The following is a 72,089-nucleotide window of genomic DNA, read 5'->3' as shown; positions in this document are numbered from 1 at the left end:
CCCGAGGGAGTGTGTTCTCCTGTCAAACAGTTCTTACTGTCAGGATGTTCCTCCTAATGTTGAGCTGGAATCTCTTTTCCTGGAGCTTGCATCCATTGTTCCATGTTCTAGTCTCTGGAGCAATGGAAAACAAGCTTGCTCCATCCTCAAAGTGACACCCCTTCAAACATTTAAACAGGGCTATCATATTGCCTCTTAACCATCTCTTCTCCAGGCTAAACATAACCTGCTCCCTAAGTCTTTCCTCATAAGGCATGGTTTCCAGACCCTTCACCATTTTGTGGCCATCGTCTGGACACACCCCAACTTGTCAACATCCTTTTGGAATTGTGGTGCCCAGAACTGGACACAGTATTCCAGGTGAGGCTTGACCAAAGTAGAATAGTGGCACTATTTTTTCCCTTGACCTAGACGCTATACTTCTATTGATGCATCCTAAATCGCATTGGCCTTTTTAGCTGCCTCATCACACTGTTGACTCATGTTCAACCTGTGGTCTACTAGGATTCCAAGATACATGGTTTCTTTAGGCCAGATGTCCCCCACCCAATATCTATGCATTTCATTTTTTCACACTAAGTGCAGCACCTCACACTTCTGCCTGTTGAAGTTCATTTTGTTAGCTTTGACCCAGCTTTCTAATCTATTAAGGTCATCTTGAATTTTGATCTCGTCCTCTGGAGTATTAGCTACTCCTCCTAGTTTGATGTCATTTGCAAATTTGATAAGCATGCCCTCTATTCTTTCATCCAAGTCATTAATAAAGATGTTGGATAGCACTGGACCCAAGACAGACCCCTGTGGCACCACTGGTCACTTCTCTCCCGGATGAAAAGGAGCCATTGTTGAGCACCCTTTGAGTTTGGCCAATCAACCAATTGCAAATCCACTTAACAGTCACACTATCTAGCCCACATTTTACCAGCTTGACTGCAAGAATATCATGGGGGATCTTGTCAAAGGCCTTAATGAAATCAAGATATGCTATACCCATAGCATTCCTTTCATCTACCAAGCTGGTAATTTTATCTATTTTAATAGAATTGCTTATTTAAATTGTAAATATAATGTTGTATATAATATTGTATATAATATTGTAAATAATAATTTTATGTTCCTAGCTTGTCTCCATTCATGTGCAAAAGAAGAGAGATGAAAAGTTTTGTAATGTGAATAAACACTCCAACTCATGTGAATTTTACATTCACATTATAAACTGAACCTAAAGCAAGAGCAGTTCTCAGGCTTCATGTGAGGAAATTTTCTGTGCGTCTGTCAGTAATTACGGCTATGGGGTTAAGCTATGTGGAAAAGGCTAGCTTTGAGGAATGAATCTGAAGAAGAGAGGTGATGAGAGCACAGAGCAGTTCAGAGGGTTAGAGTTGGGAGAGTAAAGGTCAAAAGCAAGGCTGGAACAGGAAGAAAAGGATTAGGGTACTAAGGCAAGGCTATAGACAGCTTAAAAGGGAAAGACGCAGAGCCTTTGTTGAATGAAAAACAGGAGGGAAAGCCAGCATATAGATCTGAGAAGGTCTGGTTTGGAAGAGAAGCTGATTTCGACAGAAGAGTTTTGGACAAATTTGAAAACAGTAAGGACCAAATTTAGGGTTGTAAGGCAAAAAGAAAAAAAGTAGGACAGGCTGTGTAGAAGAGCCAGCATGATGTAGTGGTTTGAGACTAGAACTCTGTGGACCTGGGTTTGAATCCTTGCTCAGCCATGAAACCTGAGTGGATGGCCTTGGGCAAGTCACACTCTCACAGCCTCAGAGGAAGACAATGGCAAAAACCCCTCTGAACAAGCTATGCAAAGAAAGCTCCATGATTGCTTCACCTTAGGGTCCCCATAAATCAGAAATGAGTTGAAGGTACACAACAACAGCTGCAGTAGAAGAGGGAATTTCAGCAGTTGTTGGTTGTCACATAAGCAATACCTGCTGAAAAGTCCCTCTTCTACACAATCATTAAATAGACTGAACCTATGTCCCTTACTTTATGTGGAAAACTAGTCAAATAGCAGTGATCTTTTGAAGTTAAAACGCAAATGGCACCAACATGAGCTAAGTAAGAGGGTGATGGAGAGGAACACAGCAAACATGTGTGGCAAATGCATTCCCTTCTGCTGCAGTCATGAGGAACATCCCTCTACCCTATGGTTGCTCAGAAAAATAAGGATTCTGGCCCACAACTAACATTTTCCTTCAATCCCCTAAATTCTAGCATTATGGAGAGTGACAACATAGCTAAGTGAAAATGCATTTTACCATACTTTCCTCAAGGCTTCCCCATGCCATCACCTGGCCCTAAGCCATCCCCGATCAGGGCTCAGGCACATGAATTTTGAAAGATGGAAGCTTTCCGGCTAAGCAAAATCATGCAGCTGAGCCCTGATCGAGGATGGCTTAGGGCCAGACAATGGAAAGTATGACATACAATAAAATGCATATTCGCTACGCATGTCCCCTGCCCCTGCCCAGATCAGGGGCAAAAGTGTGTGCAATAAGCTCCTGGAACTCTAACATTTGCTGGGTTCACATTCCTTTAGTAACTTTGGCTGCCCTTTTTCAGTGGCTTTCTAAATGGTATTTCTAAATGCTCAACTGACATTTTAAATTGCTACAATGCTAGAAATTTGGATACTAAAGGAAAATTTCACTGGAAAGGCGGAACTCTTAATTGTTCCACCTTGTAGCTACATCCCTGCAGGAAATTAATATTTGCGCACATTGTCCTTGGCCCAAAACAGATACCCTGCTCATATTTTATAGCACATTGTTTCCTCCTCCCCGTTTGCCTCTTGATGTAGGTATATTGACAATCAAGTTGGAAATTGTGAATTTTCACTTGGCTATATAAGCTAATGCACATAGAAGGAGTGCTTAATTTTAAAAAAATCATTTTCAAAATGACTCATTTTCTTTCATCTGTAAGTTTCATTAGATAGGGAAAAACCTGCCCTGAGCCATCCACTTCACTTCATTGCTAAAGAGAGGGCCTAAATCTGGGTCTTATTGTTATTCAAACATTTAATTCTTCACTTTAAACCCTACACTGCAAAGCTGCCCACAAAATGTACTTACCATCTGTTGTGTCTAATGAGTTGCCAGTGGGGTAAAAAATTAGCCATTAATTGGACTGTAAAAGCAATGTTTCAGTTTAAGAATTCTCTATTGACACTTGCAACCTATCAGTCTGAATCCTCACCATCTTTTGTTACTGTTGTTGTTGTTCAAAATCATATATTATTAAATATCTAATATCTCATCAAGTGGCTTTTATTCCTGTTTTCATATAAAGTGGGGCCTTGTTATCTGCAGATTTGCCAATGGAAAACCAAAATTGCCTTCAATGGTGGCACGTACATGTGGCTGTGCTGGCATTAGGGACAGCCCCCGTTGTCCTGAATGGTGGCACATTCACATGACTGCAACACCATTAAGGGACAACGGGACTTCAGCCCCCATCATTAAGGAACAGGACTTCTGTCCCCACCCTGTTGTCCCTAATGGCAGCACAGACATGTGCACACACCATCACTGGGGACAATGGTCCCATGGATTTTGATATCTGCGAGCATGTTCCGGAACAGACCCCCCCACAGACACTGAGGTCCCACTATACCTTTTATTAATATTTGCCAAGGAAATATAATCCATCACCAGAAAGTCCTAGAATAGGAACAAGTACAGTGTGGCCTTAGGGTGCATGTAACCTCCTTCCAGGCTCTAAGCCGATCCCAACTGTCTTTGTGAAGCCTACAGGAGCAGCTATTAAAAGGGGAATAGATCACAGCACCTCTTGCATAAAGAAAACTAGAAACAGACTTCCAGACATTTCTGGGAGTAGGAGTTGTAATTTTTGGCAGTTCATGCAAAAAAAAAAAAAAAAAACCCACATCTTACATTTAACATCTTACATTTGTAAATTCTCTGCACATTTTTAATAACTTTGCTATTCTGTGTATATGACTTTTCAGAATCTTTAGACTTTTAATGCTTAATGTGAAGTCGAAGGCTTTCATGGCAGGCATCCATGCGAAATATCAATCAGTCAGTTAAATAATATGTTTCATTCTGCATGATGACTTCATTTGGCTGAAGTGGTCATTTTGGCTCCAAATTTTTTACATGGTAATAAACTTCAGATATTTGGGAACTTGATACAGAATTTTGTCTTCTGAGAATAATGACTTAGGCCCTGTACAGACCAGCCTGAAAGGCAGGCCCGGGGGTGGAGTCAAGGTGTCACGTCAAGATAAAGCATGCCCTGACTGCATCCACAGGGCACCATGACACCACACACCAGTCCACACTGCACAAGGCGACATGATGCTCCTCTGGCATGGCATCCACATGATGCAGCACCGAAGGAGTGCCATATAGCCGCACCGCCTATGGCACTTTCTGCGGGTCCTTTTTGTGCCCTTGAAAGGCCGGATCAGGGCCGCAGCATGAGGTTGCTGTGGCCCCAATCCAGCTAGGAAAGGGGCGGCATCATGCTCCCCCTTTGGGGCAGTCTGTCGACTCCCTTAAAGTCAATTATGAGTCCCAATTAGAATATATACATTAAATCAATAGTAATTGGAATAACACTTGTGCAGATGCCATTGATTCTGTGGGGGCTACCATATTCAGGACTAACAATTGGATTAGGCAGAAATATGAGCATAAATTGCTCTGAGCAAGCTATATCCAATTGTTCAAATTGCAGATGAACACATTCTGCTGTTATGAAAGGTTTTCCAAGTATACCATCCAGCATACTGAGCAAATGAAGGCTATGCTGATTCCCTTGTACCCTGGAAGCATTAGTACACCTTAGTTGTACTGTATTGCAAGTCATGTTATTTAAATCTTAAGAAAGAAAGTGAAAAAGTAATACAAATATAAACAGGGCCATTCTTTTACTTCCCAAAGAATGGCTGCTACTTATTATTTTGCTATACTGCTGTGTTAAGTACCCTTGATATATTTTGCTAAAATCAGTATAGACCAGTATAGACCAAAGCTGTGAGATTATTTGTCTGTCTAGCCTAGTATTGTCTGTTCTGACTGGTCCTCTCCAGGTCTTCAGACAGAGAAGGGTATGTCCCAAGACCTGAAATCCTTTTAAGTGAGATGGTTGGGGATGAATCAGGGCCCTTCTTTCTGCATACCATGGACAGTACCACTGAATCATGTTTTCTTTGGTTTGTAAAGGAGGTAACATGTAGCTGTGATGTTCTGTTGTTGTTGTTGTTAACAGCTGTCGAGTCGATCCTGATTCATGGTGACCCTATGGATGAGACATCTCCAAGCCCCTTATCCTCCACTGCTTTGCTTGGGTCCTGCAAATTCAGGCCCATAACTTCCCTGTATGAGCCCACCCAGCCAACATGCTGGCTTCCTCGCTTTCTACTACCCTCTACCTTTCCTAACATTATTGTCTTTTCTAATGAATTGTGCCTTCTCATGATGTGGCCAAAGTAAGACAGCCTCAGTTTGCTCATTTTAGCTTCCAGTGAAAAATCAGGCTTGTTGTGTTCAAGGACCCATTTGTTTGTCTTTTTGGCTGTCCATGGTATTCTCAACACTCTCCTCTAGCACCACATCTCAACAGAGTTTTCTTTTTGTCTGCTTTTTTTACTGTCCAGCTCTCACATCTGTACATGGTGATGGGGAATGCAATGGCTTAAACAATTTTACCTTTAGTGGTCTGTTGTATATCTGCAATTTAGGATCATATCCAGGTCTTTCTTAGTTGCCCTTCCTATTCCTAGTCTTCTGATTTCTTGATTGTAGTCTCCATTTTTATCAATGTTTGATCCAAGGTACAGGTAATCCTTGACTATTTCAATTTCCTCATTGTCTGAGATTATTTTATGTAGCTACTCCGTGGTCATTATTTTTTTTATCTTTATGTTCAGCAGTAAGCCTGTCTTTGCACTTTCCCCTTTGACCTTCCTTAGTAATTGTTACAAGTCTGTGGTGTTCTGGAGTTATATAAATATTACCCTGTATGTATTATGTGTAATAAGTGATATGTTCTTATTATTCTATCTAATATCAAAAATACATAACAACAGTAGTTAAGGATGGTGGGAACTGTAGTCCAGCAACATCAGAAGGACCACTACTATCCACTCATTTTTGATGTGTAAAATCTCTAATGTAATACATCAACACTACTGGTTTTAAAATCAATTTAATAGGGCACATAACAACTAGGGCAGGTCTAAATCATAGCCCAACACATCAGTTTTCATGGTAGCATATTAGAGAAGGCTGTCAAAATGAAGTCCAAAGAAGCCATGAAATTGCTAACTTTGTAATGTAAGTGGGCATTCTTTCTCCAGTGAGAGCCAGTGTGATGTAGTGGTTTGAGCATTGGACATTGAGTCTGGATCCCAGCTTGACCATGGAAACTCACTGGGTGACCTTGAGCAAGTCACACTCTCTCAGCCTCAGAGGATGGCAATGGCAAACCCCCTCTGAAGAAACTTTCCAAGAAAACCCCATAATATGTTTGTCTTAGGATCGCCATAAGTCAGAAACAACTTGACAACACACAAGAATAACAATTCTTCCTACCCACCACTTCTGTAACAGAAATACAATATGTGAGATTCCTGTGACAGAAGACGCAAAGTTTGAAAGTAAGGCAGGACAAGTAACTAAGATACAAATAATATTACATTAAATAAGTAAGTTACCTCTAAATTACATCACAATTCCATTTTGTTTAGCTCTGTAGGCTATGTTTATTTGGTTTGCTATCTTGTGTGTGCATTAACCTTATTAATCAACCTTTTTAATTTACCCAAAACTGGAAGTCCTCCCAGTTAGTACTGGTATACACATGTGCACACAGCACAAAAGGTTACCCAAACCTATTGAAAAGCTGATTTCCCCCAACATTTGAAATATCACTGACAATTGGTGGGGACACCACCACCACCACCATCCCACAGTCTCCTGCATCTGTTCTTTTGGGTAATAAAATATCTTTGCAAGCTCCTGGGAAGGGAATGGATACCAGATTCAGGCTTGAGGAGATGTGGTTTGGAATGGCTGCATCTCAGATTTGTAATGGCTGAAAGGAACTTCATACAATCAGTAAGTGCTACACCTATCCAGTCATGATAATTACATGCTGATATCAGTTTTACCATTTAATTACTTGCTGGTATCAGTTAAGTAGTGGGGGGGGAGAATAAATGTCATCCATATCCAGAAAATTTACAACAGAGCAATAAAACTGAGATGTGAAACAGACAAGGGTATCAGTTTCTGTCATGGCAAGTTTGCTTCTTCCTGTTGCTGAGAAACCAAGAGAATTATCAACACCACTTTCACACATCCTAGTAATGATATGCTGGTGGCAATTAGTATTTGATTAAAATAAAGTGTGAACACATTTAGCAGGACATTAAAGTGTACAAACATATAAAAATATATTGTGCCATTAAAATACAGAAGTTGAGCTTATATAATGCAGCCTGTAACTGACAGCAACTCTCATAAAGTTCAATAAAAACAAGTTTTTTTAAAAAAAGTCTAAAGTCACAGACAAGTAACCAATGTTCTGAGCAGAAATGACAGCACTAATGTAGGGTACTGACCACATCTATCCCTCTTTCAGACCCAAGACTTTGGTATTCTCACATTTCAGTAAGGTCAAACTACAAGATGGGGAAACATATGCAGTTTTTAAAATGTATGATAACACATGTGTCATTTTATTGTAGTAGCCTTAAATGAAGTAGCCTTAAATGACACAGAATGATTTATGGACTCCTATAATGTCTGCCACATATGTGTCACTCAAACTAAGAAGGTTTTGAGATTTAGGCCCGGTACATACCAGCCCTTTAAGACGCCCTTGTCACGTGCTAGGGTTGCCTAGGAGTGGTGCTTCCACACGCCCCTCAACTCTAGCACGTGACGAGGACGTCAAAATGGTGGCACCCTGTACACACAGGCACCACCATTGTCACGCAAGTGCTGCGCGGCATCCGCACTGTGGTGCACTGTGGCACACTCATTATGCCGCCACCACGGCATAGAAAGAACTCGCTTTTTGCAGGTTCTTTTTCCACTGATGGGAAGCCTCACTATTTGGTGGCTGAGGCTTCCCTCTGGCAGAAAAACAGGTGCTGGCAGGCCACCCTTTTTGGACGGTCTGTACTCCGCCTTAATCTGCGTTTTAAAGTCATATTCAATGTGATATTTTAATATCTTATTTATTTATTAAATAAATGGATGCCATCCACAGATGCTGGCGAAATGTCAGCACTAAATTCTTCTAGAACATGGCCACAGAGCCCAAAAAAACCCACAAAAAATGATGGATGCTGGCACTTTTTTGTGATGACCCATAGTTGTGTACAATAAATGTTTTTATCTATTTTATTCTCCTTCTGTCATGAGAAATATAATATAGTTGGACTATCCTGTCTCAGATGTTCTTCAGGTAAACATTGGTAGGGAAATGCAGGTCAGCAGTCACCATGCATTTCCCCATTATCTGGGTCCTAAAAGAAACCTTAGGTTAGCACTGAGCACTTCACAAATGAAGAAGGAAAGGGGTCTAGTAATCACAGTCTTGACATTCATCATTGTTGCTGTTGTTAAGTTAAACCCAGGAAGAAGAGGGCTGAGGCCAAGTGGGTAACTCAGGGGTAGGCAACCTGTGGCCCACGGGCCGGATGCAGCCCGGCAAGGCCTTGGGACTGGCCCCCACCCGGTTCTGCTGCCAATTGCTGCCGGAGCCTTTGGCCTCTCATGTGAGGGTGTGGGGCCTTTGGCCTATCAGGAGGAGGTGGGCAAGGGGGGGCAAGCGGCGGGCAAGGGGGCAATTGTCTATAGAAGCCTCCGAAACATGCATTTATATTAACATTTTTTAAAAAAATCAGCAATTTTTTGTGTGTCCTCCATTTTTAAGAAAGTGTCCTCCATTTTAAAATTTTGTCCTACATTTGTCCCGGTTTATTTATTTAATTAATTTTTTTTTAAATTATTTATTTTTTGGCTTCGGCCCCCCAGTTCTCTGAGGAACAGCAACCCGGCCCCTGGCTCAAAAAGGTTGCCTACCCCTGGGGTAACTGGAAGCAAGATGCACTCTGTCTCTCCTTATGTTCTTACACTAATGCAATCTTTTTAATTGTATATTCTGAGAATTCCTGCACAGGTAGGTTATGTACATTATAATAAAAAGCTATACTGATGCAGCATGGTGAGCTGGACACCTCATTAGGATTCATGAACAATGTTAACTTTTTTGATAGAAAGCATCTTTTTGTGGGGTTTATTACTTCATTTCTAGCTTAAAACATGGCTTGTTTTTGCTCCCCTACTCTTCATGCAACTAACTAGACAGTCTCTGTTGCTTTGCATACCTGTTTAGACACAAACATCACCACACTATCCTTTAACAGGAATTCTGAGCTCAAGATTAGGAGATGTTTTCCTCCTCCAGACTTTTTGTACTTCTAACCCAAATACCCCTGCCAACACAGCCAATGACAAGGGCTTTCCTTGAGTTACAGCACCCCTGGAACTGTGTATCACATGCTTCCAAATTCTCTTTCTGACAGACACATGGATTTCCCTTCATCTGCACTGCAGAAATAATCCAGTTTGATACCACTTTGGCTGAATGCTATGGAATTCTGGGAAGTGTAGTTTGTTGTGGCACCAGTGCAGAGTTTTGGGGACATTGGACACGTGTTCAATACAGTATATAATTTGCTATATTGATATTTTAATAACTGGAGTTAAATTGTGTTTGAAAAATACATTTATAGTTGGTCTTACAAAACCCAGACAGTAATGTGCATGCACAGAGTACTGTATTTTTTTGGTGTATGGTCCCTGCTCCCTTTTTTTTTTTTTTTTTTTTTTTTTTTTTTTTTTTTTTTACGCTTTCCTAAATTCAGTACATAAATTCCAGGGTTTCTCCACTTCAAAAAGCACTTTTGTGTGTTCCTCCTTGTTAACAACTTTTGCTCTCTTGTTGCCTAACCACACCTTTTTGGCCACACTCTGATGTTGCTTGGTCACATGTCCTGTTTTCCATCTGTGAAATGAGTATGCAATGTTGGCTCCAGGTTTTAGACAACCTATGGACAGGACTTTCTCAGATGGACCCTTTCCCTCTATCCACTGAGTCTACTTTTAATTTAGCATTGCCATCACCAGCTACTGCTACTTCCTCTGCAATGTTACTATATGCATAGCAAAACATCATGCAACTATGCAGAGATCGATATTATGCCACCATTTTTGTCTGGACCACAGTGAGTAATAGATGAACCAACAGGTTGCCATGGTGAAAAGGAGGAGCACATCTGGTGGGCTTTTGCCAATGGGCCATAAGGAATCGGCCTTAGGCAGGCAAGCAAGGATGTCAACCCTTGCCTCCAGTTCTGACTATCATTCAGTGTGTGCTGCCTCCCAGATGTTGCTTATACAAAGCAAAGACTCCATGCCTAATGCCCTAAGGTATCTGAAAGAACAGCAAGATAAAAGGTAATAAATAATACTGTAGAAAGTGGCATGCACATTGAAATTGCTTGTAGTATTGTGATAAATGTGCACACCTATGAGAACGAGGAGACAATTCTGTCTGTTTTATTTTGCAAAGCTGTTGTACAGTAAGTTACATACACTGCATGAAATTCTTCCATACTAACATCCCAATGTATCCATTATCCCAATGAGAAAATTGCTAGGGGAAAACCCTACCATATTATTTCCAGTTTCACATTCTACCCCTTGAAAAGGCTGAGCATTATTTGAACATTCATAAAATATAAGATGATTTGTAGATATCACTAAAAAAAAACTCACTTTGTGTTTTTTTTCCAGTATGATACCAGAAATCCTCTCCTTCTCCAGCTGAAATAAGGATGGTTCACCTACGTGCCAAACAGATTAAACCACTATTATCCATGCTGGACTGGGTTGCACAGCCTCCACTTGATTTTTCATTGTATGCGTTAATACTTCTTAATTGGCTGTCAGCATTTATTAATCATCCTGTTTTAAAGTAATGAGAAATTTTTACATGGTTCACTAAAGGTTGAGGTTCTGTGTACTCTTACATGCTGTGATTTCAACGCAGAGAAGAAAGGGGGGAGATGGAACCTGATTTGATTACGTTCATATTACAGAGAGTGGAAAAGGCAAGCATTATAAGCAAAGACTGCTCTAGCTAATTTTCCTGTAATAACTCTCATAACTACTTGGTTGCCAGTCCACAAGAATGGACTAAAGATTGGTGTTGTTATTAATTGCTGTCAAATCAACATCAGGTTATGGTGATCCTATGAATAAGAAACCTCTTAAGTTATTAGTCAGGCCTATGCTATTAGGAAAATTAATCCTAAACAGGAATGGTGTAGTAAAGTTTTGGGGAAACCTGCTCTTAGACATTTTTTCCACAGTAGGAATAATGCTGTCATCAGCTGTTGACTTCTCCTTTGTCTGGTAGTGTATTGTGGTAATAATGAGGCTTTCAAATTTTATGATTGTTTATGAAACATAGAAGAAGTGAGAACCTAGGGGAAACAATCTGGATACTTCTTTAACTTTGAGTAGCTTCATGCTTCACACTAACAGTTTAACACTTCTTTACAAAATTGTTAGCAGTTTTAATTAAAAGCTAAGTATTAAATTTTACATTTCATCTGGATGAAGATCTTGAGGCTTAGTACATGTTACAACGTGAGCCTATGCCTGCAGAAGCAAGTGCCACCAAATTCAGCATGTTTTCCCATTCCCAGGACACTACTGCCAGAGAACTATGCAAAGTCATGCTGATCCTAATAAATCACATAGCATGCTAGTGCTGCTCTTTCATCTGTGCATGCATATGTATATATACTGTCACGATGAGCTCCAGAACTTTACTGCTAAGTCATTGTCAAATAGATGCTTGGCTAGTCAGTTGCTGAATCAGATCCCTGTGTATGATACTGAGTAAATTCATAAAACATCACAGCAGTTATTGAACAGACCAGCAGACTCAAGAACCTGATCTTTGCATAAGGTGCTTCTTAGTATTGGAGATCAAAATCTACACAAGCAATACGAATGAGAAAATCACATGTTGCATGTAGCCATTATCTCCATATAACTCTACAATGCTAAATGGCAAACTGAATATTGTTTGGATGGGTGAAAATCCTTGTAGGATTTTCCAACTTTTTTATAAATAATGCATTTCATAGATGCCTGAGATTTTTCTTGTCACAAACCCTGTACCACAACAAAGGGGAATCAGAGCCAAGCACCTGGCATTAGAAAGACAAATGGCAACTTAGCATAGTGAGAAATGTTCATTCCTTTGTTATATCGAGGGGTTTTTTTTTTCTCTTTTCTTTTTTAAAAATGTTCTTTGTAGGGAGTTTGCTTTGAAGATGCTGGGAGGAAGCAGATGCCAAATCAAGGTGAGCTCTCCAGTGCACATTTTAGCATCAGGCCTCTATTTGCAGTCATTTCCCATTGGCTTATTTGTCTGAGGCTGACCTTTCAGTGAATTTGGGTAACAGATAAAGCAAAACATGCCACACATTTAGATGATATTTAGATTTCTCTCTCGGAAGACACAAAAACAAACAAATAAGAAGCCATAGTAAACATAGCCAAAAATTGACTACAACAGGAGTCAAGCAGTTGGCTCATCCTCCAGGCACTGATAATGTCTTGTTTTATTTGGTTCTTATTTTTATGAGGTCCCCTGCCTTGGTGAATGTATTTATGGCTTGTGGTTTGCAGTTTGCTCCCTTAAAGGAGTGCCTAGAACCTGTATCAATTCTATTTCACTCCAGGTTAGAGAAGAGAACATGCCAGGTTTTAGTCTGATTTTTTTTATTTTAAAAAAATAAAACTTATTCAAGGTGCTGAATCTATTCTGGAATAGTGAACTTGGGTTTGGACTGAAACCTAGAGTGGGTGCATCATTATCTGGGACTTCTAACAGAAAATGCCAACCTCTATTATACACCTTACAGCCTGATAGAATTATGCCTTTTCTCTTCTAACTCCTATGTATATGTATCACCTGTTTCTCTGTTAATCCATCTATAGGCCTGTTACAGCTTCTTAGGAATTTTGGCACAAGTTAATCCTTGCATGAAAAGATGCAACACCTTCACTGATTCAAAAAGAGGTGTAGTGATTTGAACTAGCAACATGTCAGTACAAAGACTTGACACATGTAGTTAATTTGTTCAGACACCTTACTCTTCCTGTACCTGAAAGCAGAGGACAAAGGGTGGCAGGGAGGGAGGGAGGGAGGGAGACCAGGAGAAAATTCAGTCTGTTCAGTTTTGCAATAACCAAGGTGATTCACATAGCCTACCCATCCACAAAGTGTGCAGATACGAATTTTATTTATCATGGCTTTCTGCATCCATTTTCCTTGCCCTGTCTGACATATTTGATACCAAGCATGCAATCTCCTCTGCTTTTGGAAACTGAACAGGGTTGGATGTAGTTAGTACTTGGAAGAGAGACCACTTATAAGAGGGACTTGCAGACAGTGCTAGGAAAGAACCCCTGCTTGAAACCCTGGAGAGATTCTGCTACTCTGAATGAACAACCGTGAGCTAGATAGGTCAATGGACTGACTCAAAATAATACAGATGCTAAATCTTGTATGATACCTTCCACCATTTCACAGATGAAAACCAGGACATGCATGGGCAAACAACATTAGAGTGTGGTCAAGATGTCAGAAGTTATCAATGAGGAAGGACACACAAGCTGAGAGAAGGTGCAGCAATTCACTTTTGCCTGAAAGGGCAAGTTTTGAAAGGGCAATTTTCACTTTCCTCTACTCTTCCCTCTTGCTGTGTTAAGTGAATTCAAACTACTTTTTTACTTTGAATTCAGTTTACAGCAATTGAAGTAAGCTAAAGACAAGGGGAGAAAGTGGAAGGAAAGAAGAGAAACTTGGACATTTTAATTTAGCTGAAAAAGCAGAACAAAAGAGGATTAATGGGGACAGTTGGGAAGTATGCTATATTCTCTCATGCCTATTTACATTAACATACTATGCTTGAGCAACATAACATTTATCCCAGCTATTGTAACATTACAGTAGTGGTGCTCATCCCCCTTTTTTAAAAAATGTTAAAATAATTAAATTAGTTATCTTGTTAAAAAACCAATAATTTAAAATAGCATAAAAACATTTTAAAAATGTGTATGAGCTCAATTGTCCTCAGACCTTAGTCTGAGCCACTTCCTGCTTTCTGTGGTCTACTGTTTGCACAGGTAAATATCACCCTTTTTAGACCCCTCAAACTTTGCAATCCAGTTTTCATATTTCCATTCCTCTCCCCATATAAAGGGAACTGTTTCCACCCCCACCACCATTACCCTCTCCCACACATACACACACACCCCAAAATAAATGGGAGGTGCTTGTATTTTTAACTTGATCTTACATGCTCTTTCTTTATCATGAAAAGCCCATGTTAAAAGGTGAGTGAAGTTCACCCTGTCTTGATAGATGATCATTTCACAGTAGAACTGGTTCCAGGAACTTCCAACCCCAAAATCAATAGAAAGGCTACAGTGTAATTCAAAGATCCTCTCTGCCCTGCTATCTCTGTTCACAGACAGTGATAATCCAAAAAACACTGATGCCCACATAATCTCCATTATCCTTTTTCAGAACTGAATTCTGTCCTTCATCATTGTCTCTTTCAAATCAATTGGTCATCTTAAAATGGTGATTGAGATTCAATCTTGTATTTTGTTACAGAACTACAACAAGATGTAGTGGTTCTCTTTTTTCTCAAGATTTAATTATAAGGGGATTTGCAGAAAATGAGCGACATAACTAAACAGAAGCATCTAATATCCTAACCTTGCTATAAACATTCTAACATTGCAGTAGTTTCAGCAAAGGATTAATTATGTTTACCTTGAAAGGAGTGGATGCTGTTGGCCATTCCATGTCTTTATCTACCTCTCTAATATCAGTAATGATGCCTTTGACAGCTAGATCAGCAACAATTCCAGCAGCAGCACTTGGAAGAAGATAGATAAACTGGTTAATTTTTCAGTTTGAATCAATTTGTTTCTTTAAAAATCATCAATTAGCATAATGCAATCAATACAACAAAATTAATCTTCTTGAGGTTAACTTTCTGGGGAGAAAAATTCTTCTTCAGAAAAAAAAATTACTTAATTACTCATCTATTTATTACTCCACATTTTCTCCAGTGACCTTATGGAGCAGTGTACATGGTTCTCATTTTTAACTCACTAGACACAACCCTGTGAGGTAAATCAAGCTAAGACAGTGAGAGTGTTGCAAGGCCACACAATGAGTTTCACAGTGGGAACTTGAACCTCTCAAACACCAATCCAATGCTCTGTTGATTTATGTATAAAACAGCTCATTGCCTAGAAATCTGTTTTCATATCCATCACTAAAAAGTTTTACTAAATTATGACTAGTGTACTGCAGTCACACACACACAAAAACCCTCACAATTTAATAATAGCTATTGACTAGCAAATAATAATAATAATAATAATAATAGAGGACGTTTCTGAGGAGCGGTTCTACTCCTTAAGAATTAAAATTCAGAAGACATATCTAAATATAGATGGTTGGACATAAATACTGTTATCTATAATTGTAAAAAAAAGTTTTAATATACTATATACTATTTCTAGAGAGAAAAATGCACATGCTGAAAGATACACTGAGAACATATTGAGGATTATAAAATTAAACTCTGTTTCCTGCGTTTTTGCCTTTTAATAATTACCCTCATTCTCTTTTACTTTTCTTGCCAAAAATAAGCAAGCAGTTCTTTACTGGCTGCTTTTTCTGTATAGAAGTAAATAACAGAAATGAACATATAAAGGAATTTAGTTCAAAAAATTAAATCAAGAATCTAGTTTTAATATTCTTAACTTGGGTTGTTTGAAGTTAGTAATTTTTAAAAAAGTTGGGTCTTTTATAGACTAACTAAAGGATCTTACGAACTTTTATCTTTAGCATAATCAAGCTTTGACAAATCTTCTGAAGAAATGGGAGTGTTAATAACAGTAAAGTGAGCAAAGCTATTAGATGCAGTCTCCAGTGTTTTGAAATAAAGCAATGCACGCCTGTAAATTCAAGCAAACTAAAGGCAAACATTCCTATTACACATTTTGTTAAGAGAAGATAAAGAGCACTGAATCAATAAATCACTGAAAAGATTATTATTTTGTACAAGCTGAAGGTCGCTGCAGGTCATTCCCACTAAAGCAAACAGATCTTGTTAATTTAATCCAACAGACTTGGCACTGAAACTAAACAAGAATTTAATCAGCAGCAGAAGGTGGCTAACATCTCTGAAAATTGAACTATCATTGTGGCAGACAGTAAACAGCATTAGAGGCCCAAAAAGAAAAGTGGGGAGGAAAGGCGGGGGAGAGGACAGAAAGAAAAGTGTTCTTTTTCATGCTCTTCATTAATGTCAACAAAAATGTAATGAATGATTAAAAACAGTCAACAGGAAAAAATAATAACCACCAAGTTGAAGCACTTAGGCAATAATTTAGTGCAACATTTAATAAAGAATTCCCAGAGGGAAGTTGTGTGAAACTGTTGCTGGAAAAAAAGCTAGTATTTTGTCAGTCTGCTAATCCAAGTTATGTTTATCCCCACTCCTGTTCCTTGCTTCTATTATTTTTCCAACTCACATCCCATTCCGCTGCTGAATGCAGCCTCGTTTTTGAGGAAACCAAAAGTGCTGAAACAAATGGGACAGCAACTAGAGTGAAGCTGGCACAAAAACTAAGTCTGTAACAACCAAAAACAGGCTGGAGCCCAACTGCAGGTGGGAAAATGCTCTTTGTTATTCCTCTGTCTATATAGTTATTCGTCAGAATGCCTGCTGATTGATCAATGGTGTGGTATGTTCTAGCTCACAAAGGAAAAAATGCAGATCGGTCTAGTCAAAGAGGTGGCCTATGGAACAGTGCCAGTCCTGGAACCATTTGTTGGTTGTCCCTGGAGAGATTTCAGGAAACAACAACAGCAAGAAAAGTGTAGCCAATGAGTACACGCCTTTTAGGAGTGATTTAACATTCAATCCGCAATGAAGGCATTGATTTGTCACACAACTTTACCACTTCAGAATCCACACAAACAAGGACTGGTACCCTAAAATAACCTTCTGGCCCTATGCTAGAAAAACTGTGTAACTCATCCTGTAGAACTGAGGTGAAATATGTGGGTGGGATAAACACATAGCAGCTCAGTGGGTCTAATATGCAGGGGCAGGGTGTCAAAAATACAGTTGCAATTCATCATTTAGTTTGTTTGCCTTCTAATTTGTTGCCATCAACATATATCTCTGTTCCAAAATAGCTGACAAAATACTACACAATAGAATTGTAAAAGTTTATGGTTGCAAGCTGTGAACCATGGCTTTGAAATTATGATGAAACTGATGAAAGCTTTGTCTGACCCACACACACACACACCTTGCTGCACACTACAAATACAATATCATGCAAAATCCACAAACCAGTGATACCTGTGGCCAATACAGCTACTCCTGTATACATTTACATAGACTAGAGGACATATCCACCATATGTACAGTGACTGTGCTGAACAACTCATCCAAGCCACTCACCCAGATAAAACAAATGTCACCTAGATGCAACAGACTTATGGAGGTTTTGCCTTTCCCCAACCATCCCTTCCCATAAAAAACAGTTCTTCTTTGACTCATAGTACTGAATTCAGGTACATCTTTTCCACCAAACAAAAGCTCCTGCTGTTGGAGGAAGCTTCTCCGACTCCAATCCACAACAAATTGTTTTTCCAGTGAGGGGGATATCAAAAGCATTTTGTGATGTGGCAAAACTGCCAGCTGTTAAATGGGATAGGCTGTTAATAGGGGCAAGGAGTAAAACAAATCCCTTTGGACTCGTGTGCAGTCTATATGTGGATCTATGCAGAACTCTGGGTTCTATCTTATATTTCTGTGTTCCTTGGATTAAATGTAAATAATGTGAGACAGGCTCACAATTGTTACAGAAGCTATAAAATCCACACAGTACATTAGACAAGGCTTGATATATACTGACAAGTTCTGACAAGGTTTTGTCAAGCTCAGACAAATGATCCCTCTTAAATTCTCTTCAGATTTTACATTTCCATCTGCCTGTCCACATCAAGTCACAAGCATCTCAGATGATGACAACTCTAGAGTATCTATCATTTGTGTCATCGTCTTCTCCCAGTGAACACAGGGACATGGAACTCAATCCATTTTGTTTTCATCACAGTTTCATCATATACATTATGATAAGAGATGGTTGTCAGGCTGTGTCCACCTAGAGGAGTTCATGACCAATCTGTGATCTGAGATTTCCCCTGTAGCAACAAAACCTATCACATGTCCCCAGAATTTACTTTGATGCTCTATGGTTCCATTAGTGTGGTAGTCCTTCCACCAATGCAGTGCCATACGCAGGGGCCATACACAGAGCTTTGCCAACTTGGTAGAACATGCCCGCACTTATGTTCCAGTGGAATAGCCTTTTAAAGCACTAAGCCACCTTTACACCACAGCAAGGGACTGAAAAGGCTTTGTGAAGGTCAAAAGTAATAGAAATATCATTTTTCCCATGTTCAACAATAATCTGTGAGCCCAAATATTCTGCATGTTTCCCTTCACATTCATGTTATAGCAGAAAGACTAAAATTATGCATAAAAGTTTTCTACTATGGTTATAGCTTTTCATAAACACAAAAAAGATCTGCTTAATGAGCTTTTTCTCCATTTATATGTACCATTTCTTTAAATGCTAAAGATGTTCTCTTATATGCTAATGATAAATTATTCCTACCACAGGAAGATTCACTTTATTATCATCCATTGCCGAGGTATGTCCCAAAAGTATTGTAATGCCTTTTTTATTTTTGAAATAAAATGTTGCTAAAATACCTTTCAGTTAGACTTGCTTTCAGTGATAGATGCCTTCTTTTAGATGATGAGTGGGAAGAGTGGGAGGCTATTTTTTAAAAAGTGCTATAAACGAATTTAGTACAAATGCTTTTAGAGATTCTTTAATCATGTTGATATGTCATTTTGAGGCAACATATATTGGAAGATTGAAAACACTGAATTTAACATAGTGATAGGAAATATAAGAATATTGCAATCTTTTCTTTTTAAGATGCTTTTTATCCTGTGAAAGTACTCCGAGAATGCAACAAAGTATAAAATTTACAGTGTTGATGATTGATAAGCATTGCCTCAATACACACACAGTATATTAAACAATTAGAGGCTTTCACGATTTAGACTCAAGAATGTTTCCTCATGCTCTGTTTTAAGACTCTCGACTTCTTAATGTTCTTTAAAACATTCTTTTAGTGTTAAAAGAACATTGGTATTCTGAAAATTAGGTCTACAAGAACTATATGGGTTGGAAACTGTACAATGCCATACCTTGCATAATGATAGTCAGTGTGGTGTGACAGCTAGCATGGTGTAATGGTTTGAGCACTTTGGAGACCAGGGTTCGAATCCTCACAAAGCCATGTAAACTGACTGGGTGACCCTGGGCAAGTTACACTCTCTCGGCCTCAGAGGAAGGCAAAGGCAAACTCCCTCTGAACAAATCTTGCCAAGAAAATTCAGTGTTTGTTTTGCCTTAGGGTTGTCATAAGCCAGAAACGACTTGAAAGTACACAACAGCCAACACTTCAGAGATGAAAAAACAGGATACATAATGCTGCACAACATCTCAGTGTGGTGAAAACAGTGCGGCCAAACAAAGAGAAACAGAAAGGTGTTAGTAAACAATAACAAACAAAACTACTATTTTAAGCAGAGAATCCTTAGAATTTATGTACTGAATTTAGCAAACCCTGACCAAACAAAAAACACACTCAGAGGGTAAAAGTGAACTATAAATAAATGATTGTTGACCTATATTTCTAAAACTGCACTGTATGGTTTGGGCCTTGTTGCCGTCGACTCAGCCTCTTTTGTTCTTAGTCCAAGAATAATTATTCCAATTTTTAACTCAGCTTTCTTTTTATTTCTTCTTCTGCAAAAATCACAAGTACTTAAAGTTAATTTTGTAACTTCAAACAATTAAAACATATTAATGGTACATATTAACAGTTAGATCTTTTTCTTTAGATTCCTTGCTTGTCATTTCTTTTTCTGACATCTTAATTAACATCTTTCTTTCATCTTGTGTGGGGGAAAAACCCTCTATTTTCTATTTAAAACCACTGAACGCTTTAAAATAAGAACTCTAAATATAGTAGCAGTGCAGGCCTTCCCCATCTCCCCCAGCCTCATAATCCTCACATAAATTCCTGTCCTTTCTTGAAGTTCCTCTTCTATTGCCTCCGCTTATCTTTTTATTGTTTCCAGCACAGTACATCAAAATTCATCATGATGGATCATGACTTTTTGTAGTATTCGTCCTTTATCTTGTGTCACTCTATCATCTTCACAATCTCCTCAGCATTTCTTTATCCATGACCTATACACATATGATTTTCAGGGAATATCCCCTTTCTGTCCATTAAAAAAAGTACAGGTCATGCACTTCTTCAGTCTTCATTGGGATGCTGTGGTGGTAGTGGAGTGTCACTTTAAACTTTTATTTTTTAAAATCACTGAAAACATCAGAGTTTCTGTTTGTCAGCAGTCCAGTTTTGGCTCCTATTGGGGTTGGTGCCTGATTTTGCTATTAGAGGGGATTGTGGCTGTGTCTAAAGATGGTGAGTGGGATGCTTCTTTTACTTGCACTGCAATCATCCCCTCTTTCCTCAACCCAGATCTGTGGTGTAAAGAAAGGACCAACAGAATCACCTGCTGATCAGTACAAGGCAGCATGGAGCCTCCATTTTTCTCCCCCGCTGCATCATCTTCTTCCCAGGGGCCTGGAAAAAGACATCCAGTCAATGGCTGGAGGAGGCAGTCCTTCCCTGGTGCCAGTGCTGAAGTTACAAGCTTTATTTATTTATTCATTTCTTTTCATTTCTATGTCATCTTTCTCCCAGAAAGGGACTCAAGGCAGCTCACAAATAAAACCATTTAAAAACTTTACAATAAAACTTTAAAAGACAGTTACAATCAGCTAGCTAAAAACAGTATAAAAATGATAAACATACAAAAGTTAAAAACATAACTTTAGTCAGCTCCACCAAGAGGTGGAGGTCCTTTGAGGTCCTCCCCACCAAGAGGAGGAGGTCCTCCAGGTCCTTTGACTTGAACTGCTTTCCCACCTACCTGTTATTCATTGTTTTTTGTGGTATCTGTCAGTCTTCAAAGCCACCTGTCAACTTATAGCAACCTTGTGAATTCCATAGGGTTTTCCTAGGTTGTTACTGATGCTTTATTTTCTGTGTCCCAATTTTGGCAATCTGCCAGGAGGCAAAATAGAGTGTTGAGTGGGGAAATGGGGTGCAAGCCCATCACTCCCCATGACAATCCCCTTAAGGTATTTTGTGGGTGTAGGCATACAGGGTTATGCCCAACTCACCGGTACAGATCTACCTCACTCTCAAGTGGCAAGGAACCACACAGTGGCAATATACCCAGGAGGCTTCCTCCACCGTCACCCTTTGGTTGCCTCCTGGCAGTTCGGTGAGGGTTTGGTCAAACGGCAATCAGGTCATTCAGTCGTTTGCTCTGATCATTGGATCTATGCCTCATGCCTGGCCCTCTCTATACAGCTGTAACATGAATCAAGTTGTGGCATTTTTACTCTAAAACATCCATTGTTCTGTTGTCCCTCTATGCCTGGAGCCAATGTCTTGCTACTCATCTCACAAGAATATTTGTAAAGTTTATCATTCGGGACAGAGTTTAGACTCACCAGGACCTGCAACCTCCACAAGGGTCCACAACAGTCCACCCCACGTGGCTGATGAACCTGAATAGTTTCCTGATGAGTCTTCAAGAGCTTCCTGGTGTTTTAGTTATCATGTTGAAGCCGTGGTTGATATCTAAAATGGACAAATAGCCAAGGCAGTGAGCACAAATGTTCCTGGCTCATTATTCTCATGGAGTGAACCCATGTGTGCTTCTTCAGTAAGGAACTGATGATGATGATGATGATGATGAAACAAGTGGGATGGAACTAGAGCATCAGTGGCAGAAAACCTGGATTTATTTGAGTCGAATACAGAGTAAGTGCCCACTGGAAGGTGTACTCAATGGAGGTGATGGGGGCAAAGAAATCATTCTTCTCTGCCATGATCACATCTGGACAGCACCATCCAGAAGAGCATCAAAGACCTTCTATGGCCTGCCAGACAGAAAGAGAATGCAAACCACCCAGCAGACTGCTGGGAAGAATTTGCACAATATGTTACTTTTAAAACCAGGAAGGGCCTTGGTCCAACATATACATGGGTGGCTCTCACTTCTCCACCTTCAGGCTACACAAACTGAAATGCATGCAAAACAAAGTAATAATAATAATAATAATAATAATAATAATAATAATATTTATTTGTATACCGCCCTATGGGAAACCAATCCGGGCGGTTGACAACAGTAAAATATAAAATACAACAATTAAAAACACTTTATCCCTCCCCCCCTTAAGACAGTATTAAACAGTATGACATATTAAGAACACAATATCAAAGCATAAAAACAGCAATTAAAAACTAAAACCCCTGATATCCCTCTGTTGATCCTCAACCATCACTAAGATGGGGCCACGGGAGGAATGAGGGAATCAGGGAACCTGGGCCGGGATGGTTAATCTGGAAAGGCCTGCCGGAAGAGATCCGTCTTGACAGCTTTTTTAAAGCTGTCTAATGATGTCAACTGACGGATCTCATCCGGCAGGTCGTTCCAGAGTTTGGGGGCAACAGCAGAGAATGCCCTCTGGGAGGTCGCTGCAAGCCTAGATTTTAGAGGCTGCAGTAAGTTCTTCCCAGAGGACCGAAGAGCGCGGGGAGGATTGTACGGGAGGAGGCGGTCCCTGAGATAGCTTGGACCCAAGCCATTTAGGGCTTTAAAGGTGATAACCAACACCTTGTACTGGGCCCGGAAGCTGATAGGCAGCCAGTGGAGGGACCTCAAAACCGGAGTAATGTGATGTTAAAGTTACACCCATTCGATCTATATCAACTACAACATCCAAATCAGAGAAAATCTGAGTGGTTTCTTCACAAGGAACTGCCAGATGGTGTGCATTTATTTTTTGTACACCCTCCTCTTGTTGTTCCAAGGAACATGGAATTTGAAGTGTTGCATCAGCCCCACCACATACGCCACTGTCAGCAAAGACCGCTCTTGCCTTCTCCTTGGAGCTACTTTGGCACCTGGCACATTTATGAATGCTTGAAGACCCACTTAATCGATGGGAGAATAATGATAAAAGTCCCATTTAAAATATTGCCTGCCTTTTGATAGTGCAAGTACTTTAGAAACAGGAAAAGTATTTTGACACTTTATAGCTGGGAGTAAAAGATTAACACTATTCTGGTTTCCAGATGCAAAGACAAAAGCAGGCCCTACTTGTACATTCCTCCCTTCTATCTGACCTTTTAATCATTGGCATCCATGCTCTATGTAGAATTAATTGCTGGAGATGTAGTCCAAAGAATGTTTTCTCCCATAGAATCTCCTTTGTTTATGAAAGTTGCTTCATGAAAAGTGTGGCCAGAGCATAGAAAGTTCCTTTTTAAAAGTAGTTAATTACTACTATAGAGTTCCAAAAAGTACTTTTTCACTTTCTCTTTTTTCAAAATAATTGCAAAAATTACGCTTTTAGTTACTTGTTAAAGAAAATGTCCGAATACTACAAGACACTGACCTGTGGTACAAAATGAACTCTCCTACTCACTGAATCACCACCTCCTCCTTCAAGAAACAACTTGAAGGCACACAACAACTATAACATTTTTTCTTTTAAAAAAAGATGTGGCTATGAACATCTGAAGTTTTCTAATATTAAGAAAGCAGTGCTTCCACACACCTGTGAAATGCAGAAAGACACACATAAATGCACACTCATACCCATATTGTTTCGCTGTGATCACTGGCACTTGATCTGGCCATTATCTTTTTAATTGGCTCAGCAAATGAGATAAAAAGTGGATTCAATCCACACAACCCCACAAAAACACTCTGATCATTTTGCTTCCTGGGGATATAGGCCATATATTGACTATGGAGCCAAGCGTATCCATTCTCAGTTCAGAAAGCTGGTCAAAGCCTGATATTGTCAAACAACCTTCTCCTACTGAGTGAAGGGGAGGAAGAGATTCTTTCATTCACCCTGGACAACTATAGCCTCAGAACTCCATATACAAAATCAAACTTGGAAACTACCTTAGGATATTGTAGATAATTGAAACAAAAACATCAGGACTTGGCATGTGGAGTAACTGTTGAGCAAGTATAGAAGTAATTCACATTGCTACTCAGTAAGAGGGGATTTAAAAAAAAAACCTCTGACCACATCAAAGGTTGCTTAGCCGGTTCTACTTAATTAAATTTAAATGCTAGATGAAACAAGAAGTCCAGACTAGAACACTAGTTAAAGGTACAGTTTCTGAAACAATCATAGCTTGTTTTTTTTCTTTTGAAAAAAAGGGGGGGAAAGAAACTTTATGGATATTTCTGTGTGTTTGTTTTCATTCAGTAATGTCACCTCAAAACTAGACAAGACTTGAGTGCACAGCTGTTTTTCATATTTTCAAAACTCCAAAAGCTGCATTTAGAACTTTTGTATTATTTCATGTTTTAAATGGAATTCAGGACAGCTATAGAAAGATTAAGAAATTGGCCTTAGGCTTGCACCTTCAGAGCACAACCCTGATAGCGGCCAAAAAAGAGAGACTGGATCTATCAGTCCAGCTAAATCAGGTGACTTAGAAATCCATTAGAGGCTCCAAACATAGAACTTTATTGCATTGCCTCGGGTGCCCAACTTACCTTTTCCAAATTTGAGCCAAATTTGGAAGTTACATTGATTTTATCACACAGATTTTCCCCTCCAAACAGCTTCCCGTTGCCACCAGTGTTGAATCCGGGCCCCATAAGTCGCTTCAGTGGCCATTTTTTTCAAATCAGAAGCTTCAGAATTGGGGAAAAGGCCACCAAATCAACATATGGGGCCTGAATTCAACACTGGAGGCAACAGGAAGCTGTTTTGGATGGAAAGTTGGTGCGATAAAATCAGCATAACTTCTGAATTTGGCTCAAATTCAAAAGAGGTAAGTCAGGCACTGGAGGCGATGCAATACAATCACTATATAAGAACAGTCTAAACCACCTTAAGTTCCAATCTTAAAAATATAATCACTGGGAGTAATAAAGGAGCTTGAAAAAGTTACTTTTTGCACTACAGTTCCCAGGAATACCAGAAAATATGGCCATTCACGGAATTGTCATACAAAAAGTAATTTTTCTAATAACTCTGAATAGCAGTACAGCCACTTAATAGATTCCAGCCTTCTGCTTGTATTGGTCCATGTTACCTGCCTCTGTATCAGTGTTGTCTCGTTCAGTTTGGACCTGTACCTATACTGGACATTTACATATCTTTCAACATTTCACAGATGAAAACAGAGACATGTGGGGCCAAGCAACATCAGTGTGTGGTCAAGATGACAAATGTTATTCATCAGTTAAAATACATTAACTAAAAAAGGCTGCAACAGCTGGCTTTTGTCTGAACCTTCTGGAAAACCCATGATTCTGGGTCCTTCCCCCCCCCCCCCCCCCGGTTGAGCACTTTGGACTCAGTTTGAAGAAACTGAAGTATGCTGAGGAGAGAGGGAGAAAGTTGGAGGAAGAGAGAAAAGCCAGGACTTTTTAATGTAGCTGAAAAGGTGGAAGAGCAGAGGATTAATTGAGAGTGTTCCTGCCAAACTGGAACAGTTGGAAGGTATGTAACCCAATGATTGAATATGACCCCACAGGCTTCAAACATGTTGACATTAACATTAAACAATATGTTTTATAACCAAATAATTATTGGATGCACACTCAGCTTTCATGTTTCAGCATTTTCGGAAAGCTATGGCTGACAAATCAGCATCCCTGCCTGTAGACTATATTTATATGAGAGCCAGCATTGTAGTAGTTTCAGCATTGGACTTGAATTGAGAGTTTGAATCTCCACGTGGCCATGAAAACTCATTCAGTGACCGTGTGTAACGCACAGTCTATGTCTCAGAGAAGGCAAATCTTGCCAAGAAATCCCCGTGATAGAGTCACCTTAGGGTCATTGTAAGTTAGAAACAATTTGAAAGTACACAATAACAACAACGTCTTCCTACATAATACTTATAGGACAGTTATGTTCCCCAATTTAGGAATTTATTTTTGGAAGGAACAAAGGGAGATGTCATATTGATTAAAATGGGGTTCCATGTATAGTGAGGGGATGGGGTTAATATAGGTCTTTTAAAATGTGACATACTTTATTGATAGGCCCAGAGTTGTACTGTGAAGAATTAGTTGCCAGAGTGATCTCCACTAATGGAAAAGCCACTAATGTGAATCCATCTTGAGCTGGCATGGTAATAGCATTGAGAAATGGGATTTGTTTTTTGAATAGTGCAGAACGTGCTTCCTATCCGGGATGAGAGAGGTAAAGAGAGAAGCTCTTGCTGTTCACATTTTATAATTATGTTCATATCATGTTTTAATTAACATTGAGGGCACCTAGAATTTGAAACAGTGAGTCTCTTATGATGCATTTAAACCCTAATACACAAATCAAATTTAACACTGTACAATTCTAAACGTATTTATTAAGTCACACTGGAAACAATAGGTCAGACTTGATGGTCTGGGGAATATGTATTCTTTATGATGAACCCACTTTTCAAGTCCCTCAAGTCCTGTGCTTCATCCATCAGATTTGCAAATTAAACTTATGTTCACATCCAGTGGTTTAACAAACCGCACTAAATGCAAGATATGTAGGTAGAGAAAAATATATTCTATAAAAAGCAGCTGTTTTGCAACCTTTGGGGCAGCACTACTGCAAAAAATAAGTCAGATTGTCTATTTTTACCCTGAGTCAGAATGCATAGGACTGTGCCATTGCTGCAGAACGAACATTTCAACATTAGCCATGCTTTAATAGTCTTTTTCCTAAAATCATTTGCAATCAGTACCTAGTTTTTAGTTCAGGAGTGGGGGAGCCCATGGATCTCCAGAGATTGTTGCAGTCTAGTAACTATCTTCCACACTAACCCAGACCAATGGTTAAGGATGACATGAGTTCTACAGTGACATCTAGAGCAATGGTATCTTTAGGGGGCATGGGAGCTCTGGAGTCTGGACTATACCACGTGACACTCTTAAGGGGAAGTGACACCACTGCTCCTCAAATAGCTGCATTTTGGCAGAAACTGGATGTGGCATTCACCTGTATCTCTTTAAAATATGGTAAGAGATATAGTGAGTGGGGTGAGACTCAGTGGGAGGGAAAAGGAGAGGCTCTGGTTCTTTTAAAAAAATTAAAATTCAAAATTCAAAATTTAATTTTTAATTTTTTAAAAAGTTTTTGAATTTTTAAAAATTTATTTTAAAACATCACATTTTACCAACTTTGCACTTTAACCATATGAAACTATAGAGATTACCGCACTAGGGTAAAAGCGTTCCCCAATGCGTTCTCACGGGCACGAGCCTGGAACGTGATGAGAACCAGAACGCTAGTTTACCGCACAGCGGAATGTGTTCCAGGGAGGCCATTTCTGGGAACGGTTTTGAACTGGAGCACATTGGGAACATATTTGGAACGCCCGGCGGCGACGGCGGCGTTCCGCTGTGCGGTAAACTAGCGTTCTGGTTCTCATCATGTTCCAGGCTTGCGCCCGTGAGAACACATTGGGGAACACTTTTACCCTAGTGCGGTAATCTCCTATGTAAGGAGTTTATCGCGTTGCTTGTTAAACCAGCATACCTCTAGCCAATTTAAATCTTAAATCAATTGGCATCCTGGTGTTATCAGATAGATTTGGCCACCTAATCTGCCACCCAGAGGTATCCCGTGCCCATCCCTGCTTCTAGGAGGACTCCTCCCAGCTCTTTTCGAATCCAGGAGTTTTCTGATTTAAGAAAATGTCCGCCGGAGCCCTCCTGGAGCGAGGATGGACCCAGGATTCACCCGGGGGGCAAATTAGGTGGCCAAATCCATCTGATAATATCAGGATACTGCCCAATTGAAGATTTAAACCAGCTAGAAGTAAGCTGGTTTTACAAGCAATGTGATAAGCTTGTATATATAAGCACATTTATTCTGTGCATATGATGTAATTTAAAGGTATAATTTTAATTTTGGTAGTTGTTTATGTCACAACTATTACCATTACATACAGGGATATATGGGAATTATGATTTTTGAGTCACATTAGTGCAAAAAAACATTACTAAGGTTTCTGTATGGTGTGGTATGAGAGGAGCTCAATGCGGGGATGACACCATAAGTTATCATACCGGGTGACACCAAACCTAGTGAAATGACTGATCTGGAGGGCTACAGGTTCCACAATACTATTTAGGCCATTTAACCTTCTTGCTGGGGCTCTGTTTAAGTGCTTTATGGTAGAATATTTCCTTAAGTGCAGTTCCTCAATGTTATTGTGATGGTGGTGGGGAAGCTGAATGTTGGCATACTTCATATCTCTTTTCAACAAGGGAGTTCTTGTCACTGTCACAGGGGTTGGAAGACAATGCATCTATGGCATGGAAATAGGGCAACCATTTATATATGGTTTCTTAGCTCATTACTGGGCTAGCCTCTCCAGCTAAGGAGAGGGAACAAAATGAAGGCATTGCTGCCCCCCAAGCATTGCTGTCCCACCTTGAAATTTCCCTTTAGTCCTCAAATTTTTAGCATTGCAGTGAGTAAGACATTAAAAATTGTTCACACATCTAGAACTCTTACATTTGCTATTGTTCCTATTCCTTTGTTGACCTTGCCTGTGCCTTTTATTTGGGTGGTTAAACTGTCTCTAAATGTTCAAGTCACGTTTGAAGTTACTGTAATGCTAAAACAAAAATCATTTGAGGGGATAGTGCTGCCAATAAATCAGAAGAAGACTTGGCGGCTATGAAGGAATTAGACAAGATCATGAAGAGTAAAAATAAACAACTGAACACTAAAATTAGGATGGTCCGTGCCATTATATTTCCCATTTCTCTGTATGGTTGTGAAAGCTGGACCGTGAAGAAAGCTAAAAGGAAGAAAAATAAACTCATTTGAAATATGGTGCTGGAGAAGAGTTCTAAGGATACCGTGGATTGCTGGAAAGACAAACAAATGGGTCCTAGAGCAAATTAAGCCTGAACTCTCTCTAGAAGCCAATAAGATGGTACTTTGACCCTATCATGTGAAGACTTGATTCACCAGAAATAACAATAAGACCTGGTAAGCTAGAAAAAGCTAGTAGGAAAAGAGGAAAATCATATGGCTGAATCAAAGAAGCCACAGCCTTGAATCTATAAGGCATGAGCAGTGCTGTTGATGATAGGGTGACTTAGAAGTCTCTCATCCATGGGGTTGCCATAAACTGAAGTTAAAAGGGTGGCAGTTAATAACAAGAAGTGTCAAAAAGTAACTTTTCTGAGCTCTGCTTGACAATGATGCTACTGGCATGGGTTGGCTAAAAATGTACCTTTTTTTCTTCCCATTTTACCAGTTTGGCATTCTCATAAAACTCTCATAAAATAAAGCAAGCAAAGAAATGGAGAAAGCAGTCTGTGGACTGTGAAATAGATAAAGGAAAGAATGAAATGAAGGCAGCAATACAGGTCATTAGGCAATCGAAAAGCACTAAGTCAGGAACATGATTTTAAACTAGGGCATCACGAGGCCTACATGGAAGATGCGATAAAAATGTGATAAAGGGTTAGTGAAGGTTAGAGGATGTAAATGAACACAGAGCCTGTACAATAGGTTGCTTGCTCTTGACAGAATTGGTGGATAGAAGTGATCCAAACAATGATGTACTTTTTGTGGAGATTGGATGAGCTTCTTTTTCATATCACAACTCTAAGAATTTGCCACCCAGCCTGGCCAGTGGTGTGGGATTTGTGCTACCAAAAAAAAGGAACTTTCATTGGTAGAGAAACTTCTCACTTCATTATAATGACTTTACCATTAAACCTCGTAATATTGGTTTTCCTTTTGGGTTGTGTCTATTCAGATTGCAAATGTTTGGCCAGAGGCTATCTTGTTTTTGTCTTATCTTTGAAGCTAAGCAGGTTCAGACATGGTTAGTACTTGAATAGAAAACCTCCAATGAATACCACATGCTATAGGCTATATTTCAGAGAAGGAAACTGTCAAAACCGTCTCTGAGTATTCCTTTCCTAAGATAATCCTATGAAATTAATCAGGTGGTCTTAAGTCAACAGGTGAGTTGAAGGCACATACACACATGTATACCATTACATTTAGCATGTTTTCAGGGCTTACATTTAGCTCATTTTAACCCAAATCCCCACTCAGTCTATATCATCATGGGCTTCAGGCTGTCCCAGGGTTGTTTGTGTGCTCCCTTGGCCCCACTCTTTAAAAAAAAGACATTATTTGCACTGTCCACAATATTCTCAGCACTTTTCTCCAACATCACTTCTGAAATGAATTGATTTTCTGTCAGCTTTCTTCACTGTTCAGCTCTCACATCCGAACATGGTGATAAGAAATAGAATGGCTTGGATGCTTCTGACTTGAGTGTTCTGTTGTATATCTTTTCACTTCAGGATCTTGATCTGCACTCTCCATTCTGATCAACGTTTCATCCAAGGTATGGGAACCCTCTGACTATTTCTATTTCCTCATTATCTAGGTTGAAGGTATGTAAATCATCCATGGCCATTACTTTTGTATTCTTTATGTCCAGGAGTAAGCCTGCCTGTGCACTTTCTTCTTTGACCTTCCTTGTTCCAGGTCTATGATGTTTTCCTCTATTAGCGTGGTGTCATCCACATATCTAAGTTCATTGATGTTCCTTCCTCTGGTCTTCATTCCTCCTTCTTCTAAGTCTAAACCTTCCATTCTTATAATATTTTCAGCATACACGTTAAAAAAATAGTGTGACAGAACACCATCTTGCCTTACTACTTTACCAATTGGTAACCATTCTGTTCCCCATATTCTGTTCTGACAGTAGCTTCTCATCCTAAGTACAGATTTCTCATCAGGACTATCAGATGCAGTGGCATTCCCATGTCATTAAAGGTGTTCCATAGCTTTCCATGATCTATGCAGTCAAATGTTTTGCTATAATCTATAAAACCTACCCCCAAAATAAGTTTAACACCTGAAATAGCTCCTCTAAAGACAAAAACCCAGATTGGTTTCATTAGTCCAAAGGCACTAGATTCACCATCAGCCACTGGTCCCAACAGTGATGGCTTCATTTAGGACAGACACAATGTATCCAAGTCTAACAGCTGGCTTCACTCACTTTTTTCAAAGGCTTTAGTGTTGCAGAGCAAGTGCACAACCAGTTATTTTCACTAGTAAATAAATATAATATTTATTTTCATTTCTCCTAGGCCTTTTAAAACTCTGTGGGCTTTTTGGGTATGTGTTAATTAATCTGCTTTTTTTGTTAAGTTGTATTTCTATTATCCTCTTGTGTTATATTTCTGGTTTACGTCACGCTGTATGTCGGAAGGATGCTTTTCATTGTTAAATTATTGACTAAATGTTGTGAGCCACTTACATCTCTTTGGAGATGAGGCAAGGAACAAATGTTTTGAAATAAACAGAATAAATACAGGAAGGAGGCTGCATGCTTGTCTGAAGCTGTTAACTGGCACATACTGAGAAGGATAGAGGAACTGTTAGGTGACTATTTCATCACAAGACCTCATCTAGCATCATGCCATTGAAGAATGTGCAAGTGTGGACCAAGTAGTGGAACAGTAAAAGGTTGCTGTGCAATTATTTTTGTGTAGGGAGGGAACTGGATCTGGAATCTGCCACAGCATCAGCTAAACACATTTTTCAGAATATATATATATATATACTGAATTTTCTTTTTGGTTTCTTGTTCATTCATCACTGGAATATATGAAATGGTTAGTTCAGTAGCATTTTACAATCTATTCTACAAGCATAAATAAAATTTTATTTTTAAAAAGTATTTGAGAGGTGTCGAACCATTTAATCCTATGTATAAACTCTCATGCGAAGGCTTCCTTTTCAAGTGAAACAAAAGACACCTGTTGTTCAGCTAACTGCATAACCAGCAAGACCTGTCCATTAAAAATTCACAGTGTGTTCGTATAGGTTTATAGGAACATTTGGTTGTTACATGTTTTGAGGGCTAATATGAAATTAGCAACAAATAATGTGTCCAAGAAACAGTTTCAAGGACAGTATTAAAAGAGCAATTTAGGACTGTAAATTATATTCATTTCAAAGATTTTTTTAAAATTAAAATATATACTCTCCTGCAGAGCTTACCTTAGCTGGACACTTCCATTCCCGAAAGATCTCTGGATTTTATTTATTTATTTATTTATTTATTTATTTATTTATTTATTTATTGCTGTGCCATTTTCTTTTAAATGCATTTAACGTCTTGTCCTTTTTTTAAATTCTTATTTTTGGTCCCATCTTACCCTCTCATAAGATGGCATGCTGAGAATGTAAAATAGGCCTCAGCTTTCTTTTCATCAAAAACTTTCTCACTGAGCTATGAGTCGCTACAGCAATAAGAATAGAAATGTAAAAATTCTTTAGGTGTTGAAGAATGGGCAAAACAATTAACTTTGCTCAAAATGTAAATTAATCTGAAGGATTCTGTTTCAACATGGAGAAGAACAGTGTCGATTAGTATTTATATTGAGGAAAAAATAGTGTTAACTTCTAAATTATTTTACAACTAGCTGTAGTACTCCTCATGAATGACCGTTCAGTTTCAACTAGTCTGGAAGATTATTTCCTCATGTTGCACATCAGTATCAGTTGCCCTTGAGGGAGCAGGCCTCTCTCAAGCAACTCCTTATCACACTACCTCCAGATGGGAATTCCATATAGCCTATATATTTTGTCAGACCATCTCAAATCTCTCTCGAAATCTGTTGAAAATCTGCCCAGATGGTTTCACATGATGTGGAATGATACAACCAAGACAAACTTAATTTTATTTTATAATTATAGCAAAGGGTTAAAAAAAAGAAAGTTTTTGAACTCAGCTCATCAAAATCATTCAAATAATGTACTAGATAACTAATGATACAAAAAATAGAGTATTTCCGCAGGATCCACAAAGTAAATTTTGTGTACACGACTTTGTCTCTATTTTAATTAAATACCATCCCAGACATATCTTTAAATGTTGCTGAAAATCCCGAGAAAAAAGAATTGGGGTATCCTATAGGCTCCCCCAAGGGAATTACATAGTATATATTTTAAGTCAGACCATCCCAAATGGTCCTTCCAAATCTGTTGAAAATCCATCCAGCTGTTTTTGCACGTTGTGGTAACAAATGGACAAAACAGACAAATAGATCATACTGACAAATACACTAAACTTTATAGGTTAGTTAGAGGGAGTAACTAAAACAAAGGTCAGTCTTCAAGGACCCAAAAAACTGAATGTTGTTTGTTTGTTTGTTTTTCAGTAGAGCCAATTAATTTCTACTACCTATAAAAGCCCCAATTCTCCTTGAATACACATGTCCAGAGATAAAAATGTGTGTTAACAAGACAAATGTGAATATCACCATGGCAGTTCCCATGGATACAGTGGGCCCTTTTCCCATTGCTACAGCTACAAGAATTGCTGCAAAGTATGTCACTGTTGTATTGGCTCAGAAGTTATTTAACTTCTATGTGAAGCTGTTAAAAGAGATCACATGTGATTATGGAGTAAGGTGCTATAAGTATGCTCTGGATATCAAGCCTCTGGGATTTGCCCTTTCTGTTGTGAACAATCGTCTTAAGATGACCATTTGAAAAAAGCAAACAGGTTGATATTTAATTCAGATACATCAGAGGTGATCCATCTGTGGTGTTCCTCAGCTGGAGGCAGGGTGTTGTCAGAAATCCCCTTCATTCATTTATTCATTCGGGGTTCTGTCATGATGAGTTAAAGAGTTTAGATTAAGTCATTTAAGTTAGTAATTAGTTACATGCACATTGATGATATGTACTGTTGACTATATGAGGTATGGTAGATGCAGTGAACCTTTACTTTGTTGTATGATGTGTTGGAATGTTTGAATGCTGCATCTTAGGAGTCAAAAAAGCTGCTGATCCTATCGAGTAGTGAACATAGCCATATATATATATATATATATATATATATATATATATATATTAGATTTATATATAAATATAAATCTTAGGTTGTGTTAGCAATATATGTATGTATTAAATAAAGGTATGTATCTGTAGGACTCAATTGGAAAGGCATTATGGGAAATGCCCATCTGTGGCCATGATCTGTAATCGGATGGGTCACGTAAGCAGAACCAGTGTTGGTCACGTTCTTATTTTAGGTTTGCCAAGGTAGGTGCCAGGATATCTGAAAGGCTGAAACTGTTTTATTATTGTAGAGATTTTTTTCTATTTGTGGTTTTACTAATTGTTGCATTTTTTATTCATTTATTGTGTGGTCCACATGTGACCCCATGCCTGAAGAAGGATGCTTAGCACTTATACAAAACTACTGTACAGGGAAAGCACTAACTACAAACTTGTTATACTTTAGTGCCTGGACAATAACAACAACAACATTTCTCTATGTAAAGCATCACAATTCATAACTTGAATTTTAGTCGCTAACTATGGCTGCATTACACTAGAACTGCCAAGATGATGAATGCTACGCTCATGGAGAAAAAAAGCAAACATTGACCATAAGTGCCTGTGAATGACAGTGAGAAGTAGACAGCAGATATTTATATTACATACCAACAGTGAGTATACTGTTCAGTGGAAGAGACAGTTTTCAAGCAGAAAACAGATCCATATGTACTTGTTATAAGAGTAAATATGTGAGAAGTATTTCAGAGATAACTTTGTTGACAAATATTCCTTCGCCTTCTCATACCCAGTAACTTTTGGTTTGTTGGACTACATTTCTGATCATTCCCAGACAAAATGGATAAGGAGATTCCTGGCTTCCTGGCTGAGTTACACATGAAAAAGCATTAATCATTTGGAACTTTTGAATGAAATCTAGAATTTCCAGTGGCTGAGAGATATTCTTATAATGTGTTGGGAACCATATTAAGACTGGTAAAGCCATCTTCTCTAAATTAAACAGTTTGTCAGAAGCTTGCCTAGAATATCCTGGATTTGAATTCAGAATTATTTCTTCAATTGTTACTGTTAGGTTCTTTCAAGTAGACTCTGATTTATGGAGATCCAATCCTAGATTTAGTCAAAGGAGATTTGCCATTGCCTTCCATTGTCTAGAAGCTGAGACAATGTGACTTCTTCAAGGCCACCCAGTGGTTTTTCATGACCAAGTGGGGATATGAACCATGTTCTCTCAGAGTCCTGGTCCATCACTCAAACCACTGCACTACATTGGCTCAAAGGTAACAAGTGACCTTTGTTGTTGTTGCTGCTGCTGCTGCTGCTGCTATCTACCTTCAGTCTGACTCAGACTATGGCAACTTGATCATAGAAAAGATTCATTTAGAGGAGTTTTGTCACTGCCTTCCTCTTTGGCTGGGAGAGTGTGACTTGCCAAAGGTCACCAACTGGGTTTTTAGGCCTGAGTGAGGATTTGAACCTTGGTCTCCTGGAGTCCTGGTTCAGCACTCAAATTGTTCCACCATATTGGCTTTCACCTTTCTTAAATAATTAAACTGAAAAGAAAAGAAAAAAACATAGTATAGTTGCAGTTCCCCCCCACACACACACACACACACTCTCTCTCTCTCTCTATTTGACAGTTATTGTCTGTATCAACTTTGGGATATTTTCTAGAGCTTGGAAAGTTATATTTAAATTTTCCTTCACATTTCTCAAAAGTAAATAAATTGTTGCTAGGCACAAAACACATGTCGTTTCATCCACATTGTTACTCCTTTGCCCGTGATAACAGCATAAGGTAGCAGCATAAGGCATCCACCATTTAGTAAGGACTCACCTCTGGAACAACTCAAGTAAATAATAGTCACATATGAAAAGGAGTACAATGAACTCTCATAAAGTTATAACAAAGTAAATATTTTGTCATAGCTAGTTTCTGTCAAGCTCTGTTTTTGATAGTATTGAGATAGAAAGATCCATTGGCTATGCATTATGTAAATAATTCAAATTACTGATAATTCCAAACTCTATTAATTCTTGTATTTATCATGATAACACTATGAACTGGTGAATTAACAGAAACTTGGATGACCCAGAGCAAAAAAAATGTAGATTTAACATTAGGAGCAATTTCCCAGAGAGAAATCCCTTTATATTATGTCAGATTTTCTCTGGGAAAATATCCATTACAAAGGATCGTATAAAATTAGCATGAGATCCAACTGAGAAGTGTTAAATTGGCAACAGGAGTCTCTGGCATAATTCTGCTTACAGAAAGTTTTGTGTCAAACTGCTGAATCTAAAGCAACATGGAAATGTTAACTGTTTTGAGGGAAAACTCCATTATTGGAAATGAAAGAGTACTGCTGCCTTCTAGTGGGACTTTGAGATAGTGTATTTTGTGTGTGTGTGTGTGTGTGTGTGTGTGTGTGTGTGTGTGTACTTTTTTGGGGGGAAATTACACTCACTATGACTATGTAGTTTAACCTTATAAATGGAAGAAGGGAGCAGAAATACTGGGAGGAACCATAGCCTAATGTGGAGAAACTGCCAAGCTAGGAAAGGTTTTTATTCTTACTAATAGTAGTAGTAGTAGTACTATTATTACAACTCCTAGAATCTTACAGCCAACAAGGGTATCAGAAATTGGCTGTTCTAGCTGGTCGATCCAGGGAGTTGTTCTCCAAGCAAGTAACTTTTCCAAGCTCTGGACACAATTGTTTGCATACAGAAAGTCTCAAGTTGAGTAACAGCTCGGAAAATTTACTTTTGACTACAACTCCAAGAATTTCTCAGCTAGCATACTGTGAATTAGGGGCCTAGAAGTTGTAGTCCAAAAGGAACTTTCCTAAACTCTGTCTCCAGTTAAAACAGGCAGTAAACCTTTGGCTTTCCAGTTAGTTTGCATTTCCGTTCCTTTGAGCTCCAGCCAGTGTGTGCCAGGGATAATGAGATTTGTAGAGCCACCCTTCTGAGACAAAAGAAGCAGGTGGCATGAGATTAAAAAGACCAATTTCTGTTTCAAAATCTGGAAATATAGTCAAGCTAAAGTAGAAAAATAGAATCTTCCTATTCAGACTGAGGTGCAAGTGATTAAAATACACACACACAGGGCATACAACTTTGTAGATATATTTAGATGCATTACTAGCTAGCAATGTTTTTACTAGCCTTCTCACTGCCATAACAGCATGAATTAAAACTCTCAAACTCAGAGTTTAGAAAAATCAGGTAAAAGCAAAACTGTGTTCAGAGTGGAAAGAATGTACAGTTATTTTTGTTTTGCAGTAGTCTTTATATCCCCATCATGGCAGTGGGATTACCTGTTCCTTTGAGGCAAGAAAACATATTAATTCAAGGAAGAACCATTTGGAGATGAACCTACAATTTTAGAAAGTGAAGTGGAAACTGCATTCAGAGTGCTTGGGAGAAATAAATCACCAGGAACAGATGGCATACCAATAGAGCTGCTTCAAGCTACAGAGAAAGAATCTCTCAACAAATATGGAAAACAAAACAATGGCCTACAGATTGGAAATGCTAAAACAGAGACACCAGGGATTGCAGTAACCACAGTACCATTTCATTAATCTTCCATGAAAGCAAAGTGATGCTGAAAATTCTACAATAAAAACTTTCATGATATATGGAGTGAGAAATGCCAGATGCCCAAGCTGGGTTGAGGAAAGGAAGAGGCGCTAGCAATCATATTGCAAATAGAGGTTGGATAATGGAGTGCACCAAAGAATCTGAAAATAAAACCAGCTTGTGCTTTATAGATAAGAGCAATGCCTTTAATTATGTAGATTATGAAAAACTATGGGTCACTCTTAAACAAATTGTATGTCACAACATTTGATTATCCTGATGCATAGCCTCTACTCAGGACAAGGGGATACCATCAAGATAGAATAGAGAGAAACAGAATGGTTTCCAATTGGCAATGCTGCCTTTTACCACTCTATTTGTTTAAACTTGTATGCATATCATGTGTAAAGAGGATTATTAGACTCAGATAAGGAGGTAGAAAATTTGGAGGAAGGAACATCAACAGATGACACCATACTACTAACAGAAGATAACACAGATTTGGAAAGATTACTGATGAAAATCAAGAAAGTCAAACACATGTCTACAGTTGAACATTAAGAAAGCAAATATAAAGCCCACAGATGAAGTACATAAATTTAAAGCAAATGACAAAGACACTGAAATAATTCAGGTTTCTCCATACCTTGGCTCAGTGATTAATGAGAATGAACATTGGCATCAAGAAATCAGAAGATGACTAGGACTTGGAAGGGCAGGTATGAAGGAATTTGACAAGATCCTGAAATGTAAAAATATATAATTGAATACTAAAGCTAGGATTGTCTGTGCCATCGTATTTCCCATTTCTATGTATGGTTGTGAAAGCTGGACAGTGAAGAAAACTGATAGATAGAAAATCAACTCATTTGAGATGAGATGCTGACGAATAGTTCTACAGGTACAATGGATTGCTAAAAAAACAAATCAATGGGTCCTAGAGCAAATTCAGCCTGGACTCTCTTTGGCCATATCATGAGAAGACATGATTCATTAGAAAAGACAATATTACTTGGTAAGATAAAAGGCAGTGGGAAAGAGACACATTACAGATGGATGGGCTCAATCAAGGAAACCATAGCCTTGAGTCTGCAAGAGCTGAGTAGGGCTGTTGATAGTGAGCTGGAGGTCTCTCATTCATACAAACTGCATAAGTCAAAGTTGATTTGATGGCAGTTAACAACAACTTTTATAAAAGTACCAAAACAACTGCATAGCACACAAAAACCTAAACCTAATCTCAGAATTTTTAGATAAAAACAAAAATATTTATTTCGTTTTCGCATTTTGTGGTAATGGTTTTATCTTTCTGCAGAGGAGTTTTCTCTCTCCCTCCTCCCACCTGATTGTCTGCTTCCAAAAGCAAAGGCTTTGCAAGTGAAAACTGATGTTGCCTAGGTCATTCCCCTCTTGGTCATGGGGAGAACTTTTCAGTACTTGGGAGCACACTTTTGAATAGACACAATTAAAAAAAGCTACAGCCCTAGGTTTGCAGGACCTGAGCAGGGCTATTGCTGCCTGTCTTGGAGGTCTCTCCTTCTAAGGGTTGTCAGACATTGAAGCTAATTTGATGGCAATTAATAATACTAACCACACAGTTTTAACAGTACCATACCTTTACATGGACCAGCATACTGGTTTTGTTTTGCGATTGTATCAATAAAGCATAATAATAATAATAATAATAATAATAATAATAATAATAATAATAATATCTGTCTACATGGCACACAGCTTTTCAGCACACAAGACATTGTTCTTGCTATGCAGATAGATGAGTTGTTTTTGTGTCTCTTGACTGCCACCATCTGGTTCCTTATTTATTCTTCACCAGGTATCTACAGTAGTTTTTAAAAAGTGCATTTAACCAACTCCCACGTGCAATAAATCTCCTTCACTGAAGGTCAGCTGGAAATACAGGTTTACACACATACAGATGGGGAGGTCTGGCCTCTATGTCACATTGATCTTTATTACTGATTAATCAGCACTCATTGTTAATGGCTACGCCACTAAACAGAACAGCGTGGTTTGTGGAAGCAGATTGGGAGTTTGCATTTATAATACCACTGGCTATTGGAATCCCTGCAGACAGTTTGAGAGAAGTATAAAACATCTAATCAAAATTTTTCTCTTGAAAGGTCTTGATAGAACAGAAAATTTTATGTTGAAAGATCCCCCTTAAAAAAGTTCAAACAATGACAATTCAGTTAGAGTTGAATGTATGCAAAAGAAACAACATCACCTTTCACAACATCATTGCAAAATATGGAAATGTCACTTTTGGGTCTAAAACTCAGGCCATGCTGGCTAGGGGGTTATGGGAATTGTAGTCTCAACAGTTTTTCCCCCAGATCTGCAGAAATGACAGGTGATAAATCAATTACTTAGCAATGCTGAGTTAACCAACATCTATAATGGGATAGGAAATCATTACTTGTATGAAGAACTAAACAAATAGACCTGAATGTCTTGATGAACTTAATATGACATAAGGGCTCGACAGATTGGCCATTAAGACCAGCCTGGGGTCGAAGTCAGAGTGTGGCGTCCACACAACACATGCCCCAACTCCAGGCTGGCTTGAAGCTGTGTGCTGCTACACATGGCACGCGGTGTCATGGCACTCCTCTGGCACTGCATCTACATGATGCAGCACTAAAGGAGCACAGAAAAGCTGATGCCACCGATTATGGCACCCTTTCCGGGATGCAAAAAGGAGCTGCACCGTGGAAAAGAGAGCTCAGGACCACATTGTGCAGTTGCTGCAGCCCCAATCCAGCACAGATAGAGGCAGCTGCCCCAAAAGTTCACAAAAGTTTATGGCTTTAAGGTGTCATATGAATCTGTGTCAATTTGGAAATATTGCAACAGCAGCTTTCACCTCCTTTTCCCCCAAACCCAAGAAGAAAAAAAATAATGTCAAGCTTAAGTCTTCATTTACCTTACTAGGTAGGAAACTCTTGTCTTCCAGTTATTTTTGGACTGCAACTCCCATAATTTCTTACCATAGGCTATATTGGCTGGAGTTGATGGGACAAAAAACATTGGGAAGGCCATCACTATTGATTTTTTTAAAAAATCATTCTATTGCTACAATAGTTGTCAGCTACATCTCCCAGCTTAGACTACTGAAATGCATCTTCCATAAACTACATACAATTGTGGATAATAATGCATCACTCTCACAGGCTTTGAGTGATAGGCCTATGCTTGATTACAGGTAGCCCCATGGCCTTAAACATCTTCTGATCTAAACCAGGCCACACAAGATGAATAAAAAATCAGTGACAAGATTTTGTGGCAAACCCTGTCCTCACATCGATGCTGGCAACATTTTTCCTGATACTAAAAATGTCACCGACAATATCAGGGATAAATTCTTCCAGTATGATAGATACCATCATCTACCATCAATGCTTCTCTGCATTCTACCTAGGGCAAGCAGAAGAGATTCTGTGCAAGAGAATGAACTGACACAGATCTGTCATTATAAATAGTGTTACCCAGAAACCAATGTCAGAGCACTTCCATCTCCAAGAACACTCAAGCCATCAAACTTAAAGTGCTTGTGGTGGAACAAATTGGAGAAGGAGACAGCCAAACTGGAATACAGTTGTTAATTTCAGTCTGAACATAGACAATGGCATCTTAGCACACATATATGAATAGGCTGATTTTCACTACAGTTGTATGTACAGAAGAAGTCTTTTTCATGAAAAAACTGCTCTCTACAGAACTTTTCTGAAAGCACAAGGTATTGCTTTCTCCTTTCAGGGGTCACATCTGCACTGCAGAAATAATACAGTTTGATGCTGCTTTAATTGTCATGGCTCCATTTTATGGAATCTTGGGATCTGTAGTTCATTGTGGCACCAAAGCTCTCTGACAGAGAAGGCTAAATAACTCCCAAAACTACACATCCCAGAATTCCATAGTATTGAGTCATGACAGTTAAAGCAGTGTCAAACTGAATTATTTTTGCAGTGCAGCTGCAGCTGGAGATTACTAACAGCCTAGCAAACTTAAGTATTAATTTACCGATGCCAGAATGTTTACACTGAACCAGCTCTTAGAAGGTTTGTGGGTTTTGTTACCACTGCCCCTTTTCTAAATCCCATTTCATTGTCATCCATTTCACAATTACGTAACTCTACAGAAATATCTGAGGGTACTTCATCGGAGCATCTGAGGAACTGAATTGTGACCCACAGAAATACATGATTTTAAAAAGCAAGTAGTCTTAAAGGTGCCATAAGATTCCTCTTCCTTTTCTTCTTTTCATATTAAAACAGATTAACATAATTGTCTCTTTGAAAAATTAAACAACAGATAGTCTTGTGCCACTTTAAAAAGGAACACATTGTTTGTGGCACTAGCTTTCATGGGCAAGATCTTTCTCAGAATCATGCTGCTACCGCTGTAATTCATCAGGGGGAAAGATACTGTGGAGAATCTCTAGGCTGATAAAACACACAAGGGAGCAAGATGTCAAAAGAACTGACAGAAAGAAAAGCACCTTGCTCCACTCTGTACTACAAAAGAGAAAAGCTATCTCCGTGTTGTCAGCCCTCTGGCTTTTTTCTTGTAGGAATCAGATAGGAAAATATTCCATCACTAAGCCAACATAGACACCTACTGGCTTGACATGTAGAATTTTTTTTTAACAGATGTGCTCTTGTGTGATTAAGTTATACTATACACTTTTTCTTAACCTTTGAAATATTTAATAACACCTTTTGGGAATGTTTAGCCAAGAAAGACCAGAATCACTGCAAAGCAATGCCCCCAAGTCCCATATCAGCCCAGTGACCCAGATGGATGCCATGGTTGGTGGCATCAAATTTGTGTACATAATTCTTAACCTGAATTACCCACAACCAAAACTGACTGTCTAGCCCTGTTAAAGCTCACTACTTTTAAAAGATGTGATGAAACCTGTGGGTGGAAATGACTAGCCCAACCAGTTCACTGCTAGGATAGCTTCCCATTCTTAGAGAGCATCTTATTACTGCAATTCTAGCGTTGTTCGTTGTTAACTGCCCTCAAGTCAACTCTGACTCATGGCAACCCTGTGGATGAGACACCTCCAAGATCTCCTGTCCTTCAGTGCTCTGCTTTGGTCCTGCAAATTCAGGCCCATGACCTTCCTAACTGAGTCAATCCATTTAGTGTGTGGTCTTCCTCTCTTTCTACTACCTTCTTTCTTTCCTAGCATTATTGTTTTTCTAATTGGTCATGCCTTCTCATGATGGGGCCAAAGTACAACACCCTGTTTTGTCATCTTGGCTCCCAAGATTTCAGGCTTTAACTGTTCAAGGACCCATTTGTTTGTCTTTTTCGCCAAGGCACTCTTCTCCAGCACCACATATCAAAATGAGTTGGTTTGCTTCCTGTCCACTTTCTTCACAGTCCAGCTCTCACATCCGTACACACTAGTGGAATTAGAACCTATGATTCCTCTCCTTTTCACACAACGTCGTCACTCATCCATAGCTGAGCCACTGTTATACCATTATCACACAGTTTCTCATTAATGAGAGATACCTGTCAGGGCAAAATTGTGCAAAAATAATGGTATAACAATGGATCAGCAATGGATGAGTGACAAAATTGTGCGAAAAGGAGAGGAATCATAGGTTGTAATTCCAGTTTACTTCCATCACTAGCGTCTCATGCAGTAATCTCGTAGCGCCAATCCCGCCATTAACTCATCATTAAAGCAACTTTGTAATAATGCCTGCCAATGTCACTTTAATGACAGGTTAATAATGGGTTAATGACAGGAACTGTGCAACGTCATCTGAAAGTCTTTTGCACAATCACTGTCATTCACCCTCCTGGACGGGTTAATTACGGGATCTACACAATGTCTTCTGCAACGTCCCGCAATTGCGCGGGAAGGACAGGATCGGGAAAAGGGTGGGATAACCCCCGTGGGATAATCCAAGCTCTGATGAGCCAGTGATCTAACTCAGTATAAGGCATTTGTGAATGTTTTGTTTTGTTTTCCATGCCAGGTATTGATAAAAAGACAAAAAATAACTTTTATTATTGGCTGAGAACAGACTCAATGAGACTTGGAGTAAAACCATTCAAATCTATGGGACTAACATAAGTCTCATTACAGTGGATTTTAAGCATGACTAAACCTGGATGTAACCCACGGTTGCTATGTTATCAACAGAAACAATTGCTTAATCTCCTGCAGGGAGAGAAAAGTTAACATTTAAAACTGAAGTTTTTAATTGTCACCATACTTTTAACAAAGAAACAAATAAGAACGTAGGTTTCTGGCCTCCTGATCATTTTCACTTATGTATTTGTTGTTCTTCTGTAACCGATCACCTAAATCGAATGGTTTCAGTTCTGTTCCTGCTTTGCATTTCAGGAACTTTACAATGAAGAGGAAAAATGAAAAACAAACAGTGCATAATCCGTTTCAGACATATAATTCTAGACAATCATTTGTTCAACCAACCATGAAAACTCCTAGGAGTTGAAAATATTTTGCCAAACATTGTTCCCCCAAACATTCAACAATATACCGATTTTCTTGTGCCTAGCAATGAACAGAAAATGACGCAGCTGGATTGTTTTAGCATTTAGCTTGTTTGGGTTACTATGTATAATTGTTTCCTTGGCAAAGAATTAAAGGTGATTAAAATGTCAAACCCTGAGTGTGAGTAATAATGCCAATACGTACTTGTCACCCATAATAAATGTATAATTTCAAGTATTATATCTCTTTGTGAAATATATAATAGAAGCTTTTTGAAGGTCTTGGAAGCATATACTTGAAGTAATCACAAGGATTATTTTCATTTTGTTATTATTATTAATTAGTCTAATTAATTAATTCATCTTACAATTTAATTATTAAAATATACATTAAAGATGGCCAACAGTGGTTAAAAAGAAGTAACTTGCACTGTTTGCACAGAAGTCCCATCTCTAGCCAAAGCTTGGCAAAATTACATTTTTGGTACTGACTCCCAGAATTCCAGCTGGGTGGGAGAGTCTGGGAACTGCAATCCAAAATAATAATAATAATAATAATAATAATAATAATAATAATACGCTTCTAAAGTTCTGGCAGTTTTATATATCATTATCCAATCCAACTCACTGCTTTTAACTTTGACAAGTGTTGACTCTTGGACAGAGGTCTTTCACATTTATTTATAAGAGCTATTAGTTGTTTTATAGCTAACAGTTCTCCGGCAACAATGCAACAAAAAACACAAATCCAGAATCCATGCAAATGAAATCAAAATCAGTATAATTCAACTGTCTGGATGTCTGGAGAAGCTGGAGTGCTGCCAACTTGTCTCTTGCAATCAGGTTATTCTGCGTTCTGCTTCTGCAATAACTCTTTTTATAATGTTGTCTCTGTCCTGGTTGAGAAGTCTCCTGAAACCTAAATTGAGCATTGTTAGGAAGGAGAGCTAATTCCCAGAGTTGGTATTGCATATATTGGACCTTAACTGGGCCATAACCTGTTGAATCTCATATTAATCTTCAGCATCATCATATATATCTTGCCCTAGGCTTGAGTTGCCATGTGTCCCGGAAAACAATGGACAATTCTGAATTGAAGGGACTAAAAAATAATGCCTTTGGTGGGGTTTTGGGGCTATGTGGCCATGTTCTAGAAGAGTTTATTCCTGATGTTTCGCCAGCATCTGTGGCTGGCATCCTTAGAGAATGCTGGCATGGAAGAGAGTGGTGTGTGTGTGTGTGTGCGCGCGCACACACACACACAAACAAACACACAGTGTGTCCCTGGGTAGGAAGGAGTGATCCCCATATTAATGTGTGCATGTGGATACAGAAGAGAGGCTTGATTAGCGTGACCTGACATCCTCCCTTTCCAGGACGGGGAAGTTGCCCTTGCCATCTCCTAAGGCTGAGAGAGTGTGACTTGGAAGGGGATTGCCATTACCATCCTCTGAGGCTGTGAGAGTGTGACTTGGAAGCGGTTGCCATTACCATCCTCTGAGGCTGAGAGAGTGTGAGTAGAAGGGGGTTGCCTTTACCATCCTCTGAGGCTGAGAGAGTGTGACTAGAAGGGGGTTGCCATTGCCATCCTCTGAGGCTGAGAGACTGTGACTTGGAAGGAGGTTGCCCTTGCCTTCCTCTGAGGCTGAGAGAGTGTGACTTGGAAGGAGGTTGCCTTTGCCATCCTCTGAGGGTGAGAGAGTATGACTAGAAGGAGGTTGCCCTTGCCATCTTCTGAGGCTGAGAGAGTGTGACTTGGAAGGAGGTTGTCCTTGCCATCCTCTGAGGCTGAGAGAGTGTGACTTGGAAGGAGGTTGCCTTTGCCATCCTCTGAGGCTGAGAGAGTGTGACATTTATTTTATTTTTAATTACAAAACTCAACTCCAGGAGGGAGTCTGGATTGCCCCAGGCAGCTTCTCTTCTGTAGTTGGGCTTTGCAAAAAAAAGTTAAGAAAACTTTTTAAATGTTTATTTATTTATTTATTTATAGTATTGATAAAAGTCACACTCTCTCAACCTCAGCCCCGCTCTCTCCCCAGCCGCCCCTTCTCTCCCCCTTTCAATCCAGACCCACAGCAAAGACAGCAACCCAGCGGAGGAGAGTTCAGCAGGCTCCCTGGGTCCCTGTTGGTTGCGGCCGGAGGAAGGAAGGGAGGCGGAGCGGAGGAGGGATGCCGGAGGCGGAGCAGGGCAGGCGGCTGCACGCGGAGCCTGGGGCCCCGGAGGAGACGCCGGCCGGCTGGGCGCTGGGTTGCTCTGACACCCCTCGGGCAGAGAGCTAGGCAGGCATTCCAAGCAGGCGCTTTGCAACAGAGGCAGCAGCAGCAGCAGCAGCAGGAGCCTAGTCCAGGCAGAGCCCAAAAGTTGGGAGCCAAGTCCAGAAGAAGAGCCACTCCTCTTCCTTCTTCTCCTCTTTGGTGGTGGGGCTCCAGGAGGTGAGTAGCAACAACAGCCCCTTAATCCAGAGTCAGCCTGGGACTGGGAGCAAGAGGAGAACGAAAACACACGTCGCTCCAGCAAATATTTACTGAGCTGGGCGCCTGGGAGGAGGAGGAGGAGGAGGGGGTTGTGCCTGCTTTCCCAGCCCTCCCCCCCTCCCTCCCTCCCTCCTTGCCTCTGGTTTCCCAAGGAAGCATCTCCCAGCATGGCCAGGCGTCCTCCTTTTCCCGGACGCGTCCTCCATTTCCCCCTTCTCCTCCAAAAGGTCCATTCATCGGAGCCACCAATTGATCAGAAGCAACCATTGACCTTTCTAGGAGTGTTCTTTCTAGCTTGGATTTGGCCTTGTCCTCCATTTTTCTTGTCCTCTCTTCCCTTCTCTCCCCCTTTCAACACACACACACACAAGGCAGCCAAAAGTGTTATTATATATATATATATATATATACACACATAATACTTACATAATTAAGTATTATATATATATATATATATGCACACACACAATTATAATTAATAATAACACTTTATATAATTATATATAAAATTACATAATATATTTAATTATATATATATATAATTATATAATTAATTGTTATTATTAATTGTAATTGTATAGATATAAAACTATATATAATATATAATGTAATATATGTTATATATATATATGTAATTATATAGTTATAAGTGTTGTTATGCTACTATAAATTGCTGTTATTAGCATTTATTTCTAGAGCGCTGCAAAATTTACACAGTGCTTTACATGGTAGGAGTCAAAATGCAATAAAATAACAACAATAGATAATGGAAAAACCTACCACACGGCGTACAAACCTAAAGCGTCAGCGTACAAAATTAAAACATCTCTCAGATCATGCAACAAGTATACAACAAACACATAAGCATGATGAGAGATACACCCACAATTCCCACACATTTTGGGTCTTCCAGATGTTTGGGACTTCAGCTCCCAAAATTCTTGACAGTCGGCCAAGCTGCCTTGGGAGTTGGAATCCAAAGCAGATTTTGAGAATCACTGTCCTACATTTTGCAGTGCCAAAGATCCTCCTTTTACGGTTAGGACACCCTTGTTCAGGAATTATTAAATGTTTTGGTCATTACCATCTGAGGCTGAGAGAGTGTTACCCAGGGGTTTTACATGGCCGAGAAGGGATTAGAACCCTGGTCTTCGGAGTCCTGATCCAACACTCAAGCCTCTACACCATGCTGGTTCTCACTCTGTGATAATAAAGTATCCAGACATCCTCCTTTTCTAGGACATATCCTCCATTTCCACCTTCTGTCCAGGAGGAATTCCAGAACATCCTTCCTTTGGAGCCACCTGGCTCAGAAGCACAAATTGACCTTTCTACGAGTGTTTTTCTAGGTTTTATTTCCGCGCATGTCCTCCATTTTTTGTTGAGTGTCCTACACCCATGATTCCCATATTTTGAGTCTTCCAGATGTTTGGGACTTCAGCTCCCAAAATTCTTGACAGTTGGCCAAGCTGACTGGGAGCTGGAAATCCAAAACAACCGGATGACCAACGTTTGGAAATCACTGTCCTACATTTTGTGGCGCCTTGCCCTCTTTTTAGTGTTAGGACAACTAGTCACTCTTGTTCAGAGTGGCCCTCCACTCTGCAGATGACACCAAATTAGGAGGAATAGTTAATACTCCAGAGGACAGGACCAACATTCAAAATGATCTGAATAGACTAGAAAGCTGGGCCAAAGCTAACAAAATGAAATTCAACACAGAGAAATGTAAGGTACTGCACTTAGGGCAGAAGAATGAAATGCACAGATATAGGATGGGAGACACATTGCTGAATGAAAGTACATGCGAAAGAGATCTAGGAGTCCAAGTAGACCATAAGTTGAACATGAGTTAACATTGTGATGCGGCAGCTAAAAAGGCCCAATGCAATTCTAGGCTGCATCAATAAAAGTATAGTGTCTAGATCAAGAGAAGTAATAGTGCCACTGTATTCTGCTCTGGTCAGGCCCCACCTGGAATACTGTGTCCAGTTCTGGGCACCACAATTCAAAAAGGACATTGAGAAACTGGAGCGTGTCCAGAGGAGGGCGACTAAAATGGTGAAAGGTCTGGAAACCTTGTCCTATGAGGAACGACTCACGGAGCTGGGGATGTTTAGCCTGGAGAAGAGAAGGTTAAGAGGTGATATGATAGCCCTGTTTAAATATTTGAAAGGATGTCACATTGAGGAGGGAGCAAGCTTGTTTTCTGCTGCTCCAGAGAACAGGACCTGGAGCAATGGATGCAAGCTACAGGAAAAGAGATTCCACCTCAACATTAGGAAGAACTTCCTGACAGTAAGGGCTGTTCGACAGTGGAACAAACTCCCCCGGAGTGTAGTGGAGTCTCCTTCCTTGGAGGTCTTTAAGCAGAGGCTAGATGGCCATCTTTTGGGGATGCTTTGATTTGGATTTCCTGCATGGCAGGGGGTTGGACTGGATGGCCCTTGTGGTCTCTTCCAACTCTATAATTCTATGATTCTATGATCCTCTAAGACTGAGAGAGCGTGACTTGCCTGGGGCCACCCATTGGTTTGATCTGGCCAAGAAGAGATTCTTAGTCATGCTCCAAATGGAGACCCTTTGGAATTCCTCCTGGATAAGAAGGTGTCAGTGAAGGGCATGTCTTGGAAAAGAAGGACGTCTGGTCACTCTGTTTTCATTGCCCAAAATGCACCTGAGGAATCAATAGGGACAAGTTTAGGAAAGCTCATGTTATCAGTTTTTTGCTTTCAGTTAGTCTTAAAAATAAGGCAGTTTGACACGACTTTAAAGGCTCCGTCTGATAGAATCCTGGGATTTGTAGTTTTGCAAGGTCTTGAACCTTCTTTACCAAAGAGTATGGGTGCCTCTGTAGTTGCTGTCACCCACTCTTGAGTCAGTCTTGACTCATGGTGACCCTGGCTGCATCCACACTACAGAAATAATCCGGTTTGTCACCGCTTTAACTGCCATGCTCAGTGATGTGGAATTCTGGGAAATGTAGTTCCTTGTGGGCCCAGAACAGAGTTTTTGCTTCTTATTGGCTTTCTTCACTGTCCATCTCTCACATCTGTACACGTTGATGGGGAATACAGCAGTTTGAACGATTCTAACTTTGGTGCTCATTTGTGTATTTTTATTCTTTAGGATCTTATCTAGTTCTTTCATTGCTGCCCTATCCATTCCTACTCTTCTTCTTATCTCTTGGTTACAGTCTCCATTGTGATCAATCTATCTATTTCAATTTCCTCATTATCTAGGCTGAATTTATGTAGATCCTTTGTGGTCATTATTTTTGTTTTCTTTATCTTGAGCAATTCAAAGATATAGCTGTGTTAGTCTGTAGATTCAGTATGTACAGAGATCTTGTAGCACCTCTGAGACTAACTGAAAGAAGTTCAGGGCATGAGCTTTCATAGACTTAAGTCTACTTCCTCAGATGCATTTGGTGGAGTGGAAGCCAGGGACAGACCTATATATGCCATTGGTGTGTGAGAATGTCCACTCAAATTCAAAATCCTTTTGTATGGAAATGAAGTGGCAAGTGCACTTAAGTCCATTTGTGTTGAGCAGTAGCTTTGGCTTTGCACTTTCTTCTTTGACTTCCTTAGTCATTGTTCCAAGTCCATGATGTTTTCTGCTAGTAGTATGGTGTCATCTGCATAACTATGGGCCCCAACAGACAGGCCAAAATAAAGCTGCTTCGGGTCACTTTGGAGGTATGCTGTTTAAATGACACACACATCTTAAGATGCCAAAAGCTGTGCCAAAGCTGCACTCCAGTCCTTAGGACTGGAGCGCAGTTTTGGCGGGGCTTCCAGCCTCTTAGGACACATGCATCATTTAAACAGCATACCTCCAAAGTGACCTGAAGCAGCTTTATTTTGGCCTGTCCATTCAGGCCCTTAGATTGTTGTGATGTCCGTTCCTCCTATCTTCACTCCTCCTTCAGAACCCAAACCTGCTCCTTGTATGATATTTTCTGCATACATTTGAAAATGTAGGGTGGTAGTATACAGCTTTGCTTGACAAAACTACAAATCCCAGGATTCTGTAGGATGGAGCCATGGCAGTTAAAGTGCTGTCAAACTGCATCAGTTCTATAGTGTAGATGCACCTCAAGGTGCTGCCGGTTACTTCAGCAGCTCTGGGGCTCATTGTGCCTTGCCTGTACAGTTCATTTTTCCACCCTTGCAAGGCAAATAGAAACTTTAAAATAAAACACAGATAAGTAAATGTACTGACAGCACTGCAGGGGATTGATGGGGAAAGAACCTGTGATGGTCTTACTTTGCAAAGTGCACATTTTGAAACAGAGCGTGTGGATTGTTTGGGATGTGCGGAGGAGACATATGACCTTTGTTTGGGTTTTGCAGACTTTAAAAATCCAAGCTGCTGTCTCAGCCAAGAACTTTTGTGAGGGAGAGGGGAAAAATGTAAGCTCAGAAGGTTAGGAAATCTAGTGGATTCATTTTCTGGAATCGTGAGGATAAAATATGGAGAGCTAAGGGTTCCAAAACTGGAAAATTCCACAATTGGGAAATGGCTCTTCCAAGTGAACGCTTCAACAAAATGTTGCTGTGTGCACCTGTTCAGGGTATCTACCAGCCCTGTTAATCCAGTCCATCACCCATTTTTAAACACACACACACACTTCCAGTAGACACACAGCCATCTAACATCCTCAGCTCTCCCTGGATTGTTTGGCTCTTCTGCCCCACACTCCTCCATTGTTGATGTTTTTTAAAGTTTATCATCTTTTTAGAAGTGTCTCAGATTATTTTTCATGCCTCTCTCTTGTGCAGTGATCATGCCCTCTTGATTACGGATGGATCAGTTCTCAGAGAACAAGTTTGTTATTAATATATAGGAATTTACATATCGTATTGATTTATTTTATTCTTTTTACATTTCTCTTGGCAAAGGAGCAAAGCCAGGAGGCTTATCTCTAGACATATCTCTTAGCTGTCTGGAGCCTAACTTGTGCTGCATCAGCAGATATCCAGGAAGGAGTAAGCAGAGAAGAAGAGAAAGTATCAGATCCTGTGCAATAGCAAAACCAACACTTGGGAAAATTTACCTTTTTTTGGACTAGAGCTCTCCGATTGCCTTAGTTGTTTGGACGTTGCTGGAAGTTTTAGCTGAATAAAGGAACTTTTCCAAACTCTGTGAGAGGTGAGTGACCACTTAAAGCATTTGTCTCTGGAAAAGGCTAGGAAGGAACCCATCTCCCCATTTGTTCTTACCAAGGGCTGACCCACACTTGTTTTGTCCACAGCTGTTGTCTACATTGCTGTTGCTGTATTCCACTATCAGCTCCCATTGCTGCTGGACAGATCACTGCCTGGCAGGGATTGCCATTTATGTTCAATGCCCAGAACAACCAGGAGCAGTGATGAGGAAGGAAAACATTGTATGGCGGGGGGGGGGGGGGGCTGGGTTTTTCCTTCCTCAGCACCACTCCTGGTATCATGCTTAGAAGTTACAATAAAGAGCTGGGCATCTCATGAGCAAGAAAATTATTATTATTATTATTATTATTATTATTATTATTATTATTATTTTCTAGCCCAACTCTTCCCATGGATCAAGGTGGGCAACAACAATTAACAAACAGCATCAGTTAAAACACACATCAGTTTAAAAGGACAAACAAGATGTACACATATTTAAAACAAGCCACATTTAAAATTCAGCATTTAAAATTCACTATTTAAAAATCTTCTGGCTAAGCCTGCCAGAAGAGATTGGTCTTCAGTGCTGTTTTGAATTCAGACAATGCATTCAGCTGTCAAATCTCATCCGGAAAAATCTTTAATTTAACTTCATTCTGGGCTGGTCAGGTAAATGGCCAAGCTCTTGGCGTCGGTGGCAAGACCTGACTGAAAGTGGAGGCACTTGCCAGGAGAACCGTCCTGTCTGCTCCCTCTCCCTCATACAGCATGAATCAACAGGACACACGTAGGAAACACTGGAATTTCCTGGAAACTCCTCAGTAAGCTGGGAATTTAAAAAATCTGCTCTAAAGTGTTTTTTACTCTATGTTTGCTGATGATTGACTCTGCATCATATGTCCTGATCATGCCAAATTCAGGGGAAATGCCATGGCACAGATTTTGGGGGAATTGGGTTTTTTTTCCTTCATGTATAGAGTTAAGTGGGCTTAGAGGAACAATTTTATCTCTTTGGATCTATAATGGAGGAAGGCAGCAAGAATATGCCAGGAGTTTGGAATTATGGTAAGAAAGTATATAATAAAAAATTATTTTATTATTTTATTCATTTATATCCTGCTTTTCCCACAGTATTGAGACACAAGGTGGTTTACAGAACATTAAAACCAAAAGCCCTTTCACACTAAGCATCCAAAAACAGTACAATCAAATATGTAGAAAAGGCATGTTCGAAAGCAGTTAAATGAACTATAAATTTAAAACCATTAAAAAATTAATTAAAATACAGGCTATTTTAAAAATAATTGTCATTAAAACCTATTGCAGTTTTTAAAAGCCTGTTGGAACAGGAAAGTTTTTACTTGCTGGCAAAAGGAGAGCAAGGAAGGAGCCATCCTAGCTTCCCTAAGGAAGGAATTCCATAGTCCTGGAGCAGCCACCAAGAAGGCCCTCCCCTAAAATTCTTAGAAATTCCTGCAGCTCATCAGGGAGATATGATCCTTCAGATATCCTGAAAGTAAGCTTTATAGTTAGGCTGACCATATTTCCATGAAATAAAAATGGGACATTGGGATGACAAAAACGTGACATGCTTATGTAAGATTCCATATTCATGCAAAAGTCGGGAAATGTTGAGATTCATAAAAAAAAGTCAAGACTGTCGGGAAACATGAAAAAATGGTACTTTCCCATTTAAAATGGTATGTATAGTCAGTCTATTTATAATTCATAACCAGCAATGTACTGGCAGCAAGCAGAGCTCTTGCACCAAGGGAGTTGTATGATTCCTGTAGCCAACCCCAGTTAACAGTCTGGCTGAAGTTTTGGACACCAACTGAAGTTTCTAAGCACTTCCCAAATATTTATCAGAAGGTTGCAGAATCTGAAACGTTTGCTCTGTTAAATCATTTGATTGCTAAATCAAGTATTTATTTGTCCTGCCTTTCTGCACAGCATATCCATGGCAGCGATGAAAAGAAGAACTCAGAAAATAAAACTACCCATAACATTACTTTTCGACTACCCTTCTCAGAATTCCCCAGTGGCTATTCTTGGCTGTGGGAATTCTAGAGCTCTAGTCCAAAATGTTTTTCAAACTCCATTGTGAAAGAAAATAAAAACAGTACTACAGCTTTCCTTAAAGCTAACAGAGGCTGCTGTAAATGAAAAATATCAAAATATAAACAGTGGTCAAAAAATTAGTTTGAAAAGCAACATCAGGAAAAATGTTTTTGGAAAGGGTGTATCTGCTGTTTCTTGAACGGTCAGCTGTGATGCAGAGACTTCTTGAAAGGCCATTCCCTTACCCCAGGGGTAGGCAATCTTTTTGAGCCGGGGGCCGGGTTGCTGTCCCTCAGACAACTGGGGGGCCGAAGCCAAAAAATAAATAATTAAATAATTTTTTAAAAAAATTAAATATATAAATAAACCAGGACAAATGTAGGACAAAATTTTCAAATGGAAGACACTTTTTTTTAAAAAATGGAGGACACGCGAAAAAAATTGCTGATTTTTAAAAAAATGTTAATATAAATGCATGTTTCTGAGGCTTCTATAGACAATTGCCCCCCAAAGGCCCCAGTGGCAATCGGTGGCAGGACCGGGCTGGGGCCGGTCCCAAGGCCTCGCCGGGCCGCAGGTTGCCTACCCCTGCCTTACCCTGTCATCACCTTGGGTTTTTTTAAAGTTACCTGTCTCTCATGCAGTATGCAACATACTTCAAATAGTAAGGGACAGAGAACAAGGATTCAGTATATTGGGGAGGAAAACAGTTATTCCATTGGCGGTCTGCATCCAGCCTAAGCTATTTATTTGCTGTCAAGTGGCTTCGACTTAAAGCACCCGATGAGTGAAATCCCTCCAAAAGTTATTAGAAGTGCTTGGTTCTTGCAAACTTAGGCTCTTAAGTAAGCCTTGCTATTCTCCAAATCATGTTGTTGTTGTCTGCCTTCAAGTCGGTTCCGACTTAGGGTGACCCTAAAGCAAGACTATCACAGCTTTTTCTTGGCAAGATTTGGTCAGAAGAGGGGTTTGCCAAGGCCTCCCTCTGAGACTGAGAGAGTGTGCCTTGCCTAAGATCACCCCGGTGGGTTTCTGTGGTTCAGCAAGGTTTTGAGCCCTGGTCTCCAGAATCTCAAATTATAACTCTTCCCAAATGTTTTAATGATCAAGAAGGATCAAACTTGGCCTGGGGAAGGTGTAGAGGAAATCCCTCAAATTCCTTCCTATCTCATTTGGGAGGCTGAGTCTGGCAGGATGAGATTCATGTTATTCCTAGTCACTAATCAGGCATAACGAATGATTCCCTTTGCATGCTTTTCTGCCTCTCTGCATAAAGAGTTAGGAAATGGCCATCAAGGATGGGACTATACTGTCTGATATTGTCATCCCACTCCCTGATGTCATCTAGCTTTTTAGATTAATTGTCTGCAGCTTTTGCAAAATGTGGATTCAGCCCTTTCTGTATATCCAGCTGGGCAATGAGCTTGTTTTCTCTCAGACTGAATCACACTGAGTCTGGCTTTCTTGTTTAAAAAGCTAATGTTTATTAACATAAATTTACTGAAATAAAAAGAGAAATCTTGTAGAAATCCACCACGTAGTGCAGATAACACACTCACCTTAATGATTGAGTGGACTGAAACACAAAAGAACTCTGCAGCCTTGTCAGTAACTACCAGTGCTTTGAAATTTTACTTCTTGAACTACAACTTCCAATATCTGTTAACATGCATGACCATTGGCCATGCTGGTTAGGGGTTTCTGACAGTTGTCCAAAATGGTAATATCTCAAACCTGTGTCAAAATCCATTGGGATGTATTATTTCTACTAGGAAGCTTAGCTAATAAAGGACAGATTAATTCTCTCTAACATCATGATATATTTGCAGTATAATAATATATGCATCATGGTCTCTATTGGCTTCAGTGGAAAATGTTTATTGATTATCTGTCTTCTGAGATCTACTGCTTGGACTGTACTTGATTTTTATCTCTCTTTTCCTGTCTCATGTAACTGGTGGACTGTTAGTCTTCTAGGTAATAAGTGTTAACTTCTGCCCATGAAAAAAAAAAACCCAAGCATATTGCATAAACATCAGGGAAGAATTGAGACAACATAATTTAATATTCTTACTTCTAGCATCTCTGTTTAGAGACCAAGGACACTGAGACTATGTGAAGCGGTGATCAAGGAACTGCACTTCTGTTGCACTGCAAATATTGCCAGTAGCAGTGGTCCACTTCTGTAGCAGGCAGAGTATAAACAGCCTCCCTTATGAATGGATTTTATTCATGGCAATATGTTTTTGCCTCGTAGCATGAGCACAGATTGAAGGAAGACAATGATGTCAACTTCCCTGTGAAAAGTCGAAAATTACTGCTTGCTTAAGGAGTCTGGGTTTGCTTTACAAAACATACTCACTGTTTCATAAAAGTCTCTGTGGTTGTGCCTGTTGGGTTTTTATGATAGCTATAAAAAGTATACATACTTTTTACTGTATTTATCATTTTATCATATCTGCATGAGTAGAATAAACTAAACCTTTAAGGTATCTTCCAGCAAATATTCTATTTCATTTTTTGTTTTGTTTCCTCTTTCATCTTAGTAAAGTCTTTTCCTTTTAAAGGAGAAATATTTTGTTTTCACCCCTCATCAGTTTTAAATGTTTTGGAAAAACAGAGTTTCTAACAGTTCAAGCTTGTTTGTCTAGACCTGTTGTGGGTAATTCATGCAGAAGATGAAAACGGTGTGTCTTTAAAACTCTACGTTATTTGGAACCACACTTGGGATATTTGTGGAAGGGACTGCAGTAGAAAAGTTAAAGGATTGTATGACAGTTCTAATCTGAGATACTTCTGACAGACTTCATTCATGTGATATGCCAGGATTCAAGGTGAGCCCAGGCTTGTTTACAAGCAGCCTACTGGTGCACACTGCCCAATCTTCCACACTGTAAATACAAGTGGTTAATCAAACCATGGACCACCTATCAAAGATTTGCTTATTTTGCGATGCCTAAACTTGATGCTTTGGCTTGACTTCCCTCAATGTTTATTTATTTATTTCATTTGTACGCTGCTTTTTTTCCAGATCAAAATCTCAGGCAGCTCAACAAGCCAGACAGGTAAACCAAGAACAAGCAATTACTAATTCAGTTTGTTGGGTGGGAGTGATCAAGCAGCACACACTTACTTTGCTTAGGATTTGCTAGAAATCTGGCCAGAAATCTATCATGACTTGCCCGTTTTATGACAGAAAGATACTTATTAGAATCCTATTAATCTAACCCTACATTTATTTTTTAAAAAAGATCTGAAGCTGGGTAAGTTTTCAGATTCCAACACAAAAAGTATTGATCAGTGCAAGATGTTTATCTGTTCTCTACAAGTGATCTGCTAAATGAAACAGTTGTTTTAATTTAATTTTTTAATATGTGTTTAAAATTCCAAGTGCCTAGCATTATAACACCTTCCTCCTCACAAAAAGAACCCATCTGAAAGCCTTATATAAAATTATCTTTCAGAGGTCACCTTACCATAAAAGAAAGGACAGCCATTGCTCAGAAACATGGATGTGGATGAAGATCAGAAAATGGATCCTGAAAGAACTTGGGAGAATTTGAACAATTCGGTAAACCTCATTCATTTGTGCCTTTAGATTTACTGGAGTTACTAACAAAACATAAATATTTGATTTTTTTTTTTTTTTTTTTTTTTGGCAAGATGTTTGGCCTCTACATTCTTCATAGAAGAGCTGAAATGTCATAATTTTTAAATATTTCTATTTTGTTATTCACACTAATGAATATTATGGAAGACATTTATTATGCATGAGCCAACCAGGCTCTTGCAGACATGACAAAAAGCATAGCATCAATTTACATTAAAAACAAAACCAACAAATGAGATTATTCATCAAAATAACAATACAGAAAGCTGAAAACAGACAAATAATATAAATTATACTAGCCAATAAAATTGAAACTTAAATCCTCAGTAAGACAGAAGACAGTTAAGAACTAATATAGATTCAGAGGGCCCAAACGGACAGGCCAAAATAAAGCTGCTTCGGGTCACTTTGGAGGTATGCTGTTTAAATGACACACACATCTTAAGAGGCCAGAAGCTGTGCCAAGGCTGCGCTCCAGTCCTTAGGACTGGAACATGGCTTTGGCGTAGCTTCCAGGCTCTTAGGACACACGCATCATTTAAACAGCATACCTCCAAAGTGACCCAAAGCAGCTTTATTTTGGCCTGTCTTTTCGGGCCCTAAGTTACAAATCTAGAACTAGACAATGTCCAGCAAATTTTCATTAAAATCAGCAATTTGTCAAGGACTACTGTACTACCTCATTATCATAGACTTAATAATTTTTGCTGTTCTAAAAGCAGCATAATAATCTGACCCATTTAATAATGTAATAACTTTTACTCTTAAAATTTCAAATTGCTTCTTCAGAAACAGAGCAATGTTTAGATCTTAAATTTAGATCTTAAATTGTCATATTTTACACACCCTAACAAAACATGAATTTGGTTTTCTACCACCGTACAATCAAATGGGCACAGCCAGTATTACCTAGGAAATCTGTGAAATCTTACCACTACTTCCTTCAGTGGGCACTATACAAATGGTATTTAATCTAATAAGCTTGAAACTGGTAAGGGGTCTGAGTGGGAAAAATACTGTGTTTCCTGGTTAGGAATGGCTAACACCTCTGCCTATAAATTAATTGATCCACAATTTGCTGCCTTGACCATATCTTATTTGCCAGGCTTTACCCTTAATCCTCAGCTTTAAAGAGGGAGTAGCCCCTTCATAACCCTCTGATACAAGAAGTTCAGGAAAAAATCCAATCTGAGCTACATAAACTACTGATTTTATGAGACTATTCACTGGACTTCCTTACCATCTCTTCCCAGGCAGACAAAACTCTAGTGGCTAGGCTAGCCAGAAAATCAAACTAAGTTATAGGCCTACTGCTGCCTTTGTTGGTGAGCAGGAGATGGAGAGATGGCCAGATTCAGTTCTTATTATAGCCCTTGAGGTGCCTCTTAGAGCACTGAGGACTATTGATTAAAAACCTATGTTGAACAGACTTCATCACATCCAAACTGGAAATAAATATACATAGGTGATTAACTACATCATTTTGACATTGAGAACGGACTTGTCTGAAGTGCTGTTCACGTAAAATCACATTTATCTTTTTATTTGCTTAGTTTACAAATGATACGTTGTCCTGAGGAAGGTAGTTAAAAGACCCGAAAAGGAAATGTTTGCTGCCACATGGCCTAAAGTATGAGTAAAAGGTAAATCAGGATCTGCTGATCTCATTAAATTGCAGTAGATCAACAAGGAACTTAGACTCCCAGTTGTTTAACAATAGCTAAATGACTTTTACCACCTAAATTATGCTCATGAAATAAAGAAAGCTTGAAATCACTAGGAGATGGGTCTGTCTGAAAGAATGGTGAGTTCAATGCCTAGTTGTGTTACTGAAAACAAACTCCTGGGAGTAAGTATAAAGTATAAAAGTTAAGGAATCTTGGTCTTTAATTTTATGTGTCTGGCTTTTGCACCTATCTCTGATTAGGTTTGGGATTTTTTTTTACAAAGGGGGGGGGGCGAATTCTAACAAGCCTGAAGTTTGTCCACCCCTGCCTAATCCCATGGAGCATATTGTCCCACTTCTCCATTTAATCCTGCAAATGGTGAGCTATCAAGTTCAAAGGGTTTTAACTAACTGGGCTCCTTATTTGCATTCCTCCATTGTCATTAGGACCCTTGAGAAAAGATATGGGCATGAACCTTGTGTCCTTTTGGAGAAGCAATTGTAGCTTAACTTTTTGTATTATTAGACTAGGACTTGGGAGATGCAGATTCAAGATCCCAGTGAATCACTTCATTTTTTTACAACCTTTATTAGGCATACTACAACAACATACATTTAAAATAAAACTTCAGGATCGTTATTAAAATTTAAGCCATAAACTTGTTGCCTCCACCAGAAAATTGGCCATTAGCCTGGTAATACAGTGGACCCTTGTTATACGCTGGGGTTTGGTTCCAAGATCTCCCGTGTATAACAAAATCCGTGTATGCTCAAGTCTCATTACATATAATGACATAATCCAGAATCCTACCCTGAAAGGGAAGATACCGAGCATCGCTGGAGAACACACTCTAGAAGGAGTTGGATATGTCAGTTGATATTCTCTCCCTGCAAGGCAGAGCCTAATAGATTCAAAACACTCCTTTTCGGTTAGTAAAAGGACAGAATCAAAATTTAAACCCACAGAAATTATTTTATTTTCATAAAATTTAGCCCAACTGTCATAGTAAATGTCAGATAGTAGGAACCATAAAAGACTGACTCTATTAGGCCTGAAATGTATCTTTGGTATCTTAAACCAAAACCTGTAAGTCACCAACCAGACTTCGGTTTCAAGAGCATTCAATCCTAGTTCCGCATAGAGAGTCAGATGATGTACACATGGAGGTACAAATAATAGTCTCCTGAAAAAATGTGTCTGCAAAGGTAAACTATATGTGGCTTTTATTGATCTGAAGGCTGCTTTTGATTCAATTCACCGACCTTTATTTTGGGACAAGTTGGTTAAGTTTAATATAGATCTTCGATTGTTGTTTCTTTTAAGCCAACTCCATACAAATAATCATTGTAGAGTGAAATTTTCTAAATCTGGCCTATTAACAGACCTTATCTACTCTGGTATTGGCTCCTCATCTGTTTAATCTATTTGTGGCTGATCTACCTGTCTTTATGATCACAATAGATTCTCACCCACCTTCACTGGGAAATCGTCTGCTTTTTGTACTCCAGTATGCCAATGATACTTTATTACTCTCTCTGTCTCAGTGAATCATGATGTCCCTTGGTGATCTTGGGCCTTTTGTTGTCTTACCTGACCTGTCTAACAGAGCTGTTGTTGCGAGGATAAAGTATGATGGAAAAGAGCCATGTATGCCATCTTGATCTTTTTGGAGGAAAGTTGTAATATAGATGTAGACAATATATCAAATACTAGTAGCATTGTGAAGTCTAAGGCTTTCACGTCTGGCATCCATAGTTTTTTTGTGGGAGATTTTGGGCTATGTGGCTGTGTTCTTTGCATAAAGGCTTATACCAGGACTTAAAGAAGTACAGTATCTAGAACTGGGTGCAATGCAACAGCAGCTAAGGCACCTAGCAAAAGTATAAAACAAAAATGAAATTGTGTACCCCTCGAGACTTTGTTGGACTGTAACTCCCATCAGATTTCAACACTATAGCCAATATTGAGGAATCCTGGACTTACAGTCTAACAACATCTTGAGGGCTGTGTGATTTCCCCCTCCCTGGTGTAAAGAAATTAAAAATAACTTTATCTGAGTGTCAGGGATTGATGAGAATAAGCCATTAAGCATTGTGCAGAAGAAGGAATTTAAATGTATTTTTCATTGGCAGGCTGATTTCAGTGGCTTCTGCTGAAATACATCTGAGTATGGAAGCTCTACCCATATAGACACCCAGCAACTCTAGTTCTCTTTTTTGCTTCCTCCTCCTTCAAGTTGCAAGTCAAACAACCAACAATTGTCTAGGAGATAAAAGAAAGAATTAGCTTGCCTTTTCAGGCTATTGTGTCGTAAAGCCTACAGATTTCATTCCGTACCCATTCATGTGCTATTCAAACCGAAAAGAAGTTTTCCCACGTCTTTTAAGCTGCATCTCACTTCAAAGGATTGGTGAAGAAAAGTAATCAGTGGAGGTAGCTAACTTCCTCTAATGAACACTGATGCTAAAAATCATGAGTGAAAAGGGCAACTAGCATGTAACCTTAAGTTCTTTCCATTCAGTCCCAATAATGTAGCCAAATTCCTGTAATGTAGAACTACAAGCGCAGAATGGCTTCAAACGGAGTGTGTATAAGTGGATTTGTAAAGGGCAGCAATTCAGGGATCTCCTAATACAGATATGTGCTTTTAAATCCCTGCTAGATTTATGTATTGGTGTTTTTTTTCCCATTTAGGTAATGGATTTACAAGCAACTGGCTCACCTGAAGCATCTGATTTCCCCCATATTCATCCAAGAATCTATATAGATGAGTTTGATGCTCCTCCCAATAAGCACTGTAAACATGACCTTTTCCCTAGATGGCATTTACCAGCAAAGATAGCCCTGGTATTATCTTTGTTAACCTTTATGTACACTTGTCTAAGGGATGTCATCCATCCCTTTGTAACTGCTCAAGAAAATGTGTTTTATAAAATTCCAATCCTGGTCATCAACAAAGTCTTGCCTGTGGTTTCTATTACCCTTTTGGCCTTAGTTTATTTGCCGGGAATATTGGCTGCAGGTTTCCAATTATATTATAGAACAAAGTACAGACGTTTTCCACAATGGCTGGATAGATGGATGTTATCCAGAAAACAGTTTGGACTTCTCAGCTTCTTCTTTGCCTCCATGCATGCCTGCTACAGTTTGTGCTATCCAATGAGGAGATCTTACAGATACAAACTCTTAAACTGGGCATATCAACAGGTATGTCTCTGTGTGTCTCTGTCTGTTTTATTGTGCCATTAAATCTCTATAAACTGTCCAAACATATAGCCATGTTAGTCTGTAGAATCAGAACACAGAGAGATCTTGTAGCACCCTTGAGACTAACTGAAAGAAAGAAATTGGCATCATGAGCTTTCGTAGACTTCAGTCTATTTCCTCAGATGCATTTGGTGGAGTGGAAGCCAGGTACAGACATATATATGCCCTTGGTATGTGAGGATGTCAATTCAAATTACAAAACCTTTGTGTATGGAAATGAAGTTGCAGGTCCAATTTTAATGATGGTCATTAGTGCACAAAGACATGGGAAACTGGTATTTGTTTAAACTGTTGGTTAACATTTATCTCTCTATAAACTGCTGGTTGCTGTATTTGATTGTGAACATTTAAGTCTCAATCTAGGCCCTGGACAGATGGGACTATAGGGTGCCCTCATCGCGTGCTAGAGGTTGGCCGAGGGCGCACTGCCCATACGGGCCTCACTCCTAAAACATGAAGGGGGTGTCAAAATGGCGGCATCCTGTACACACGGGCGCCGCCATTTTGACGCGACAGACACTTAGATGTTTATCACACTATACTTTTAAAGTGCTACTATTCCACTTTGATTCCTCTAGCTGCCTCCTGTTGCATTCTGGGATTGGCAGTTTTAAGGAGGGGTATTTAGAATTCTCAAACCCCTCCTTAAAACTGCAAATCCCAGAATGCAACAGGAGGCAGCTAGAGGAGTCAAAGTGGAATAGTAGCACTTTAAGAGTATAGTGTGATAAACATCTTAGCGTCTGCACGCCGCGCCCCCCCTTCTGACATCTGCGGCGTCACAAGGACGACACAGAAAGAACCCGCTTTTTGCAGGTTCTTTTTGCCACGCGAGGAAGCTGCGTGGTTTGTCCACTGGAGCTTCCTCACACAGCAAAACAAGGCGCTGTCAGACCGCCCTTTTTGGGCAGTCTGTACCCTGCCCTAGATATTATCAAAATGGTGATGGTATCAGGCAGGTAAGAAATAAATTTGTTGTTGTTAAGCTGGATGGCTTCAACAACAGCAGCAGCTTAAGTAACATATATGGATCAATGGCAATAAGCAAAAATAGAAGTATAATGTAGAATTCCATGAAATTCTGGAAGCTTCTGAAGGTTAGGGGAAACACAGGACACTGTTTTGGCTGAAATTCTGTTTTATCTTAAAGTTTCCAGAGCCCTGTTGTCCCTTTGCACTCTGGGAACCAAGTTTTAAATAAAGGCCAGTACCAGCACAACTTGTTTCTGTGTACAGATTTTTAGAACAAAAACACCTGAACTGTATGGTTTTCCTGACCTGATGACAACAATTTTCAAGAATGCTTGCTGATTAGCTGCTTAAAATACTGTTTCTTAGTGTATTGCCTGGTGTTACAATCTGCTCAAGGTTGAATTTAGCCTTAGATGGAATTCTGTTCAGTCAGCAAATAAAGGCAGTCCTGCTGGGGAAATCAAGTTAAGAAGGGACTGGAACAAACCTCCTTTGAGGTCAAAACTTTGCTGAAGTAGGTAAATATTTCTTATTCTAACTTTTCTTTGCTGGCAACTGATGCAACTTTCAGTGTCGTTGGTATAAGCAATTGCTCAGTTAAAGATCAGGCAACTTGGCCATGCTCAATTTATGGTGCATGCAGATGAAGAGGAAAATGGGAACCAAACAACAAATGTATCTTGGGGACCTTTCAGACAGTATACACTTGCAGCACTATGATTCCAGTTTAACTCACATGGCTGTATTCTATAGAGTTTTGGGATTTGTAGTGTGCTGAGGCACTAGAGTTCTCTGACTGAGAAATCTAACTGCCCCTCTTTCAGCTGCAAATCTCAGAATTCCAAAGGATGAAACCAAGGCATTTAAGGTGCCCTTGGTTTGTTCAGAACTGCTGTTAATGTGATAATGTAAACTGTTGTGAACACATGGGTTGGTTCAAGCTGGCCAATATTTTAACCCCTTTCCTGAAGATTTCCTCCATGTACACTTTGAGATGAAGAAACCTCTGTGCAAACCAGGATGTATGCAGAAACAGCCCGTTGCAAAAGGTGGGTCTGCAAACAGGGTAAAGATTGCATCTTTATAGAGTCTGGTTTCCCACAAAACTTTTCTCTATTCAGTCCACGTATGCAGAAGAGATTCCATCCCTGGCAAAACGCAGCCAGTCGGCCGGGCAGCCCTGAATCTTAAGTACATTAGGGTCTTCAGAGCATCATTTTAACACTTTTTAAAATGAAGTACTCTCTCCACAGGTGAAGCAGAAAAAGGAGAATGCCTGGATTGAACATGATGTCTGGAGAATGGAAATTTATGTGTCTCTAGGAATTCTGGGACTTGCTATCATGGCTGTGCTGGCAGTATCTTCAATTCCATCTGTCAGCCACTCTCTGACCTGGAGAGAGTTTCATTACATTCAGGTAAATGTAAATAAAACTCTATAGATTGTTAGGCAATATACTGGGAGGACAATATACTGTGTATTAGGGGTTTGAGATTTGGTCTCTGATATTGCTAACTAAAAGGTTCTAAATGCAGAAAAAGACTTCTGCTTCAAATCCCAGATGACTTTTTTTCAGTCAGAGACTGGGTAATTCCAAGAAGCATCTGGTTTAGTCAGGTTTCTTTGCACTAGGATTGAAACTGATTAGTCCTGAAGGTTGCGGCTTATATTAAAAGGTTTCACTCTGTAGTACCAATATAGGGCCTTCTTCATAAGTAGATCTACCTGTACATAAGCATTCTTACTATTTTATAAAGCAAGCTGGAACATTACTAAATAATTTCCATACTGTACTATTGCTTGACTGAAAAATAGGCAAAGATCAGTACTGAACTTGTTGGGCTAAGTTAGGGTAAGAGTTGCTGGTCCCAGGGCAGATTTTCAGCACAGATTTCCAGAAATAAGAAACCAACACCATCCTAAGGCAAGTGATTGGAAATATACTGTTGGTTTTGATAAAAAAAAAAGTTGGGGTTTTTATTTGTAAACAGTGCAGGGGACCCCTGTAACATATTTTTAAAGGTTAATTGTTGGTCCTGGAAGATTCCAGAATAGGCAGTTCACCTGTTGTTGCCAGGAAAAGGGTGGTCCAAGAAGGATTGGGGCCAGAAAATAGAACTGCCTTGGGGGCTGTGTTTTGTCCAATCTTCTTCTGCTGGTTTAATGATGTGAAAATTTGACCCAGCTTGTTCTGGAAGCCAAGTGGTAGAAAAGTGCAGTCCAGCAATCCCAAACCTTTGCACTGTAGTATGGGACTGTCATGGTATTAGGTACATCAAATCCAGAAAATACAAAAAATTCTGCATTGAATTTTAAATCTAGTGGGTTGAAAGTTCCTGATATTTTATATGAAGATACATCTTGTTTCTGAGAGTGACCATGGTACAGGTTGAGTCTCCCTTATCTAAAATGCTTAGAACCAGAGGTGTTTTGGATTTGGGGTTTTTTGTTTGTAAATTTGCATATATGTACATTATCAGATATCTTGGAGATGGGATCTAAGTCTAAGCACATAATTCGTTCATGTTTCATATACATCTTATGCACATATCTTGAAGTGAATGTTATACAATATTTTTAATAATTTTGTGTATGAAACGAGGTTAGACCATCAATCAGAAAGCAAAGGTGTCACTATCTCAGCCACCGATGAAAAAATATATATTTTTGGAATATTTTGGATTTCAGAATTCCAGATGAAGAATTCATCTTGTATAGTGTTTTGAATGTGGGACTCAGCTACAGAAATCCAAGGGGATGTTTTTGGACAAGACACACTCTCTTAGCCTAAAAGGCATAATTCCATGCCACCCCCACACTATAGTGCAAAGGTTTGGAGTCATTAAAATAACAAAATTCTAAATAAATCTTGCCAGGAAAACCCTATGATAGGATCTTTGTAAATCAGAGTCAACCTAAAGTCACATCACAATAAAACATTTGTCTTAGAGGTTCAGGGTTATCCCTACTTTATTAATACTCAATTGGCCAATCTTTTGGCACTAGACACATTATTCTGGAAAAGTAAACCTAAATAAACTTTAGTGGTGCTTTAATAAAGGTAAGACTGTCAGTTGGTGAACTGAGTCTTGATGCTGTGTTTGTGCTGTAAACAGCAGACATATATTATTATTATTATTATTATTATTATTATTATTATTATTTATATAGCACTGTAGATTTGCACAGCGCTGTACATACAAACAATAAATAGATAAGAGTAAACCTGCCTATGGCGTACAATCTGGGAAATAGGATAATACATATAAAATACATAGCAATACAGGAAAGAGTTCAATAAAACAGGCAACAAAAAGAACATCAAATAGCAAATGATGATCATGCAATATATCTAAAGCAGTTAGCAGATTCTGACACCTCCATGGATGCTGGTTTGTACAATTAAGCTATTAAGTGCACAGGAGCAAACTAAGCTGTTTTTCATAGTGAGTTGACAAGGACAGTATAGTTTATTATAATTTTCATTTTGAAAAGCTAATCCATTGTTGTTGTCTTTCTTTCTTTCTAGAGCAACATGGGATATTTAACACTGCTGCTATGCACTGTTCATGCCCTAATATTTGCTTGGAACAAATGGGTTGACATAGGCCAGTTTGTATGGTATACTCCCCCTACATTTATGATAGCAGTTATTCTTCCAATTTTGGTTTTGGCTTGTAAATGTGTCCTCCTTTTCCCATGTCTCAGGGAAAGACTACAGAAGATAAGATCTGGCTTTGGTGCTAACACAGTGACAAGTAGGACACAGATAGTTTCCAAACTGTAGATTTAAGTGCTGCTATACTTTGCTGCCAATATGCATTTTTCCCAAGTCTTCGAATAAACAATGGCTGTACCTAAGGCTACAGTTCTGGGCTTATAAACATAGAATCTATCTGTTGAACTCAGTGAGGCATCCTTCTATGTATACATGTTTAGGATTCTGTTGCATCGGAGCTTTGGAAGATATTGTTTTCAAATACAGAGGTTAAATTTAGCTACTGTGACTAATGGTTGTTGTAAGAGTGGTCCATTAATTTTTCCAGAGCCTGGAAAAGTTACCTATTTGACAGCCACTGGTCATGCTGGCTCAAAAACTCTTGGAGTTATAGCCCCAAAATAATAATTTACCCAAGCTTTGAAATGTTTAGAATCTCTCTTCTGAATCCATCTGAATTAGTAAATGAGCACCATGTTTTCTTGTTCTTGAGCTTTTAATGCAGTTTTACATTTCTTAAAGTTATGATGTAAATTGAATTGTCTAAATAAGAATATAAATACAAGTTGCTTTTATGGTATATTTGTAGAAAACTTTATTACCATTTAATGTATTTAAAATAATAAAGCCATTTTTTGCATTTTTTTTACCTTCATGCTCCACTGGTTTTATATATAATAAGCATAAAGTGGTTGTTCTGTAAAAGAATTCTGGATGTTTGTAAACAGTTAATTTTTTTCCCAAGCCTGTAGATCAGGCTTAGGAAATAGTGACTCATTCTGAATTGAAGACAAAGCCTTACACATGGAGAAATGGTACATAAAAGACCAGGTACAACTTTTTATTGGAAAGAGATACAATTCAACCAGCACTAAAGAATTAAATTTGCCATGTGATAAAGTCCTCAACCTTGTTCCATATCAAGCTTGAGATGTGTCTGAAGAAATCATCCACACAGCACCACAATTTAGAATATATGTGAGTTCACATTGAAGATGCTGAACACAATTGGTATCTGAATCTGATGTGATGGTCCACACATAGCTGTGTGTGACTGGAAATATACTTCCTTGTCAATCTAAAGTTGCCAAAGTGAAAATTGGAGAGGGCTTCCTTACCTTTAATGGGTTGTGTAAAAGAGGGAATTTGAGCACATGTTGCTTGTTACCTAGTTGTGTGACAAGCAACACCTGATGACAAGATTTTTGCCTGCTGGTTGAAGGAAAGCAGGGAAGGGGGTGGCCTTGCCTCACACAGGAGGGAATTTCACAGCAGGGGAGCAACCATCAAGAAAGTCTGTGATTGTAGTGGGACCAAGAGAAAGTCTTCTTGCAAAGATCTCAAAATTTGGGCAGATTCATATGGGAAGATCCAGTCTTCCACAATAACCCAGGCCCAAGCCACATAGAGCTCAGTAGAGCACAACTGGCACTTTAAATTGTTCCTCAAAAAGACCAGTGACCAGTGAAGTTGTAATGGGAATTCTATCCACATAAGCAACCACAATCAGTGGGTTGGTCATAATGTTTTGGACCTATTAACATTTCCAAACATTTTCCAAAGGCAAACCATGTACAGTATAAACAGTAGTCCAAATGCAACATAATCAGGGCATGTATCAGATATCTCCAGGAAGAAGCACAGCTAGTACAATAATTTTAACCATGCAAATAACATTCTTAGTCACTGCTGAAACCTATACTTCTAGGCTCAGGGCTGAGTTCAGGAATACAAGCAAGCTGCAAACCTGAGTTTTTGGGGAAATGTAACCCAATCCAGGCTGAATCTCTATCCTGTGATCCGCATTTCAGCTAATCAAGAGCAAGTTTGTCTTGTTTGGATTATGCTTCTTTGTATTCACTTCCATCCTCGTGTTCCATCTTCATCCATTACTGAAACCAGACACTGGTTGAATACTGAAATGGCTTCCTTGGAATTACAAATGAAGATACCAACGTCTCTACCACCTGCCAGGGTTGGGTCTGGACTTTGCTCCAAGGTCCAGTTCTCACAGCAGCAATGAGAACAACACAATAAAGAAAAAGCTAATTCATGATCAGGTGACTCAAATAAACCATCAGATGACGACTGCACCTATAAAACAATACCACTTTGTTTAGTTGAAACAATCCTTTCAAGGATTCATACTGCTTTTTGACAAGGTTCTCTCTCTGATCCCACCTCTTTGATTCTCCAAACTGACCCCTTTTAAATCCTAGCATGAATATTATTCTACATTTTAAAAAAAGGTTTATTGAAAATACTTCCAACTGGGAACTTCTGCTATTATAAGACAATGAACTTATGCATAGCTGAAAACATAGAGATACTTTCCTATTAACTGGATAAAGTGATGCAGGCCATCCAAAAGGTTTTAAATGAAGCATTACTATATATACTCAACTATAAATCAAGTCTCCATGGTGTAGTGGTTTGAGTGTTGAACTATGATTCTAGAGACCAGGGTCCAAATCCTGACTCCCCCATGGAAACCCACTGAGTGACCTTGGGCAAGTGACATGCTCTCAGGCTCAAAGGATGGCAAAGACAACCCCCCTCCGAAGAAACTTGTTAAGAAAACCCTGTGATAGGGTTGCTTCTTTTAGGTGCTCCTGGGACACAGACTAAACTCTTGCCTTTCGCCACTCTGCTCAGAAAAGGGGCTGCTTCCTTTTTTTGATAAGAATTAAAGTACAGTTGGTCTTCTATATCCAATGATTTTTTTATTCATGGATTTAACTATCCACAGCCTGAAAATATTCAAAAAATAATATAAATTCCAAAAGAAAACCTTGTACACTTGTCCCTCCACATTTTCAGCTTTGACTTTTGTGGATTTGATTATTCACCGATTTTATTAATATGTTATCTCTAGAAATATCTAGGCCCTCCAGTACAACTCTATGGTCAATTTTAACCAAAAGTTGCACTGAAGGACCTAGAGATTCTTAGAGAGAACACTCCACTAGTGTTTTTGTTATTTGTGGTTTTTCCACATTTATGGGGGTCCTGTGCCCCTAACCCCAGCGAATGTGGAGGGACGAGTGTATTTGCCATTTTGTAGAAAGGACACCATTTCACTATGCCATTATATTTAATGGGACTTGAGCATCCACAGATTTTGGTATCCACAGTGAAACCTGAAAAAAACCTTAGCAGATACCAAAGGCCAACTGTACAGTGCTTACACGGATCTATCGGTAAGTTGGTTTTCTGCCCAAATTGGTAAGGGCAACCCATTTAACCTAGGAGCATGTAATTAACATTTCTCTTTCTCTGGACTTACCCAAGCAGGGCTGACACAGACACTTGAGACCAAATTTGGTTTTAGCCACTATGCATGTAACATTTATTAAATCACAAAAGTAATACAAACATTAAGTATCAAGAGCTCTTTCATTCACTCACATATTCATACAATACTCACACACACTTTCCTTCCGCTGAACAGTGATCAGGTGTTCACAAAGGCTTGGGATGACATCAGTGCCGCGGTTGATACCAACAAAATGGGGCAGGAAGGACCCTTGTCTTTATAATTTTCTTCTCTCTGGCTTTTTGGCTGCTGCAGTTTCACAATATTTCAGCCCATTACTCAACTTCTTTGTTTTGAGGAAGAAAGCATGTTGTTCTTGTTCAAAACAGTCCATTGTCCTGTCAGTTCCTCATTTCGTTCCTCCTCGTTGCTGCTCAGGGCGTAGGACACACCTGGCCATATCCTTTATTTCGGTCACACTCGGGCGGTGCCTCACTTCAGCTTCCAAGTTCCTCAGCATTTGTCGCTTTGGCTCCCAAGTCCCTCCTTTACATTAATGCATCGCGCGGAATCCATTTTCTTTGGCTCTTTAACTTGCTTTATGGCCATATCTCTGGTTCAGTTCTTTGGTTCTTCAATTCCATATCCAAGCAAACACTCATCCACTCCTCACATTGGCCCAGGTTTTTTGGGGGTCCATTTTTGACTAAAATTTCTAGACTTATACGTGAGTCTAGACGTTTTAGCCAAAAAATTGACCCCCAAAACCTGGGTCAACTTATCCACTTAGTACAGTACTTAGGAGCCATCTTCACAGTAGAGTGCCAAAAGGCAACAGCTTAGTTCAGCGATAGCGAACTTTTTTGGTTGAGTGCTGGGGCAGGTCTTCTGCTCCCCCCCCCCCCCGGGCAGGGCTGGTGTGCCAGGGGTAGGCATCCACCCCCAATGGCAGAGCTTCCATGCTCCAGAAGCGGGACTTCCAGGGAGGGACTTCTCCCCCTACCCTTTACCCAGCCTCCAGCTATCTTTTAACAGACAGCTGGGAGACAAGAAGGGGCAGTCGGGTCATGGAGAAGCCGGCACGGGGGCTTTTCTCCACCCCCCAGCCCTTTCAGACCCATAGCTCTGCAGCCATGAGTGTGGAAGGGCCTGTTGGGGCATGGAGAAGCTGGCATGGGGGCTTTTCTCTGCCCTCTGGACCCTTTTAGACCCATAACTGTGTAGCCATGGGTCTGGAAGGGCTGGTCAAGGCACGGAGAACCCGGCACGAGGCCATTGCTCCTCCCCATGGACCTTTTCCTGCCAGCTGGAGGCCAGGAAAGGTCTCTGGGGAGGAGCTACTGGCACGTGCCGGTGGCTCCTCCTCCCACCGCCCTTTTCCCGGCCTCCAACTGTCTCGGAGAGGCAGGTGAAGGCCGGGAGAGGGCTGGGAGATGTGCACCTCTGACTCCTCCCCAGTGCCATTTTCTGGCTTCCTGCTGCCTCGGGGAGACAGCTGGAGGCCAGGAAAAGGCAGCGGGAACAGGCATACGTGTGTCTGTTTCTTCTCCTTCTCTCATGCCTGGCAA

The 72,089-nt window shown here is 39.5% G+C and overlaps 1 protein-coding gene across 3 annotated transcripts; it reads left to right on the top strand.

The window, feature by feature from the left end:
* Positions 1-46,711: 46,711 nt before the first annotated feature.
* STEAP1 (STEAP family member 1) lies at positions 46,712-67,914 on the top strand. 3 transcript variants are annotated; one of them, XM_089531404.1, is made up of 7 exons: positions 46,712-46,771; positions 51,721-51,970; positions 57,062-57,095; positions 57,495-57,601; positions 62,002-62,514; positions 64,800-64,964; positions 67,077-67,914. In XM_089531404.1, exons 4-7 carry the CDS (start codon positions 57,539-57,541, stop codon positions 67,332-67,334), a joined length of 999 nt encoding a protein of 332 aa, XP_089387530.1. In that variant the 5' UTR covers positions 46,712-46,771; positions 51,721-51,970; positions 57,062-57,095; positions 57,495-57,538; the 3' UTR covers positions 67,335-67,914. The 3 variants fall into 3 exon arrangements, with proteins under 3 accessions (XP_089387530.1, XP_089387531.1, XP_089387532.1); XM_089531405.1 differs by lacking the exon at positions 57,062-57,095; XM_089531406.1 differs by lacking the exons at positions 46,712-46,771; positions 51,721-51,970; positions 57,062-57,095; positions 57,495-57,601 and adding an exon at positions 60,900-60,954.
* Positions 67,915-72,089: the final 4,175 nt, after the last annotated feature.

Source organism: Sceloporus occidentalis, unplaced genomic scaffold, assembly GCF_023333645.1.
Source record: "Sceloporus occidentalis isolate IW3139 unplaced genomic scaffold, rSceOcc1.0.p SCAF_7, whole genome shotgun sequence".
NCBI lineage: Eukaryota > Metazoa > Chordata > Lepidosauria > Squamata > Phrynosomatidae > Sceloporus > Sceloporus occidentalis.
The sequence above is the reverse complement of the archived record's forward strand: the minus strand, read 5'-3'. Positions and strand labels throughout refer to the sequence as shown.

Coding starts and splice junctions, on each gene's coding strand:
- STEAP1 (XM_089531405.1), top strand. CDS start 57,539: ATGGATGTGGATGAAGATCAGAAAATGGATCCTGAAAGAACTTGGGAG. Junction 57,602..62,001: donor GGGAGAATTTGAACAATTCG/GTAAACCTCATT, acceptor TTTCCCATTTAG/GTAATGGATTTACAAGCAAC. Junction 62,515..64,799: donor TAAACTGGGCATATCAACAG/GTATGTCTCTGT, acceptor CTCTCTCCACAG/GTGAAGCAGAAAAAGGAGAA.